The sequence below is a fragment of the Magnolia sinica genome, chromosome 3 (assembly GCF_029962835.1).
Source record: "Magnolia sinica isolate HGM2019 chromosome 3, MsV1, whole genome shotgun sequence".
Classification (NCBI taxonomy): Eukaryota; Viridiplantae; Streptophyta; class Magnoliopsida; order Magnoliales; family Magnoliaceae; genus Magnolia; species Magnolia sinica.
In genome coordinates, this window is record NC_080575.1 from 8,421,767 (window position 1) to 8,473,961 (window position 52,195).

Consider the following 52,195-nt stretch of genomic DNA (forward strand, 5'->3'; position numbering starts at 1 on the left):
AAAGTTTTTCTAGCCAAGTAGCTGACTTATTTTATTCGAACCTGCAATATCTTCTCAAGGAGCCAAGTGTATGGACTGATGTGCTCCAAGAAGCTGAAAAGAATGTGCTCGAATTGACAAAAGCTATGGTATGGCTAGACGCTTGCTTTTATGGCTAATGAAGATAAATGGTGTAATTTATTTTATATTTTCAGTTTCTTTACTAATTCCATTCAATCATGACCCGGATGTGCGTCGGAGCTATCCGGATGTTAAGCGGGGGTCCTTGGAAGGTAGGAACCGCTGTTATGACCATGATGAAGCTGTCTATTTCCTATGGACAGCATTGGAGGGGCCTAGCCATTTGGACATGCCGTGTTTATGTATTTAATCGAAATTAATGGAATAGACCCGGATGTGCATCGGAGCTATTCGGAAGAGCGGGGTTCCCTGGAAAGAGGGAACCGCTATTATGACCATGATGAAGCTGTCCATTTTTTATGGACCATTTGTGCCGAATGGCTGTGTTTATATCTGTATTTGCAGGGAAATAACCTTAACCTAAACCAAAACCTATGACCTAAAACCTTAACCTATAACCTAAACCTCAACCTTAACCTAAACCTAAACCTAAAACCTAAAACCTAAAACCTAAACCTAAACCTAAAACCTAAATGTATTCTCAAATCCTTAAACCTAAACCTACACTTAATCCTAATCTTAATTCCCTAACCTAAACCTATACCTAAACTTGAAAACCTAAACATAAACCCAATCCCGAACCCGAACCTAAACCTTAACCTTAACTTATTCTCAATTCCCTAAACCTATATCTTATAACCTAAACCTAAACCTTAACCTATACCTATAACCTTAACCTAAACCTAAACCTTAACCTAAACCTATAACCTTAACCTAAAACCTAAACCTATAACCTAAACCTAAATCAAAACATATAACTAAAACCAAAACCTATATCTTAAACCCGAACGCATTCTCAAATCCTATAACCCATAATTTAAACCTAAACCTAAACCTAAACCTATAACCTATAACCTAAACCAAAACCTATAACCTAAACTAAAGCTAAAACCTATAGCCTAAACTCGAACCCATTCTCAAATCCAAAAACCTATAACCTAAACCGTTAACTTATAACCTAAATCAAAAGCTATAACCTAAACCTAACCTTTCCCTAAACCTATAACCTAAACTCAATTCCCTAAACCTAAACCTAGACCTAAACCTATACCTATAGCCTAAACTCATATCCTTAAACCTTAACCTATAACCTAACCTAAACCTATACTTATAACCTAAAACTATTCCCAAATCCCAACACCTATAACCTAAACCTAAGCTTTCCCTAAACCTATAAGCTAAACTCAATTCCCTAAAGCTAAACCTACACCTAATCCTAATCTCAACTCCCTAACCTAAACCTAAATATAAACTTGAAAACTCAAACTTAAACCCAATTCCGAACCTGAACCCGATTTCCTAAACCTAAACCATAACCCATTTTCAAATCCAAAAACCTATAACCTAAACCTAAACCAAAACCTGAACTTATAACCTAAACCCGAACCCATTCTCAAATCTCAAAACCTATAACCTAAACCCGAACCCATTCTTAAATCCCAAAACCTATAAACTAAACATAAACCTTAACCTAAACCTATAACCTATAACATAAATCAAAACCTAAACCTAAACCTAAAACTTAAACCTATAACCTATAACCTAAATCAAAACCTATTACCTTTCCCTAAACCTTAACCTAAACCTATAACCTAAACCTAAAACCTAATGTATTCTCAAATCCCTAAACCTAAACCTACACCTAATCCTAATCTAAACTCCCTAACCTAAACCTAAACCTAACCTTGATAACCCAAACCTAAACCCGATTCTGAACCTGAACCTATAACCTATAGCCTTAACCTAAACCTAAAACCTAAATGTATTCTAAAATCCCTAAACCTAAACCTACACCTAATCCTAATCTCAACTCCCTAACCTAAACCTAAACCTAAACTTGAAAACCAAAACCTAAACCCGATCCCGAACCCGAACCCGATTTCCTAAACCTAAACCTTAACCTATTCTCAATTCCCTAAACCTATAGCTTATAACTTAAACTTAAAACCAAACCTAAACCTTAACCTAAACCTATAACCTATAGCATAAACCTAAACCTAAACCTAAACCTAAACCTCTAACTTGTAAGCTATAACCTAAACCTAAACCTAAAACCTAAATGTATTCTCAAATCCTTAAACCTAAACCTAAACCTTAACCTAAACCTATAACCTATAGCCTTAACCTAAACATGTAACCTATAACCTAAACCTAAGCCTAAAACCTAAATGTATTCTCAAATCCCTAAACCTAAACCTACACCTAATCCAAATCTTAACTCCCTAAACTAAACCTAAACCTAAATTTGAAAATCCAAACCTAAACCTGATCCCGAACCCAAACCCGATTTCCTAAACCTAAACCTTAACCTATTCTCAATTTCCTAAACCAATTGCTTATAACCTAAACTGAAACCTAAACCTATACCTAAACCTACACCTATAACCTATAACCTAAACATAAACCTAAAACCTAAATGTATTCTCAAATCCCTAAACCTAAACCTACACCTAATCCTAATCTAAACTTTCTAACCTAAACCTAAACCTAAACTTGATAACCCAAACCTAAACCCGATCCCGAACCCGAACCCGATTTTCTAAACCTAAACCTTAACCTATTATCAATTCCCTAAACCTATTGCTTATAACCTAAACCGAAACCTAAACCTATACCTTAACCTAAACCTAAACCTATAACCTATAACCTAAACATAAACCTAAAACCTAAATGTATTCTCAAATCCCTAAACCTAAACCTAAACCTACACCTAATCCTAATCTCAACTCCCTAACCTAAACTTGAAAACCAAAACCTAAACCCGATCCCGAACCCGAACCCGAACCCGATTTCCTAAACCTAAACCTTAACCTATTCTCAATTCCTTAAACCTATTGCTTATAACCTAAACCTATACCTTAACCTAAACCTATAACCTATAACCTAAACATAAACCTAAAACCTAAATGTATTCTCAAATCCCTAAACCTAAACCTACACCTAATCCTAATCTCAACTCCCTAACCTAAACCTAAACCTAAACTTGAAAACTCGAACCTAAACTCGATCCCGAACTCGAACCCGATTTCCTCAACCTAAACCTTAACCTATTCTCAATTCCCTAAACCTATTGCTTATAACCTAAACCGAAACCTAAACCTATACCTTAACCTAAACCTATAACCTATAACCTAAACATAAACCTATAACCTAAATGTTTTTTCAAATCCCGAAACCTAAACCTACACCTAATCCTAATCTCAACTCTCTAACCTAAACCTAAACCTAAACTTGAAAACTCAAACCTAAACCCAAACCCGAACCCGAACCCGATTTCCTAAACCTAAACCTTAACCTATTCTCAATTCCCTAAACCTATAGCTTATAACCTATAGCTTATAACCTAAACCTTAACCTTAACCTTAACCTTAACCTAAACCTTAACCTAAACCTATAACCTATAACATAAACCTAAACCTAAACCTAAACCCGTAACCTATAACCTAAACCTAAACCCAAAACCTAAATATATTCTCAAATCCTTAAACCTAAATCTAAACCTTAACCTAAACCTTAACCTAAACCTATAACCTATAGCCTTAACCTAAACCTGTAACCTATAACTTAAATATAAACCTAAAACCTAAATGTATTCTCAAATCCCTAAACCTAAACTTACACCTAATCCTAATCTCAACTCCTTAACCTAAACCTAAACCTAAACTTGAAAACCAAAACCTAAACCCGATCCCGAATCCGAACCCGATTTCTTAAACCTAAACCTTAACCTATTCTCAATTCCCTAAACCTATAGCTTATAACCTAAACTTAAACCTAAACCTAAACATAAACCTAAACCTAAAACCTAAATGTATTCTCAAATCCTTAAACCTAAACCTAAACCTATAACCTATAGCCTTAACTTAAACATGTAACCTATAACCTAAACCTAAGCCTAAAACCTAAATGTATTCTCAAATTCCTAAACATAAACCTATACCTAATCCTAATATCAACTCCCTAACCTAAACCTAAACCTAAACTTGAAAATCCAAACCTAAATCCGATCCCGAACCCGAACCCGCTTTCTTAAACCTAAACCTTAACCTAAACCGAAACCTAAACCTATACCTATACCTAAACCTAAACCTAAACCTATAACCTATAACCTAAACATAAACCTAAAACCTAAATGTATTCTCAAATCCCTAAACCTAAACCTACACCTAATCCTAATCTAAACTTTCTAACCTAAACCTAAACCTAAACTTGATAACCCAAACCTAAACCCGATCCCGAACCCGAACCCGATTTCCTAAACCTAAACCGTAACCTATTCTCAATTCCCTAAACCTATTGCTTATAACCTAAACCGAAACCTAAACCTATACCTATACCTAAACCTAAACCTATAACCTATAACCTAAACATAAACCTAAAACCTAAATGTATTCTCAAATCCTTAAACCCAAACCTACACCTAATCCTAATCTCAACTCCCTAACCTAAACCTAAACCTAAACCTAAACTTGAAAACTCAAACCTAAACCCGATCCCGAACCCAACCTGATTTCCTAAACCTAAACATTAATGTATTCTCAAATTCCTAAACCTAAACCTACACCTAATCCTAATCTAAACCTAAACTTGAACTTTAAAATCCAAACCTAAACCTGATCCCGAACCCGAACCCGATTTCCTAAACCTAAACCTTAACCTATTCTCAATTCCCTAAACTTATTGCTTATAACCTAAACCGAAACCTAAACCTATACCTTAACCTAAACCTAAACTTATAACCTATAACCTATAACCTAAACCTAAACCTAAAACCTAAATGTATTCTCAAATCCCTAAACCTAAACCTAAACCTACACCTAATCCTAATCTCAACTCCCTAACCTAAATCTAAACCTAAACTTGAAAACTCAAACCTAAACCCGATCCCGAACCCGAACCCGATTTCCTAAACCTAAACCTTAACCTATTCTCAATTCCCTAAACCTATAGCTTATAACCTAAACCGAAACCTAAACCTATACCTTAACCTAAACTTAAACCTATAACCTATAACCTAAACCTAAACCTAAAACCTAAATGTATTCTCAAATCCCTAAACCTAAACCTAAACCTACACTTAATCCTAATCTCAACTCCCTAACCTAAATCTAAACCTAAACTTGAAAACCAAAACCTAAACCCGATCCCGAACCCGAACCCGAACCCGATTTCCTAAACCTAAACCTTAACCTATTCTCAATTCCTTAAACCTATTGCTTATAACCTAAACCTATACCTTAACCTAAACCTATAACCTATAACTTAAACATAAACCTAAAACCTAAATGTATTCTCAAATCCCTAAACCTAAACCTACACCTAATCCTAATCTCAACTCCCTAACCTAAACCTAAACCTAAACTTGAAAACTCAAACCTAAACCCGATCCCGAACCCGAACCCGATTTCCTAAACCTAAACCTTACCCTATTCTCAAATCCCTAAACCTAAACCTACTCCTAATCCTAATCTCAACTCCCTTACCTAAACCTAAACCTAAACTTGAAAACCAAAACCTAAACCCGATCCTGAACCCGAACCCGATTTCCTAAACCTAAACCTTAACCTATTCTCAATTTCCTAAACCTATAGCTTATAACCTAAACCTAAAACCTAAATGTATTCTCGAATCCCTAAACCTAAACCTACACCTAATCCTAATCTCAACTCCCTAACCTAAACCTAAACCTAAACTTGAAAACTCGAACCTAAACTCGATCCCGAACTCGAACCAGATTTCCTCAACCTAAACCTTAACCTATTCTCAATTCCCTAAACCTTTATCTTGTAACCTAAACCTAAGCCTAAAGCTATAGCTAAACCTGTAACCTATAACTTAAACCTAAACCTAAAACCTATTGCTTATAAGCTAAACCTAAACCTAAACCTAAACCTAGACCTTAACCTAAACCTAAATGTATTCTCAAATCCCTAAACCTAAACCTACACTTAATCCTAATCTCAACTCCCCATTCCAAACCTAAACCCGATCCCAAACCCGAACCCGATTTCTTAAACCTAAACGTTAACCTATAACCTAACATAAACCTAAACCTATTACCTGCACTTATAACCTAAACCTAAACCTAAAATCGAAATGTATTTTCAAATCCTTGAACCTAAACCTACACCTAATCCTAATCTCAACTCCCTAACCTAAACTTGATAACCCAAACCTAAACCCGATCCCGAACTCGGACCCGATTTCCTAAACCTAAACCTTAACCTTAACCTATTCTCAATTCCCTAAAGTTATAACCTATATACTATAACCTATAACTAAAACCTAAACCTTAACCTAAACCTAACCTAAACCTATAACCTAAGCCTAAACCTTAACCTAAACCAAAACCAAAACCTATAACCTAAACCTTAACCTATAACCTATACCTATAACCTAAACTTATAACCTATAACCTAAAACCTAATCCTAAACCTAAACCTAAAACCTAACACCTAAAACCTAAAACCTAAACCTAAACCTATTTTAATGATCGGTTTTATTTTTAAAAAGTGCTCACTTTTTTGGAAGAAGTTTATGCAATTCTTCATGATTCTGAATTATAATGTTTTGTTGGTTTAATATTTTTTTTTTTCAGGTGAAAGACACAAAAAGAAAATTGTTGCTGATTTTTTAATTTTTTTTATGATGTTAAACTTATATGTATTTATGTGTGGATGAATGTAATGTGGATAAGATTGCTTGTGTTTGGATGGATGTAGTTTATGTTTGGATGAATGTAGTTTATGTTGGATTTACGTAGTTTGGGTTTAGATGGATGTAGTTTATGTTTGGATGAATGTAGTTTATGTTGGATTTACGTAGTTCAGGTTTAGATGGATGTGAATGTGAATATGATGAAATATATTATATAACAGGTGTATATCAGGAAGAATATGATGATGTAACAGGTGTATAATGACCCTCTTATAAGGGACGGCTCATGACAGTCCTTTTTAAGGACGGTCTGTGGCCGTCCTTTGAAGGCCCATAAGAGACGGACCATGACAGTCCTTTAAAGGCTCATCAGAGACGGTCTATGACAGTCTTTTTTAAGGACGGTCGATGGCCGTCCTTTAAAGGCTCATAAGAGACTGTCTAAGACCATCCTTTTTAAGAACGGTTCAGGACCGTCCTTTTTTCGTCAATAAAAATGACGATTTTCGATCGTCCTTTAAGTAATAGGACACGTCAAAATTTGACAGCCCTTGCGACGGTCCATGACCGTCCTTTTTGGCCATTTGAGATGGTTTTGGACCGTCATTTTTGATATTATATTGGTTGGAAAGGAAATTTGATGAATTTTCAAATAGATTTGAAACATTCTCATTTGAACACCATTTTTATTACCCAGATATAAGCCCAAAGTTATTGTGGGTCTTCGATACTCACTATGTATCGTTAGTCCCACGAAAACTGTCATAACTCCCTAATTACATGTCCAATTTGGATGATCTTGTACATGTTGGAAAATAATTTGATAAACTTTCTAATGGGTTTGGAATCACCTCATTCGGATACTATTTTATATTAAAATATTCATCTATTCAAAATTTTATCATATTCATTCATTACAACTAACTACGAAGGGAATTACTATATTCTCCTTCCTTTCACAAACTCTTACTATTCATACCTAAGCTAATAAAAAAAAACTACGAAGGAAATTACTATACTCTCTTTTTACAAACTCTCACCATTAATACCTAACAATAAAAGCAAGCACAACATATAAAAGAACATGCACTTGACTGTCACGACTTCTACGTCAGATATTTTGGCTGGAGAAATTTTTTTTTTTTTTTTAAATCTATTTTTTACACTCGAAGCCTCGCCAGAGATTGGCTGAAGCTTTTTGTTGTCACTGAGTAGTGTAATGTTTGTCCGTGCAACTAGTTACCCTCGAAGAGGCATAGGCTCTTTGTGTGGTCCTCTCATATGAAACAAATGAAGAAGAAAGAAGAAAAGACCAAAAGGCCGTCCCACGCAAGAGCCTTACCTTTTGAACCCACATGAGATACTACGTGGAGTCCACTGGATTGTCTTAAAGCAAATCTAACTTGTCCACATGAAAATGAGTTTTAATTTCGTGGCATTTGTTGAAGTTTAAGGGAAAAACTCATCATGGATGGAACACACCTGAGGAAATAATTTAAAATTAGTGCACAATATTGATGCAGTTGCGGGCCATAAACAACTATATTATTTTAAAAAATAACCCTAATATGGATTCACACTCGTCGAAAAAAAGTGAATGAATTGGATCGAAGAAGGGATGGCCTCAATTGTCAACTTACATGAAAAGCTACCTACTTACATGAAAAGCTACCGCAACATGATAGTATGACTCATACAGGAGTATTTTCGTTACGAAAAAAACTAGGTAAGACATCATAATTGAATGCTATTTTAATTAATAACCCAGTAAATGCATATTATTGTGACCCCATGTATGCATTGTATATCCATGTGGTCCATCTTATTCCATAGCATGGTATTAAAAAAAAAAAAAAAAAAGCTGATGCAAATCTCAAATGGACCACACAAAAAGCACTGGGTTCCACCGTAAAAAGCTTCTAGATGCCCCAAAGGTTTCGGATCAGGATCAAGCTGCTATTTTCGTTGGCCTTTCATCCAGGGTACGTGATCCTATCAACAGGTTGGATGGCAAATAAACATTAGTATGGACCAAGGATGTTTTTAATGGTGGGTGTTCAACAAACACTATTTCTTATGGTATGGTCCACCTAAGATTTATTTCAGCTTCATTTTTAGGACCATGCCTTAAGATAAGGTGACAAAACGGACGAACCGCGTAGATACACAACACATACATCAAGGTGGAACCTGTGGTCAGGGTGGCAGCCACCTGGCTGGATACGGGGTCCATGGTAGAGGTGTGGCCCACTAATTACAGGGTAAGGGACCCACCATCCCCACTGTCTTAGATACCATAACCTGCCAATCTAATTTACTTGTTATTGATGCAGGACGGATCCCATCTTACACACGCTTGGGGTGTATGCACGTGTGAGGTGAGTGCACTCGAACGAGGGCATTCAGCAATTTCAGCATCTCTCACTGCCGCCGTTTCCGCCAAGCGCATGCTCCGTGCATGTTCCAGAAAAGCGGGTACTCATTAGAAGCGGCTTGCCTCCACCGGCCGCCCCCTGGGATATCTCTGGTGGCACGACCTTGTGGGGCCCACCGTGATGTATGTTCTTTATCCACACCGTCCATCCGTTTTTCCAGATAATTTTAGTTGTTGACCCCAAAAATTAAGAAGATACAAGTCTCAAGTAGACCACGCTGCTGGAAACAGTGTGGATTATGACGCCCTATATTAAAACCTTCCTACGGCTCACCCTATCTGTTCATAAGGTCACACTCACCTGAATGAAGGGAAACACGAATATCAGCTTGATCCAAAAGTTCTGTATTCCTTATGAAGTTTTCAACGGTGGCCGTTCATTATCAAATGTAACTGTAGTATAGTCCACTCGAAATTTGTATCTACCATATTTTTTGGCCCACGCCCTAAAATGACCTGGCAGAACGTATGGACGGCCTGGATAAAACACATACGTATCTGTGGGCCCCACGAAGCCGTGGCAGGGATATCCCTGGAGGGGGTGCTGCAGGCAATCCGCTTCCGTGCACCGTATACAACTGCCGAGTGTGGGCGTATTGTAATTTGTAAGGAAGCCTGTAGCCGTATTGTACACTTACAGAGTACCATATCCATACACTTGCAGACTGTAAAAGTAGGTAATTTTAAATTCCTATGTTTTGGGCTGAAATGACCATATTACCCATCTTCTTTGTTTTTTCAAAAGTGATGTAATTAGGCATAAAAAGAGTAATGGAATCAGGGCCCACATGGTGTTGTGTGGTATCCATTCCGTCCAACAGGTTTTCTTGATCATGATGACCAAGTGACCTGAACCTCAGTATCAGGCCGATCAAATATCAGTGGCCACAAGTGAATTTTCAAATATTTGGGTGGTGTATATTAATTTTTTTATGGTGTGGCCCACCTGATGATCAGATCAGCCTGATTTTCTGTTCATTTCATCTAAACGTTAAACGCACCTGTTGGAAGGCTTTAGATGTCATCTAAGCATCACGGTCTCACGATCCTCAGCTTCACCGGCTTTAAGGATAAAATGTAGACAGGGTAATTTCGTCATTAGAACTAAAATAGTTTAGATACAATAACAAAAGTCAAAGATTATGTTTGTAAAATCAGGATTTCAGAGGAATTAAGCCGCAGTCTTTTTTCTTTTTCTTTTTTTAAAACCTTTTTTACCTTAAAAGTAGCAACGTAGAGAATTATGGACCCGACATGGTATATGTGTAACATCCAATCCGTCCAACCTATGAAACCCCATTATGCTGATCACAAGAACAAAAAATCTGGCAATCGAATGATCAGATGGGCCACATTTGCATTTTGATTTTTTAGTGGTGTTCTCTCTCTCTCTCTCTCTCTCTTTTAAATTTTAGTTTGTTTCACGTATGATTGAACCCACCATATTTTCTGCTCATCTGATGATTTGAGTGGGGTGCATCTGTTGGACGGTTTGGATGTCAGTACGTACCTTGCAGGGCCCACAATTCTCAATTCTCTGCACCGTCCGTAAGCACTATTTGCTAAAATCCCAACTGGCGAGCGATTTTGGAGGTAGAAATTTCCTTCCTCGTGATAGGACAGACTCTGCAGCCGGAAACATGGGGCCGGTGTTTCGCAATACAGACCGTCAGCGTTCCGTCCTAATAATGGATGGAGCATTACCCAAAACTCACTCGCTATCTCTTTTAACACATAATTTTAGTGATTTACCCCAAAAATGGACTATATGCAAACGTCAAATGGACCACACCACCAGAAAATGTGTGAATTGTCTACCTTTGAAAAATTCTTTGGGACATCAGATGTTTTAGATCAAGTTGATATTTATGTTTTCCCTTCATCCATGTCCTTCTGATTATAAGAACAGGTTGGATGACAAATAAACATCACTGAGGCCTTAGAAAAATTTCAACAGTTGAAATCAATAGTTTCACTTTTTCCATAGTATGGTCCACTTGAGCTTTGTATATGCATCAATTTTGGGTTGAACCCATAAAATGATCTGGAAAAACGGATGGACGGCGTGGATAAACCACATGCATTCGCGGTGGGCCCAACTGAGTTTACTCAGTACGATAAGAGCGTACTGAGTAACTAAGTACGCAATCCGACTCTGCAGCCGGAAACATGGGGCCGTTGTTTCGCAATACAGACCGTCAGCGTTCCGTCCTAATAATGGATGGAGCATTACCCAAAACTCACTCGCTATCAATGAAAGTAACTACTGATGTTACCTTTGGAAATTAGACCACTCATTATTATTATTTTAACCGTCCATTTGATAGTCATCAATTGGATGGTTAGGATTGCTTGATCAGTAAAATTTTGACATTCCATCTACGCTGTGCCCCACAATTTGGATGGTCCAGATTGTTAAAGATATCCTTGAATATGTTATTTAATGGCCCATCCTCAGTAGGCCCCACAATCTGAATGGTTTAGATAGGAATATGTATATGTTACTAATTCAAAAGATCTTTGAATGTGTATGGATGACAATAGCGTGCAGGAGTATAAATTTTTATTCTCTTTCTCGTAATTTGCAGTTTTCCGAACTAACCTCGGGTTAGAAGAAGAAGAAAATAATAAAAAGTACATATTCAGCGAAACGAGATTACAGAATCCAAGACTGAAAAGGAAATTACAAATATATCCCTGTCAGGAGCGAGATATCCCGAGACAGATACCTGGGAAAGGGAGAAAGGTGGGATAAGGAGAGAAATGCCTCGTGACAGAAAATCTAGAAATTATCCGGTAATTGGTATTCAAACGAAAAGTAGATTCTGACTTCGATGATAAAAGTGAAGTTGGAAAGAGATGGAAAAGAAAGGGCGTTTGTGATGGACGCGGATTGCGTCCTACCCTCGCCCGGACAATAATCCGTCCGGGCAGGGTTCTGTGGGGTCCACTGTGATTTAAGTGTTTTATCCACGCCGTTCATCGATTTTATAAGATCATTTTGATGTGTGATACTAAAAATGAAATAGGTCCACAGAACCAGTAGGCCACACCAAAGAAGCTGCAGTGATAATGACACCCACCATTGAAACCTTTCTAAGGGCCACTATGATGTTTTTTTACCATCCAACCTATTCATAAGGTCATGTAAACGTGGATGAAATGAAAAAACAAATATCATCTTGATCCGAAAATTCTCCAGCCTCCAAGAAATTTTTACTGGTGTACGTTCAATTCCCACTTTGTGGTCCAATTAATCACTTTACCTGTCTCATTTTTTGGCTCATACCTTAAAATGATATTATAAAAACTATGAACGGCGTGGATAAAACACTTAAATCACGGTGGGCACACAGATCCCTGCCCGGACGGATTACTGTCCGGGCGGGGGTAGGACGCAATCCGCGTCCGTTTGTGATGGGGCGGGTGGGGGATAACACTGGGATCACTCAGGCCGTAAACAGGGGACCATTTTGATGTAGTGTTGTATATCCATGCCGTTCATCGCTTTTGACAGATCATTTTAAGATCTCATCTCAAAAATGAAGTGGATACATATCTCAAGTGGACCACACCACAAGAAACAGTGGTGATTATAAGTCCACCGTTAAAAACTTCCTAGTGTGTCACACGAATGTTTATTTGCCTTCCAACCTGTTCACAAGCTCACACGAACCTAGATGAAAGGACACTAGAAATATCATCTTGACCCAAAACTTTTGTGGCGCAGGAGAGTATTTAAAGGTCAATCACGAGTTGAGATTTGAATCTGATTATTTTCTAGTCATGCTCTAAAATGAGCTGAAAAAGTAGACGGTTAGAGAGGATGTACTATACATTATTCAAAGTAGGGCCAACGGTCACAGCCTAACCAAAGTCGGTGTTACCCGACGTGATCAAATGGGCTTATATTAGTTACTGTGAGTTATTTGATGATCTGGCAGCTTGTTGTTCTTAGACAGGTAGTTATTAGGAAATTGTAGACATGTCATGCTTAAATTCAAATTATAGTGAATAAATTATAGACTTACTTTATCTAAATCAAATTCTCTCCAAATTAGATTGCTTGAACATTCTCAACTTTTGATTGGAGGTGTTTACACGTAGCCTGATGCAGACCACGTTGTCCAATTTAATGGTAGTATATGTCAATACTGGTGAGAGAGGACAATACAAACATAATCTTTACCCAAAACTTTCGTGGCCCTAGAGAGTTTTTAATGGCCAATCATGACTTGAGATTTGAATCCAATGCTTTTGCGGCCGTGCTTTAAAATTAGCTGAAAAAGTGGATTGATAGTGAGGATATATGACACATTTGTAAAAGTAGGCCCAACATTTACAATTGACCAAACTGGTATTACATGATTTTGTTGTGAGATGTCTTCAATATGTATATGGAATAGTTGTTCGATCGATTGATACCCTACTTGATCAATCGAGTGAACTCCGATTTATGCATGTTGGTATCTAGATAGTTTTGGACATGCTCGATTGATCGAAAGGATTCGAAAAAACCCAATTAACTCTCTAGGCATTTTTGCATATGTTCGATTGATTAAACATGCTGACTCGATTGATTGATGACTGCTTGATGGTTCGATCGACGACGCGTGCAATCCCCAACAAGTGATCTTAGAGAAAATATTGGGCTTTGAGTTATAATCTGAAATATGTCGACAAAAGGGTCTAACATGAAGTACGAATCGGATAAATTCAACAGTAAAAATAATTTCAAACTTTGGAAGGTAAATATGAGAGATCTTCTAATTCAATAAGGATTGCAATATGCTCTCCTTGGTAAGGCGAAGAGTCATGTGTTTATAAGCGATGAAGAATATGATGAATTTGATGAGAATATATAACCTTGATTCAATTGTGTTTAATGGATAACATTCCTTACAATGTCTTTGATCAAAAGATCGCCGCTGGTATATAGAGGATACTTGACAATTTATACATAAAGAAATTCATGGGCCGTCGTTTGTATCTTAAGAAACAATTCTATTATCTTAAGATGATACAGAGGTCTGATATCAATAAACTCATAAGCACATTCACGGGATTGCTATATAAAATAACGAATGTGGAGGTTAAGATAAAAGCGGAAGATCAAGCCCTGATTATGTTGAATTCACTTCCACTATCTTTCGAGAATCTGTTAAATACGATGATCCACGGCATAAATGCCAAAAAAGTTGACACTGTATCTCAACCCTTCATGAGAAGCAATTGAGAAAGAATGATGGTGGTGAAAGTACTTTTATAGATGCGTTAGTTGCTAGGAGGAGGAATTCTGAATTGGAGAATGAGAATTCTCGATCGAGATCCAAATCGAAAGGGAAATGCAAGATGAAGTGTAACGCCCATGGAAAAAAATGAATTTGAGAGAGATTTCAATATCTTATATCTATCTCATATCTTATCTCCTATTTTATCATCTATCTTATCTTCTATCTTATCTTCTATCTTATCTATATCCCTAATCATTTTTCCTTTTTATATTTTCAACTCTCCACATATCTCTCAATCTCTCAAATGAGCCTTTTTTTTAAAAGGAGAGTGTCATAAGAGGAGTTCTACTTCAACTTAGATATTAACAAAAAGGCACCCTACGTACAACTGAGAAAAGGAGAGAGAGAGAGAGAGAGAGAGAGAGAGAGAGAGAGAGAGAGAGAGAAGATTTTGGAGAGCTTAGATCCAGTAAGTTTATTATTCTTCTTTCATTATTTTTTTTTATGTAATTAATCTAATTTGACTCAATCTATACAATAAACGTGTCGCTATTCATTACATTTATCTGTGGGTAGATACGATGTAAAGTTAATGGAAGTTTAAAATTTCATGCGAAGTTTCTTGTTGTATAGATTGATTAGTGTGCATTTGATCGAATCAGATTAGATATATATAGATCATACGATTTCTAAGGCTAAAATATACAAGAGCCCTAACTTCCAGATCAATCTGACCATCGGATGGGGCCACACTAGTAAGATCTTGAAATATTTAATAAGAAAATTTTATATTTCTGAGCAGGTGTTGGTATCACTTGTCGTAGAAGGTTAAGATGGTCTATCAGTGTATGTGTGGTTATATCAACATCATTCATCTAATGTATAGAGGCAAAATATGCCAAGACCTTAATAATATGGATAATTCGATCATCCGGTGGGCTACCCCGATCAATCATTTGCCATTTAATTTCAGAATCTTAAAAAGAAAAAAAAAAAAGAACTATAAATTTTGATAATTGAATTTAATGAACATATTATATATAGAAATTTCAATTATTTAGTCATTTAGGGTTTGGACACCTAAGGTGTCAATTAAAGGTGGGCTCCACCGTATCATATAATTAAATAAATAACAATATTGTAAATATAACTAATATGATTTTTGAATTCAAATTCATATAGAGTAACACACACACACACACACCCGTGTTTAGTGAATTCATCCATATACAAGAGCCTAGGTCGTATATAAGAACCTATTTGAATTTAGGTCACAAACTCTACATTCAACTTATACAAGAAAAAAGTATGAATGGACTCTAGAATTAACTTCTTACTTGTCGGATTGAGTCCTTTTGTGACGCATTGCTTGGGATGCTTGATTAATACTCTCTCATACTTCAATCAGCTTCTCAATTGCACCCTCAATCATTAACATCAATGTTTTAGCTCAAACGATCAACCACCTTGCATATGATATTGTGATGAGGTGACTAAGGTAGTGGGATGATGGTGGAATATCCTACAATTAATGGGATTATTGTTTTCCTTAAGGGATTCATCTAGATGGGTGTTCTAGGGGATTTAGAAAAGAATTTGATTATGACTTCATGTCTAATCTTTAAAATAAATGAAAGATTAAGTTCATCTTTATAATCAAGGTTAGAATCCGCTTTAGAGTGATGAAGCTTAAGAAAAATACTTACCTGAATCTCTTAGAATTTGAGGCTTAAGATGAGGGATATGAGTGAAGATTTACATGAGCTTATATTGTAAAAATAAATAAATAAAAAAAATCAAAATACCCAAGAACCGAATGCCCATTTTAGAGGAAAAGATTTCCAACAGTTATAAAAATGGCTAGTTAACGGCTCTATCGATAGAATCGAAAGACCATTCAATAAGATTAAAGGTCCTTCGATCCCATCGAACTATCCTTCGATCCCTTTGAGAAAATTTAAGAACTTTATGTTTAATTATTGAACTATTTCTTTAATCGTATCGAGTAGTTATTCAATTTCATCAAGTCTCATTGACAGCGTGTCGATGGGATCGATGACTAGTAAAAAATCGTTATTTTGGGACTTTGTATTTTACAACCGCTTTACATCTCTTTTAATATTTTTTATCATGTTCTAATTAGGATCCTAAATATAAGGGATAATCGATCAACGTTTATCTATTAAGGTTAACACTAAGACTTGCAAGACAAAGTGGATCCAATCATATATACTACAAAGGATATAGTAATTAAGCAACTAATCTATAACAATAATGAGTTTGTGTGTACATACAAGTTAATTGTCTAACATACAATTCAATTCAAGCATTTATATGATTTAACTAATTAAACACATAAGTATGAATGGAATTGTGCTCAAATGACAATTACAAACACAAGCATATATAGTGGTTTAATTTCCCTACTCTACTCTTGGCAGAGCACTCATGTTGAGTGTACCGATATTCACCATCTTAGGAGTTTTCAATAGGTTCACTATTAACTTTTACAATGATTTTTATAGGTTAACCACTAACCTATATGTACACTCCCGTGTCAAATGAACACGTTTTCGTTCATGTCAGATGAACACGTTTGAGATTGAGATAGGGAGTTGTGGTCTTTAGAGTAAGAAGCTTTTGAATAGAAGACGAAATGAAGGCATGGGGAAGAAGAATTTGAAACCGCGCTTATATCAGCCGAAAGAATGAAGCATTTGTAAGGCATCATTATGATTTCGTTAAAATTGATGCAAGTCCACGTGCCAACACAGGGTTCCCCCTCATTTCAATAAAATGTGATCATCGTTGACGTGTTGTGATGAGTTAGCTGAAGATGGTTAATATACTGCAACGCATGTATGAAATAAATACGTTATTAATGAGGGGTTGTATGTCGCTGTCACCTTTTTACCAAAGGTGAAGCGACGTGAGGGGCAATGTTCATTGCTATTATCGCCATACCCAGCCATGACCAATCAGGTAGAGTTACGTGTGATCTGTACGAATCTGCATGGTGTATTCAAAGATCTGTAGATATATACGAAGGAGATTTCTTGATAAGTATAGCCAGGATGTATCAGGAAGTGCCGTGTACTGCTCAAACGGTTGATGAATGAGAAGTCATGCTCGAGCGGTTACATGAAAAGTGGTAAGAGGAGAAGTAGGGGAAGCTAAGTAGTGGAGCTAAGACATGGTAAGCATTCAGAAGGCAATAGTGGCAAACGGTTATGACAACCATCAGAACATGGGAAGAATCCAGAATGGTTGCATCAAAGATATAAATAGCAAAATAAAGCAATAAGAAAAATCGTCTCATGCCAAGGCAGACAAACCGAATTTATCTTTCGGATTATCTTTTCAATTATCCTGTCGATTTACATTTCATAGTGTAATCTTTACTTTCCTCGTTAAGCGAACTACATTCCATAGTGTAATCTTTACTTTCTAAGCCTTTTTATTTTACATTCTGTAGTGTAGGTCGTAGCGATAATTGAGTAGCTGGTAATCATTAGTTCTAATTCGAGTGTAAGATCCCGTGTTGGATTCAGTTCATCCGTTGAAAAGATGTTCCGCAGCTATCCTTCGTGACCGACTGCAAGAATTCCTTCTCCCATTTCACTTTGTTTGTATTGAAAAGTCCTTTCGTATAGAAAGCAAAGGTGCAACCTATTATCAGAGGACGAACCCCACCATCAGAATATTGCCTAATCCAATTTTATACAGTGAGCGAGTAGTTGAATAGGCAACTAATTTGTTTGAATCTCGATCATACACTACGTGTCTACCTATCATGGCGCTTGGGGTCATTGTTGTTAAGTTTGAATTGAAGTTGCAATTTCAATTCCGGCATGCTCATGCACCTAGTGCAGAAAACAACTGTAAACAGAAATATAAAAAAAAATCTTATTCTGAAATACAATAAGCCTCATATTTCGAACCAAAGAAATATGAGCTTCGGCCTAAAAAAATACATCTGAAACATACTTTCGTAGCATATACTCTTGTCTTTGTTTTATATATATATATATATATTATATTTTATATTGTAAATTTTTTTATTATTTACAATTTATTCATAAACTTATTGAAATTTATGCATATTTTCAAAAAGACTCGAAAAATAAAAATACGGTGAGAAAGAAATGATGAGAGGAGCTTACAAAGATTGTTGTGTTGTTAAATAATCCAAGGTATACGTTTATACATATGATGTCTTTTCATTAATGACAAATTTTACCATTGTTTGAATTCAAATTTTATAGAAATGTACTCTACCCATTTCTTAAGAGTCATCATGATTCATAATTCAATGTCACTAAGGAAGTGTTTGAATCGTAAGTTGAAAAGGGATTTTGGATTTTTGCATCTGTAAGTTGATTTTTTCTCTTATAATTCATTTTCTTAGTGGATTGTTTGTCTCTTTGTGCTGTGATTTTTTCAGATAAAAACATGTGTTCTCTATGACTGTTATGTTTGTGCTTATCTATTGTTGTGTGATTTGTTTTTTAAGTTGCTTCCACGTCGTCCAACAAGTGATATCAGAGCGAGGTTGGGGATTCATTTAGAATCTAAAATATGATGATGAAGGGATCGAACTTGAAGTATGAGACTGATAAGTTCATTGAGAAAAATAAGTTTGAATTATGAAAGGTGAAGATGAGAGACCTTCTATTTCAGAAAGAGCTGCAGCACAAACTCATTGGGAAAGCAGAACGTCTAGGATCTGTGAATGAAGAAGAATGGGAAGAACTTGATTAAAGGGTGATTACCTCGATCTAATTATGTTTGGCAGATGATGTCCTTTATAATGTCCTTTTTCGCATGTTCGGTTGATCGAACATGTGTCGTCGATTGATAAAAGATTCATCGATTGGTCTCGATCAATCGAAGGTTCAATAGATGATTTTATGTGATTTTGTACCAGTGCGTATTTTATTTCTTAATTCGGTTGCAACTCTATATAAAAGTTAATAATCGTGGAAATTAAAATATGTCACGTATAGGGGTTAATTTAAACGTGAGACGCAGAGAGAAGCTAGGGTTTTAAAGAGGGATTTTGGATTTATGCATCTGTAAGTTGATTCTATCTCTGATAATTTATTTTCATTGTGGATTACTTGTTGCTTTGTGTCGTGGTTTTTTTCCCATAAGTGTTTTTCCATGTAAAAATGTGTGTTCTCTATGATTGGTTTATTTGCATTTATCTATTGTTGTGTGATTCGTTCTTGATGTTGCTTTCTTGATTTCTACTTAAGATAAGATACCTATAACTTAAGTATCTTATCTTGATTTCTACTTATTAAATTAAAGTGAATAAGGGCTCATTTGGAGACTACCAAATAAGTTACCTTTAAAAAAAAAAAAAAAAAACTTATAATAGTAGATAAGTAAGTTTGGTTTAAGATCAATTATATGTAACTTTTTTTAAAAAAAACTTAAAGGTACTTGCTCACTTCATATTAATAAGTAGAAACCAAGTTAAGCTACTTAAGGCATAAGTAGCTTATCTAAAGAAACTTTAGATAAAGTTGCGTTGGGATCACAAGTTACTTTGGATAAGCTACTCATGACACAAGTAACTTATCTTGGTTTCTACTTATTCGGCATCAAGTGTATGTGAATAGAACATGCTTATCAATAAAAAAGTTGAAAAGCATGTTTGGTTTTCATTAACATAAGAAATTATTCCTTAGGTTTATTTGGTTCCCCTCACATCCACCATTCATCATATGGGGCTGGCCTTTGATGTGGACCATTCATTATATGGACCTCACCTTTGATGTGGATCGTCCATCATATAGGGCCCACCTTGGTGTGGGTCATTCATTATTATGGCCCGACCTTTAATGTGCACCATTCATTATGTAGGGCCCACCTTTGATGTTGGTCATCCATCAAGTGGGGGCCACCTTTGATATCCACCGCCCATCATATGGAGCCCATCTTTAATGTGGACCGTACATCATGTGGACCCCACCTCTAATGTGGGTCGTCCATCATGCAGGGCCTACCTTGAATATGGGCCACTCATCATTAGGGCCAACCTTTAATATGGATTGTCCATCATGTGGGACTCACCTTGATGTGGGTTGTCATCATGTAGGGTCCGCATTGGATATAGGCCACTCATCATTAGGACTGACCTTTGGTGTGGATCGTCCATCATTTAGGGCCCATAATTATTAATTGCCAATCATGTGGAGCCCACCTTTAATTTGGACTACATATCCATCATGTGGGCCCTACCTTCAATGTGGGTTACCTATCATGCAAGGCTTGCCTTGGATGTGAGTCATTCATCATTAGGAGCCAACCTTTGATATGGACCGTCCATCATGTAGGGCCACCTTAATTAATATAGACCATCCATCATGTGGAGCCTTGCTTCAACATCTACCGCCCATCATGTGGAGCTGACCTTTGATATGGACTTTCCATCATGTTAGGCCACCTCAATATCGGCCATCCATCATGCGGGGCCTAGGTTGAATGTCTACTACCCATCATGTGGAGCCCACCTTTGACTTGGACTGTCCATCATGTAGGCTCCACTTTTGAAGTGGGTCGTCCATCATACCAGCCCGCTTTAGATTTGGGCTTTTTATCACTATAGGTTGACCTTTGATGTGGACCATCCATATACAGGCCCACATTAATAAGGGGCCATCCATGATGTGGGGCCCACCTTGTTAGCCCCACATTCAATGTGGACAATCCACCACATGGGGCCTGCTTTGATATGGACTGCGAAATTGATCCCACTTTGACATGTATGGTGGGAGAGAAGTAGAAAAGTAATAAGTTAAAAAGCTAAAAAAATTACTTACTAAAATTAGTAGCTTTTGACACATAAGTTACTTTTAAATTTATGCTTACTAAACTAAGTACAAAAAGTAGCTTAATTACTTAATATAAGTTAAAAATAACTTATTTCGTGGTATCCAAACAGGTCATCAGTAGCTTTTATTAAAAGGTACTTAATCACTTTAGTTTAATAAGTAGAAATCAATATAAGTCATTTAAGGCATAAGTAGCTTATATCAAGTAACTTACAATCCAAACGTCCGTTAATAAGTAACTTTAAATATATTTAAAAAAAAGCTGCTCATAATTGATCATAAACCGAACCTACTTAGCTCAACTAAGTTATTTATCTACTACTATTGAGTAGAAAAAGTTACCTATTTGGTGATATCCAAACGGGTTCTAAAAATCTCTAAAAATTATAATTTATTTTTATGTTGACAAAACCCAAGACATTATGAAAAGAGTATGCGTGAAAGTAATACTTCCTAATCATCCTACTATTAGCTTCATCTTATTTTTACATGCACATACACCCCACACACCCAGACACTCACGCTATGGTGAGGTTTCTAAAGAACCAAGTTTTGAATAGATATGGCAATTGGCATGCGCCCAATTAATCTTCACGGAGATGAGGGAGAGGGAGATATCGTTAACGCACATATACTAATAGTTTCACCACCTATAAGTTCTTGAACCCTTGACCTCATGTACGCACATATATTTATAAAATCACCACCCATGAGTACTCGAACCTTTGGCCTGGTGTTCAATCTCTTGTTAGTACCACCGGGGCAAGAGTAACGACCCAACAATTTTAAAATAAGAAGACTAAAAGACAATGGTGGTTTTAAGACCAGGACGAGTATGATATGACTTAGAATTTATTGATCCATGGCCACGTCTAGTCTATCAGAAACCAACTCAGTGAGTCGCTTCCAACGTACCCAGCATGACTCGACCAAGGACTCTGGACCGGGCCTCCAGTTCTGAAAACCATGCCCATCCACCACCACTATGTTGACCATTTACCAACCACCACATACTTTTGTTTCCTGGCCCTCATTTCACGTTATTGAGGGTTGAATGAGTACACCGTGCTACTCACACCACCTTAAAATAGTACAATGAACTTTACCATTTCAACTTGCACTAGTTGAGTCATTTTATACTCTGGCAGGCTACCATACTCTATATGCAGGCACTATGAATGTGTCATACGTGAACTCATATTAACCCCGCATCGAGAGGACGTGGATTGCCTGGAGATGGTCAGCAGGAATATCCCAGGTGACTGGACTCTAATGGCCCACCATGACGTATTGTGTTTTACATGTCGTCCATCCGTTTTAACCATTTCATTTCACAGCAGGATTCCAAAAATAGGCGGACCGAAAGCGCAGGTGGAGAACAGATAAGGAAACAGTGGGGATTGAATACCCACCGTTGAAACTTCTTCGGGGCCACTATTTGTGTTTTCCCTTCATCCTGCTATGCGTGACCTTATAAACATGTTAAATCGCAGATAAACATCGTAGTGGGTCCTACAAATGGGCGTGGATTGCGTTCTACCCCCGGCCATCTACCGCTGTAAACAGGCAGCAGCTTTGAGTGGCCACCATGATGTATGTATCTTATCCACACCGTTCATCCATTATTTTCGTGTCATTTTAGAGTATAAGCCCAAAAATGAAATAGATTCAAGACTAAAGTGGACCACACCGCAGGAAGCAGCAGAAACAGAATTTTACATTCTTCCTGCCGGAAGGGAGAATTAGGGAAATTGCTGCTTTCTCCATCGGATAAAGCATGAAAAAAAAAGAGGTTCTCACTGTGGAAACTTTCCTAGTCCCAGTGAGATTTATTTGCCATCCAACTTATTCACAGGGTTATATAAACTTAGAAAAGAAAACACAAATATCAGCTCCATTCAAAACTTCCGTAGCCATGTAAAAGTTTTCAATGGTTAGAGTTTAATTCTCATTTTGTAGTACACTTGGGCTTTGGATCTGCTTTACTTTTTGGCTTATAATTTAAAATGGTACCAAAAAATGGACGGATGAATGGTGTGAATAAGACCCATACATAAGTGTGGCCTCTCGAAGTTGTTGTCCGTTCCCAGCTGCAGACAGGCGGGTGTAGCATGCAATCCACGTCTAGAGGTGTATACGAGTCAAACCGAGTTAATCTTGGCATAATTTGACCCGGCTTGGCCACTAGCTGGCCCCAACTCGAATTCAGCTTGGCTCAGTTTGGTCAGCAGCTTGGGCCAGTTCGAGCTGAGTTCGCCAGTGCAGCATTTTCATAAACACATAAACTGTACTTTCAAATTCTTACTGTACAGTAGTAATGGTTTTATAGGTATTTCATCAAATACTTGCTGTCAAAATAAAAAAAGTTTAAAAAAATAATATGTATTTCACATACATACCTTACCTTTCTTACCACCGGATGACACTTTGTTGTGTCATTTCATCAAACACTTAGTGAGCAACATCAATGCCAAAGTAACCAAGTCACTGAACTAGTTTGATTTGAGTTAGGGTTAGATCGGAGTTAGAGTTGATTCAAGCCTGGGTTTGATCCGACAATTTGAAATATTTTCAAACTAAAAAAAATCAGCTCGAAGTCAGTTTCAAACCGAGTTGAAACGAACGTTTTTCGAGGAGGGTCAAACGGGCTAAACCGAGCTAACTCGGTTCGCTTACTCGGTTCGTGTACAGCCCTATCCACGTCCCCCAGCGTAGGTGTCATTATCCCTACTTCATCCTGTGGTGTGGTCCACTTCAGCATTTTTTTATTTTTTTTTGTTAGCTTGTTAGTACACCCACTGTCAGGTGACACATCACTGTCAGCCACCCCCACTGAATATGCCTCATGCCATGAAATGATACGGCAGAATGGACGGACGGCGCCAATGATACACATACATCACCCAACAGTCGGGTCTCCGGTCCATATGACGTAACAATCCAAAATTTTAAGCCGAGTGTACAATTTATTACCATCTGCGTATCATCCACTATTCTCTGACAGAGTATGAAAGAGATGCTAATATAGTATAAACGGCATGCTAGAAATGGACCACTCCCATTAACAAATCTTTAGATGTAGTCATATGATAGTCAAGCAGCATATGAAGCTTAGCACACACCACTAGAAAATCGTACTCGTGGCATATACTAAAACAGATTGGATGGACAATCCTAACCTTTGATTTCTAGACAATTGTTTCGTTGAAATAGGACCATTAATATTTTTCACTTTTAACAGGCCAATAAATGCCGTCCATTCCATAGTCAGATAATCACTTATTAAAGCTAATCTTTAGTATTTATGTCACATACGAAATTTCCCGAGTGCCTGCGTATCATCCATCACACTGCGCCAGAGTATCAAAAATTTCCTCAATCTTTTAATGTCTATCCTGACAACTTTCCACACGCGTGGAGATGATAGGTAACCACGTGCCAGCATAGCTAAAACTAATCGGCGGAGAGATTTCGCAGTACGGCTACCTGAAGGAACGTCCCTATCACTCACACGCATGCCATATCAGTTCACGTGTGTGCTAGATGTATAAAAGACAAAAGAGTGCTACATTTATATATACGACATTGAGTACATCCCAAAATACACTCATGATTCTACAGTTTGCTCCGTAGATTTATACTCCAACGAGACACGTAATACAAAACATATGTATTTAATTTTAAAAAGAGGAATACGGAATATACCGTACTCTACCCGTATAATTCTACATAACCGAACAAGCATTCGGGTTTTCATCACTGAAAATCTGCGGCGGATATACGTATTCCATGGTGTATTTCGGATAGTAGTAGTAGAACTCGTTCCTAATCATTTCCACGACCTTCGTCTCTTCTCCACCTTCTCCGCCTTTCCCCTCTTCTCCTTCTTTCTTCTTATCCTTCTCTTCCTCTCCTTTCCCTTTCTCTTTCTCTTTCTCTCCACTCTCTTCCTTCTTCTCTTCCTTTCCTGCTTCTCCCTTTCCTTCTTCTTTCTTCTTCTCCGGCTCTTGTTTCACAATCACTGCATGTTTTCCAGTTCTCTTGTATACATACTCCACCAGCTTCGTCGGATCGAAGACGCCTTTCACAGTCACTTGAGAACTCTTCAGATCAGGATCGGCCGATTGAACTCCTGAATAAAATAAACAAAATCAGATCAAATCTCAATCGAATATTAAAGAAATGCAATGACTGTTACGAGAATCCCAACCTTTCATTTTCATTATTCTTTTCCTGATTTCCTGTGCGCAGGCTTCGCAATGCATGTGAACTTTCAGCACAGCAATAATCACCTGCGGCTGCAGATGAAAAAACGAAGATGTTAGATCGGAATAGAGAAGAAGAAATGAAATTACATTTATACAGACCTCTTCTTTCTTCTCTTCTGGCTTCGGTTTCTCTTCTTCTTTCTTCTTCGGATCTTCGGGAGGGGGTTTTGGAAGAGGAGTGAGGAGTTCCACCTTCCTATGGCTCTTCCTTTGGATTCGATCCAAGACCTTCAACGGATCGGCTGTCTTCCCCTTCACTAACACCGTATGCACCTTGCAATCCGTTACGACATCTTCAACGCCTGTAACGAAGGATAGATCTGAAATTCAAGAAAGAAGAAATAGAAAACGAGATAGATTTGGGATTTGAGTTGTGGAACCTTCGAATCCTTTGAGGGATCTCTTAACTTTTCGAGCGCATCCTTCGCAATGCATGAATACTTTGTAGAGGAACTCTTCTGGGGGAGGAGGTGGTGGAGATTCCTTAGATTCTTTCGATTCTTCCGCTTTTTCTTCTTTCTTCTCTTCTTTTTTCTCCTCTTTCTTCTCTTCCTTTTTCTCTTCTACTTTCTTGACTTCTCCTTCTGTTTTCTTCTCTTCTTCTACCTTCTTTTCTTCTGGTTTCTTCCCTTCCTGTAAAAAAGCAGAAAAGATACCAAATGAAAATCCAAATAAATGCAAGATACAGAGAAAAAGAGATTTGGGGGGTTTTTTTATTATTCTACCTCTCCCATTTTTCTCTTTAGTTGCAGAGGAAAATGCAAAACAGAGAGAAACGACTGACGGAGATGCTGGGAGCTGCGTATAGAGATGGAAAATGCTCGTATGTCTCTCTCTCTCTCTCTCTCTCTCTCTTATTCTATCTATTCCTTTCGCCTCCTTTCAACCTTTCTAACTTTCTCAGCCCTCAGATCTCAATACCACTCACAGTCGGCATCATCACCCTGATGTGGCTCTGACAGAGAATCGCTCGCGTGAGATTGAGAGAATCAAGTACGGGCTCACGTGACTAAAATCAGGCCACCAAAAGATCTGGGCCATTAAAAACGTGGACCTCGTTACTAAATTTAGTCAAGCTATACTCATTTTGAAATGTCTTTTTCAAACTTACAACCTTTTGTTATGGCTGTGTGGCCCACTTGATGAACGGAGTGAGCCTGATATTATGTGCAAGGGTATATTTGTAAAGGGCTATGCATGATGAACGGATCAGATTCTCAGGTGGGTCGAATGCCTCTTTTCTCATGCGCGCGACTTGCCTTTGCTGCTTTTACAGCATTTATTGCGTGGCACGTGCAAGTGTGGCGGACTAGAGTCGGACAAATGGGCGTTCGTAAGGTAAGGGTTTTGGAGTTATCTCAGCCACTGGTTTTACACTATTCAGGGTAGGAGGATTGGTAGAGTATCCTGCGGGATTACTGAACTTATGTGCTCGCACCTTATCTTATCTCCGTTCCACTGAACAGTGGATGTGCGTAATCGATATCCAGACCGTTGGATCAGTTCGAGTTTTTGCATGGTTACAGATCGTGATGGGGCCCACCTGTTTGGTCTACCGACTACCATGTATTCACTGTAAGAACGCTTGCTTATTTCTAACGATTAGCAGTTGAGTCGTTTTCTGTGGTCGTGGTTTCTAATCTTAGATTATCGATGGGACCACCATGAAAGGGACACGAATTAAACGTCTCATCAACCAGACCATCGGAATCCAGAGCACTGATTTGTAAAAGAGGACTGAACGGCCACAATTAACAAAAAGTGCAATTTTCGGGCCTGACACGTCCTTGATGGGCCCACAGGATTACTCTATGCGAAATGGATGCGGATGGCCTGGAAGCGGATTGCGTCCTACCCCCGCCCGGACGATAATCCGTCTAGGAAGGGCTCTGTGGAGCCGACCGTGATATAATGGTTTTATCCACGCCGTTCATCCTTTTTATCATATCATTTTACAGCAGTATCATTAAAATGAGGCTGTTACACAGCTCCGGTGGATCACCCCAAAGGAAGAACAGTGATAATGACAGCCACCGTTGAAACCTTCCCAAGGGCCACGGTGATGTTTTTTTACCATCCAAGGTCATGTAGAATGGATGAAGTGAAAACACAAATATCAGCTTTATCCGATACTTCTGTAGCTCCCTGGAAGTTTTAAATGGTGGTCGTTCAATCCTTATGTGGTCTACTTAAGCCTGGGTTCCGCCTCATTTTTGGGTTTATATCCTAAAATGTTCTGTAAATATGTATGAACGGTTTGGATAAAATACTTACATCAAGTGGAACCCACAGAGCCCTGCCCGGATGGATTATTGTCCGGGCGGGGGTAGGACGCAATCCGCTTCCGGATGGCATGTGCCCCTGCCGACAGGAAGTTTCTGTGGTCGGAAGCATTGTGGGGCCCACATAGATTCCCACGAGAAATCCACTCAGTCCATTAGTTTCTAACCCACACAATATAAGAGGACTCCAAAAATAAGCAGATCCAAAACTCATGTTTGCCACACGACGGAAAACAGCGTGGATTGAATAGCTACCATTGGAAACTTTGTGGTTTCGAATAAGGAGTATATTTCTGCCTACAGTTTATGCCAGTGTTAATAACATTTTCAACGGTTTGGATGGCATATAAGCATCATGGTGGGGCCCAGGAAGTTTTTAACGGTTGACATTCCCATTCTCACATTTTTCCTTTCGTGTGGCCCGCATGAGTTTTGGATCTTTTGGATTTTTGAAATCCTTTCTATTGTTATGTTGAGAAACTAATGAACGGAGTGGATTTCTCACCGACCTTTCTGTGGGCACCATAGCTTACGACCACTGGAATTTCCTGTGGCCGGGGAGCACAGGCAATCCGTGTCCATGCGAAATGCCATGTATTATCCACGAAGTTCTAGGGAGTACATGAATTACTATAACCGCGGTCTATCGAATCCAACCTTTGTAGAGTTCGTTGCGAGGATGTCATCCTCAGCGCCAGTCCAACTCCACTACTTCATAAAGCAATACACGTGTCACACATGCACACTATCTGAACAGTCAATCAGGGCCCTTTCTTCTATGGAGAAGATTCTTAATATAACGCTGACTAGTTGATCTTAACCGTTTGATTCACCCGATCGCTGACAGGTTTTTTTTTCTGTCCATTTGATGGTTTAGGGTTATTTGAACGGTCATGATCATCAAGGCAGGGCTACGAAGGGTAGCGATCCATCAATAACAGGATTGGGGTTACTGCGTTTCTATTTCGTGGCCCAGCGTTTGAGATGTCATTTCTTCATGTGTACGGTCACTTCGCCGTTGTTCATCCATGGATTGACGACTCGCCCGAGTCAACTCTGACTCAGCTAGAGCTAGACCCGGATTCCCTGGAATGTAGGGTTGTACATGAACTGAGTTAGCTCGATTAGCTCACTCGACTCCTCTCAACTCGAAAAGGCCGGTTCACCTCAATTTGAAATGGAGTTCGTGCCGGGTCGAGTTGATTTTTTGAGCTTGAAAAATTTTTGAATTGAGTTTGAGTTTGCCTTAGCTTGACTTGACTTGACTCGGATCAAACCCAACTTGAATCGAACTCAGAACGTACCAATTGTGACTCGGTTACTTTGATATTGATGTTGCCCACCAAGTGTTTGATGAAATGACTCAACGAAGTGTCAATTGGTGGCAAGGAAGGTATGTTTCATCAAACAAATATATATATTTTTTTCTTGATTTTGATGTTACCTGCAAGGTGTTTGATAACTGTAAAACTACTATTGGTGTTTTATATATCGTGAGAATTTGAAGGTGCTGTCCATGTGTTTTTAAAAATGCTACACAGTGAACTCGGCCAATCTTGACCCGAGCTGGCCAATCAAGCTCAAGGACCGAATTAAGCCGAGTTCAAGCTGAGGTCAGCTAGTGGCCGAGCCGAGTCAAGTTATGCCAAGCTCGACTTCGTTCGACTCATGTACACCTCTACTGGAAAGTCTTTCAAGAACTTCTTGCAATAGGAAGTTAAGTGGGCTACCATGATATTTGCAGGAAATTCACCTTGTCCATTCATTTTTACAAACTATGTTAAAACGTAGGCCCAAAAATGATGCAAATCTAAAACTCGAGTGGACCTCACAACAAAATAATGCGTGTAGGTAATTCCTACCATTGAAACCTCCCTCCCTGAGTTTTATATGACATCTATACCATTCATAAGGTCATTCCTGCTTGGATGAACTGAAAACACAAAAAATATCTTGATCCAAAACTTTAACGACCCCAGAAATGTTTCAACAGTAGAATTTCAATCCTTTATCGTGCTGCCCACTTGAGTTTTTTTATTTGTGTTCTTTTTAGGCCCATGTTCGAATATGATCTTTAAAAATGGATGGATGGTGTGGATTTTTCACAAACATAACAGTGGCCCCACTTAGCTTATAATTGCAGGAGCAACCCTAGTCTGTACAACTAGAGTTGGGCATTTTTGGTCCGATTTGGTGGATCCAACCCGATCCTAGCCGATCCGACCCGATTCGAAGGCTTGGATCGGTGCGATTCGGCTTGAATTAGTCGGATCCGACCGTTCATCGGATTGAGGTCGGATCATGGCGAAATCGGACCGTTCCGATCCGAAATCCGGACCGAATGGATCCGATCCGGACCGTTCCGATTCGATCCGGAGTGATTCAACGGTGAAAATCAATACTTCTACTTCTTCTTGGGGTATGGTCCACTTGAGATTTGGATATTCATCAATTTTGGGTTCAACCACTAAAATGATTTGAGAAAATGAATGAATAGCGTGGATAAACCACATGCATTCATGGTGGGCCCCAACATAGTTTACCAAGAGACAGACGTGTTGTGCACGTCAACCACTTGCGTGCACAGCACGTCAGTGGCAGGCAGCTGAGTTGCGGGACTAGCTACTGAAGTTACGTCATCAAGTTCCGTGGGCCCCACCATGATGTATGTTTTGTATCCACACCTTCCATTCATTTGGAGAGATCATTTTAAGGCAATATCCAAATAACGAGTTAAATCTAAAGCTCCAGTGGAACCCAGCACAAAAAACAGTGGGACAATGAAGCCCACCATTGAAAATTTCTAAGGGCCTCAAAAGTTTTAGATCAAGCTAATATTTGTGTTTTCCTTATTTCACGTTTTTTCTAAAAATTTTTAATAGGTTGGGTTTCAAATAAACATTATGATGGACCTTAGGATAGTTTCAACGGTGGAAATCACTCTCCCCACTATTTTCTTTAGTGTGGTCCACGACAGACTTTTATTTACCTTGTTCTTTGGCTTACACCATAAATTGATATCTAAAAATGGATGAACGGTGTGGATGTAACACATACATCATAGTGGGGCCCATAGAACTTGATGACGCCAACTCAAAATCTCTATATTTAATCCGTGTCGAGAAGTAGCCTTGTAGGGCTGTACCGATATCGTGCCCAGCATGTCACTAGGCTGTGACAGCCATACGTGTCGTGCAAAGAGAAGTAGCGACAGACTTCGAGATCCGAGTTGTACGAACGGCTCAAATGAGATAAAAGTTACATGGCCTCACAGTTATGTATTTATTATATCCACAGCGTTCATCCATGTCTTGAGATCATTTCGGAGTATTATTATTAAAAAAAAAAAAATCATATCTGAAGATCAAATGGACCACACCACACAGAGCAGCGAGAATAATGATTTTCACCATTAAAAATTTGTATGGCCCACCATAATGTTTTATTTTCCATCTAACCCGATCCGAAATCTAACCAACCCGATCCGACTCGATTTCCTTGACCGAGTCAGACATGGTTCGGGTCAGGCAAATAGTGCATCGGGTTTGTTCGGATTAGGTGTCCTGGACTCAATCCCAAATCGGATCCGATTCGGATCAGATCACGTAGCTTTTGTCTCGGATCGAGTTGAACCAAATCCGTTCCGACTCGGTCCGATGCCCGGCTCTATGTAAAATTGATCTAACCTCAACCCGATTTTGATCTAAACCCCATATTTTTGGTAATCATGGTCCGAACTGCATGCATTTAAAATATCACCGTGCGTATGTTATCTCAGCTGAGCAGTGGACATCAGATGGACACCACTACGAAGAAAACCTACCATTGAAATCAAAGGAAGATGGAGGGTCCGGCCTCTTACTCGGGTGGTAGAGACTCCCAGGAGTTTCAACACTGGGTCAAGGGCTTTAGTACCCACGGCGATGAAATCCCACGGCGTGCATGTGTGGGGTGTGTGTCCAAGGAAGATGGATATCTCCCTTTAGTGAAGCTGATTTCAATTCAATTTACAAGTTATGATTTGGATGATATGATATGAAATAAACATGAAATAGTTGGAACGGATCTTCTTTAATTATTGTATGATAAAACATTAAACTCCAACAAACGAAAGACTGTTGGAACGGATCTTCTTTAATTATTATGTGGAGCCCACAATGATGTAGCCCTCGTCCACCTCGTCCAAAAAATGCACCCTTCAACATCACAAGGTGTCCCACAAATCAGGCGGATCAAGAACAGGTGGGTGACACCCAAAGCTATAGTTGGGAGAGGGACACATCATTAAAGCAATCGAGATTGCGACATGCGTTAACTCAAATTAAATTAACTAGATTGGTGAACCCATTGCAGCCGGGTCGTAGTCATAAAAGCAAAATGATGGAACCGTCTTAGTTAGACACTTGTTTTGGGGTGTTTGGTTAGTTATAATTGCATGTAAATAATGGTAAATAAGTAACGATCACTTCATTAAGAGACTATTTGAATTTTCAATTAAAATGATAAATGACCATAAATAAATAATGATTATTCACCCTTGTGATTGTTTAGTGACATCACTTACATTTATCTATAATGTAGATTTTGCATTGTTTTATATAGAAATTACAGTAAAAATAGTAGTTTTGTAGTATCAAAATATAATGATTACAAATTACTTTACCTAATTCGTTTACAAGTGTATTTGACTCTTGATCTAGAACCGTAATTCATGTTTAAATAAACACCTGAAAATGATAATGATGACTTATTTGCTTTATATATCATGTGAAATTGAAAACCAAATAGGCCCCATCAGAAATTACGTGGGACCCACCATAATGTATCCATTTTATCTATACCGTCCATTTATCTTATCGGATTATTTTAAGACACATGAATCCAAAAACAAGGCTGATCCAGAACTTATGTGGCCCCCAAGAAGTCTTCAATGGTAGGTGTTCAATCCCATCGTTTTATGTATTGTGGCCCACTTAAGTTTTGGCTTTGCCCCATTTTAGGCTCATTAATAGATACATCATCGTGGGTGCTTAACTATTGGGAAATTGGGTTTTGCCCAATTTTGGAGGTCACACTTTGACTTCATTGCAAAGACTGGTCATTTGCCATTATTATAATTTTACCACTATTTGCCTGTATTTACACTCAACCAAATAAGCCCATTGAAAATGTCCGCAATTACAAAGGTCAGATAATCAAATGAGCATAAGTTTTGGTTCATGAAGCATATAAGCTCAAAAAACTAATACGAATAATTTAGTTTGAATCACTTGTATGCCAAATATGCAATTTCTAAGTGGCTATGTATTACCCATCACACTATGTTGAGCATCAAAGTTTAGACACTCGTACGCTAAATATGCAATTTCTAAGTGGCTATGTATTACCCATCACACTATGTTGAGCATCAAAGTTTAGACACTCGTACGCCAAATATGCAATTTCTAAGTGGCTATGTATTACCCATCACACTATGCTGAGCATCAAAGTTTAGACACTCGTACACCAAATATGCAATTTCTAAGTGGCTATGTATTACCCATCACACCATGCTGAGCATCAAAGTTTAGTGGATTGGGTCCATGCTTTCTTCAATTCATTGCCTAATGTAAAATTATGTTTGAATAGGTGAAATTCATAAGAAAACATTCTTTGATTTGATTTTTTCTACTTTCTTGAATTGTAATTTGAAATTCATTGGAAAACCTTCTTTGATTTGATTTTTTCTACTTTCTTGAATCATAATTTGAAATTCATAGCAAAACATTCTTTGATTTGATTTTTTCTACTTTCTTCAATCATAATTTGAAATTCATAGCAAAACATTCTTTGATTTGATTTTTTTCTATTTTCTTTGATGGTAACTTTGCAAACTAATCATTAAGCTTATTCACAATTAAAATTCTCTGACACAGGAGATGAAGTAATTGTTGTCTAATGAATCTATATTTTTTACTTATGAAGTAAACTTGCCTATAAGGTGTGGAATCTGCTTTTCACAATTGTTAATAGAAATATTCATTGCTTTTTCGATGTCCATGTCTTGAATTCCTTGTATTCAAATATATTCTAAAATCTGTTTAATAAGCAGGAGTTTATGGTAAAACAATAAGCAATTTTGAATTCCGCTGCACAAGAAAATCAAAGGATTATAACATAAATCACTTGCCTGATTTGCATGGAAAAAAAAAAAATCCTATAATCATTAGACCTAGGTCTCCTTATATCTTGTGCTTGAGAAGTCTCACTGAGGTTATCCTAATGGTTATTTTTTAGAAAGTCAGCAACATTCCTTTCATATAAAATAATAGAAAATGTTATCGAGTAACAATGTTTTCTTTTTTATGAATTTCTTCTAATCAAATAAGCTTTAAGTGGAAAACATTAATACTATTGCGGGATTGAAATGATCCCTACGTAAGCTTCAATATCTCGATTCAAAACGTCCAAATCATGGCCCTAGTTTAGGTAGTTCTTACCCATCAAGAAAGATCCATTTGATCATCTCAACTTTCTATAATTAGACATGTTTTGTGAATTTGGATTATTGGTCATTTTTCATTTTAACCGTCCATTAGATGAATCATCGGACTCTTAAATTCTTCTGAATTATGCCTTATCTATAGTGGGACAAATTGTTTCAACAGCTTAGATTAATCCACGTGTATGCCTCAGATGCGTTGATTATATGCAGAATGTGGACTCTCATCCTATGAACGACTATCAAATAACTCCTCCGTGATGAATGGACCCCACCATTAAAGATAGGAGTAGGATATCCCATCCTTCACAGGTGACAAAAACGAAAAATGATTCGATTGTCAGCCACATGCATTGTAACTGTTCATGTCCGAGTACGACGAGGGCAATGTTAGGGTTTCCCAGCCCCACACGTACCATTCTCAAAATGCAGCGCAGATGCCAACCTGGCAAGTCCGTGAGGCATCTAAGCCGTGCATTATGTGGTCCCAGCGGTTATGATTGTGTGCAGAAATAGAGATGGTCTACGTTCATGTGGACTGTTTTAAATCGTTTTGCATGTGTGGCCACTATGAATTAGCAGCTAGCATGCGTTCCTTGATGGGGCCCACATCAGAGATAGTGGGATGGGAAGAACCGTTCATCCTCTCGAAGGTCATCTGAATGAACCATGGTCCAATAACCATATCAAAAGACTGATCCCGACCGTTGATTGCTTCAATGTGAGGCCCATATGGGGTTGTAGGATGATAAGAGCACCTATGCATGTGGTGTCCATATGGGGAAAACCTGACGGTGAGTCCGGTTTCGGACAGTGGCTGTCAAGTGGGATCTGCAATATATGAGGCTTTCATCGTGCTTGAGATTCTAGTGCTGATAAGTGGGGCCCTTTGTTTGGTGATTCAGATCGCATGCTCTGGTGCATCCCACAGCGGGATGAACCTGACATGAATATCCAAATTAGAGGATTTTAGCCACCAATGTTGAGATTATTTATTTATTTATTTATTTATTGTGTGTGCTTTTTTTTGGACCGTTGAGAAATTGAGAGGCTAGGATTGTTCCGTATGTTTTTTTTTTCTATTTTTACTAACTATTTTTTATTGTTCATGTCTCAAACTTTTCAGCAACGGAGTCTATTAATGCTATCGACAAACCGTTAGATCCTATCAAGAAAATTTGAAAATCCCATGTTGATTGTTGGATTCTCCTAACATTTTCGAATTGACCTGCTACAAGACTCGCTTGAGTCACTGACTCACCTAACTTGCCAAGATATTGAAGTAGTCGAATATCTCTCCGAGTTCTTAGACAACAATGCATTGAAGGCAACAACTTGGTTTGGGTCAACCAGAACCCGATTGGCTTAACTTGAGCTCATGTTGAACTAAGTTGGGTTGTGAAGTTCTTAAGTCAGGTTAGGGTTGGAAACCTTCAACTTGATTAGGAATCACGTTGGGTTCATGTTGAGTAAATGCAGGTAAGGTTGGGAATAATCCCATGCATTTGAGTTGAGTTGGGTCAGGTTGGGTCAGTACGGGGTTTAGCATGGCGTAATTAAGGTTCAGTTCTGGTTAACGACTTTAAGTTGGAATATGGGTCAGGATGGATGGGGAATTGAGTTCTCTTGCGGTCAAGGCGGGTTCGGGTCTACCCTCAACCTGAATCAACTTCTCAAGTTGCACTCCTTGCCATCCTCAAACCTCGTTGGTCGGTCGTCCATTGATATAAGTCACCCATCTCATGATCCAGATTGATTGTTTAGACTGTCCTAAACCTTAAAAAAAGTAGCCTCTAAAATCCAACTATTAGATAACCAATGAAATTTTAGTAACTGTTAACGTGCATAAATGTCGGCCATATTGTTGTACGGCCCACCTAGATTATTGTAGTGTGGGCCATACAACTTAATATCCATTGATTAGATGGTAAATAAAATTTTAGTAACCGTTTATGTTGATAAAATGCAGCCGTACAAATGGCCCACTTATATTATTTGGGTTGTAAAATTTTGGTAATATGGCCCACTTGCTCTCCTTTTTTATTCTAGACTGTACTTTTTACAGGATTGTGTTGTTAACTTGTAATAAGTGGATGGCTAGAAGATGGAGTAAAGAGTGGGTGGATCGTACATCCTTATCTATATGAGTTGGAAAATGATACAACCCACATTTATCAACATCAGCGGCATGTGAATGCGCATGCACGGGCAGGTCCCCAGCTTCTCTGCCGTCTTTATAAGTGTGCGGTATGCTTTGGCACATGAATGCTTTGAGTTGGAATTGTCACTAGTCAATAAGTTCAGAAATCTACAGTCGGTTAGATACTATAGAATCACTATAATTGGAGGAATCAAAAACTCATTTAACTTAAATAGCTCTTGTTGTTAGTATATTGTTGAAGATTCTAAGTAAGAGCTTTAATGATTGAAAATGAAGGAATTAGCTAGGCACCTTTCTTCATCTACATTAAAGTATGGTATTTAATTTATGTATATTTCAAAAATTATTTAGTTTTAAAGAAGTAAATTATTAAACTAAAACAGCTTTAAAACAATTATGACTATGAAAATGGAGCATTAATTTAATATTGATCATTATCAAAGAGGCGATTGTTATGTAAAATTCAGAAGAGAAACACATCAAGGATGTAAAAAGAAAGTAATGATATAGCTAGCTAGACTTTGAAATACATCTTAGCGTGGCTAGAGATGTGAGGGAAGAATTGAGAGACTCAACATTATTTGTAAGTGTTGGAGAGAATTAAATATCTCAAAATCCACTTATACTCTGTTTAATCTGAATTATTGGGAAGGTGTGAGCCATAGCTCTCTCTCTCTCTCTCTCTCTCTCTCTCTCTCTCTCTCTCCTCTTTTCATATTTTTCCTTTTATCTTCTTTATCTCCCTCCGGGAAACCCTTGAGTCTCTTAATGTCATTATTTGCCCGAAGGTTAATCTCTTTCTCTTTCCCTCTCCCTTCGTCTCTCCTTTTGAATGAGGAAAGAGTCTCCTTTTTAGAGATGTCGGCAGGAACTTGATTATCGCCAACGGTAATTGGTTCCTGATGTAGAGCGGGTCGCAGATACTTTCATGTCCAAGATGAACAAGAAAAGACCCGATCGGAGGTTGAAGTCACCACGACTGTCAGAACTTTAAAACAGGCATATCTCGTGTAACATCCTGGATTTTCACTGTTTTGGATTTCCAAAAATTCTTAATTTTTTTTAACTAACTCATATTATCACTTACTGACCATTAGCACTCGAAGTTAGCTTATACACGGGTGGACTAGTCTGGTCGTGATTGGACCGAGTGCGGGCCGTCAAGCTGATAACCCGTTTACACTTAGCAACAGCTCGTGCGAGCCATATAGCGACCAATGAAGGTTAGAAAAATCAAAAAAAAAATAAATAAAACATAGATCTCACTGGGCTTATGGTCCATCGCGAGCCATGGACTCAGTGGACGCCTAGAAATTAAATTATCCATGCCGCCCCAACGGCACTTGCAAAGTGTCATTCACCCCAGCCTACTAGACTCAGAATCTGACATTCTTAATTAAAACTGAGACATTAGGCATTTTAGTTGTCGAGTTTCTTCTAAATTTATGGTGAGGACCTAAAATATTTTTCTACACCCGCCCACAAAATCTAAGACCCGATCGTGAATCGGTGACCGTTGATCGCAAATTGGACTGTTGTGGTAAAACTCCGCATCCGATTGCCCTCAAATTTTGTATTGCCCTTCATCAGGCCATGGAGCACTTGTCTTATAAATTTCATGACCAGGGACCCATCAGAGTAACCCCATTACTCTTTTAGCCTAAAACCGACGGTTTACAGTAAGCATAACCAAATCTCCACTTTCACTAGTTATAAATAGGTTACACCATAAAGACAGTTAATCCAAACCCTAATCATTGCCCCCGAGAAATCTCAATGCCTAATTTATTCCAGAAATGCCCTGATTTTCTGAACAAGCTCTAAACCGCTCGTTGGTAGGCAACTAGTTCCAAAACTATAGAATAATGTCAGTCTCATTAGGCTTAACGTCCATCACGGGAGTCGGACCTACGTACCGCCCAGAACCGCTCAACTTCAACCAAAGGTGGAGTGCATGAGAAGCCCAAATACCCTAAAGAAAGGATCTGGAACTTAAGTGAATTAAGTTGTCCACTCTTATGCAAAGTTGAGGATTTCAGACCGTCAGTTTGTTACCACACATGTGGAGTAAGGATATTTCCTTATTCATATCCGTATAGTCACGGCCCCGATCGACCACCAGTGATCGCTGAACAGACTTCTAATCATATCTGTCGATCGGCGCATCCAAATGGCAGGCTGATCATGTCCATACGTAGATCATCATTAGGGCTAACTATCTTACGGTGAATATCAATATGTACACCTCATAGTATGCCCTTGAGCTTAGAAAGACCCTCCCATAGGTCTAGTATAGTAAAAATCCAATACTTGGGGCCATTTCTACCAAATCTAGCATTATAAAATGGCCTCATTTGGGCGCCCCATCTCCCCATACGATTTTGCCCTAGAAGAGAGAGAAGAGAGAAAGTGGAGAAGAGAAAGAGGACAGTAAAGAGAGGAAGGGAGAGTGAAGAAGGGAGTGAAGGTGGACGATAGGCAAGGTGGGGACCAAGAGAAGTCGATCCTTACAACTCCTTCCTTCTTCCTCTAGAGATCCCACATCCACCGCTCTAAATTCGAATTCCAACCGATTAGGGAGGTAAGCACCCATCTTCTTGAGATCTTTTGTGTTGAGCTAGATGTTGCATGTAATCTTAACATGCAAAGTTGCTTTAACTCAGGGTCTCTACGAATCCACCCACAAGTTGGCAATCATAGGTCGTTTCCCAAGAATCCCTATGATCCATAGGTGCGGACTATTAACCTTAGGTGGCCTTGCACCAATTGTAGTATGGATCTAATAATTTTGTTTGTTTGGGTGATGCATTTGGAGAATTTAGGGAGACTCTAGGAATTGTTGGGTTCTTTAGAATTGTATGGAATTGTATGTCACGTTGATTCTCTAATATGATGTTGTTCTTGCCTCTCATATGATTTGGTATGAATTGATGATCTCATGTTTATGTCTTGTTTGGTTTTCTTCATATGTTGTTGCCTATAGCATATATGCCTTATTAATCCTTGTGCAAATTGGTTCTATGAGATATATGGGATGTTTAGCATCCTCACTAACCCACACACCATAGATGCACCTCTGTTTCATAATATTGTTAGCTTGCTTGTGGAAATTTTGAATTGTATGTGAGAAATATGGATGTACGACATCGCCTATGCTAGTTGATAATGCTAATTTTTAGCATGTTATCGACAATTATCAACCTTTTGGTTGGTCAGGAAAATGAGCAAAGTGAGGGTAGACCCGTTAGTAGGGCTACCCTGGGCTAAACCCATGTGTTTGGGTGAGTACGGAAGGATAGCAGTAGTTAGATTACATAGGTTGTTTGTACCCGATGTCGTATGTCCCATGTTTGCCTGGACTTAGGCGGTATAGCCTGTTACTGACCAATCTTACTTGTTAACCTTAATTGCTCACATATATATGGAATCTGGAATACCCTGCAACCATTGTAGTCCATCGATAACTAAATTGAAAACCAATCCACCGCCTCGTGAGTCAGGCATGGTGGAATGGGACATTGTGTCTGAGCTGTCGGCCTACGCTGGGGTGACGCGCTTCCTCGTAATGACTGCAAGCAATCCTTTTTTCTCAGCACTCCCCATGTGCTTAAAGTCGGGGATGGGGAACCCGACGGGATCAAGGATCGCGGGGTCTTGGCCTCACACATTGAGGGGTCTTGGCCTCGCAACCAATTCAGAGCATTGACACGTGGGGTGTATCAGATTTTCTAACCTGCTTAATGAATGAACTTAACTAAGAACTCGGCTAACACGATTATTGCATCGCACTAGTTAGGGTGGCAATTCGGCAGTCAAGGTCGCTCTGAGGGAGTGTTGGTCATACGCGATCGTTAGATGGAGTCACTCGAGGGAGTGTTATGGCGGGGGCATCCATCATATCATCCGTCATGCATACGCATTAATAAGAATAGTTAGGTATTTATGAATGATTGTTTTTCATTAAATTTATAATATAATTGATGCTTGTTACAATTTAAGACTAATAGCACTTACTGAGTTGATCACTCACTCTTACTCTGGGGTGGTGTTTTAAAACATTAACCAGACTCTCTCGTAGTTGCAGGTGACGCAGAGTACGGGGAGCAGGGCAGCGCGAGTTTGGATTTGGAGGACGAGTTGTCCTATTTCCAGTTGAGGGGCAGCTCGCCCTAATTTTGCGGGCAGACTTGGATCGCTAAGTAGGGGACTCAGCGCATCATTCTTTCGGGCATAGCAATTTGTATTTTGATGGGCAACACCTTGTGCCACCCATTGACATTATTTTGGACTTGTATACATTCAGCCACTTTCAATTCAGTCGACTAGTTGTAATTGTGATTCATGTTTCAAGTAATTTCATACTGCTCTTCAAACCAGATTACACGCAAAATATATAAAATTTGTTATAATTGATACCCGAAAACTTAGGAGTTGAGTGCATACACGACCCTCAATTTTTAGGGCGTTACATTTCGCAAACTCGAATAAGTTACCAAATGTACCATATTTGATTTTGGGGTAGGACGAGCTACTTCAACCAATCAGCCAGGATACGTTAGCTTGCCTATGCCGAATTTACGAGATTCCATTATATCTACGATCGAATTCCATGTTTATTTCTATTTTTACTATTTTTAGTAAGTTTTAGTTTGATTATAATTCTTCATCCATTAAGTTTTAAGAGTTGTGTCCAACTTGAAAAGTGTTTAGAAAACTTAGGAGAATAACGCGGTTAAGCTACATGGGACACTATAAATAGAAAATTTACTATTTACAGTAAGTTGTGAATTCTAGGAGTTCAAGTTGTAGTTTGATTATGAAATTTCTCTCATTACTTAGTATCCCTATTTAGAGGGTTGGAACTTGTTAATTTCATTCATCAATCAAATTACGAATTTTATAGAATTTATTTTTATTTTTCTTACTTTTTTATACTCATGGATTTGAGAAGTATCTGCGAGGAGTTTAGAGAAGCTCCATGGATTCAGAGTAGTTATCCTTGAGGAAGACAATGATCGACCTCATCACGTTCATTCCTGTGTCAGTTTTCAACCGGTTGTCAAATTCAAATCCCAAGTAACGAGAATCAAATTTTGATGCCGTAAAAAACTCTGACGTGTTTTTTTTATGCATAACAACTCCAGTTTAACCCATATAAAATTTAGGTATCACTTCAAATGCTAGTTCATATTGAAGAGTATAGATTTTCCTATCTCCAGTGGAGTGCCTAGAATTTTGGTTTTAGCAAGTGGCCTTCCATGAGGTGAGCCATTTCAATGGATGGTCCAGATTGGTTAGAAACTTGATTGGGGATTGCACTTTAACAAAACCTAATGCTGACACTACTTACACTAAAAATTTGTTACAATACACCTACCATTCTACTTTTGAAAAACTTCCCATTCATATTGCTCCACTCATGCCTTTTTGTTCCCACACTGCCCACTTGTGACATTAGAAATTTAACACTTGTTTTTAATGTATTCAACTGTCCATACCATATTCTATCACGTGCAAAGAACTTCCTATTCATTATATACATTGTAATTAAAATAGATGGTGGGCCACACCTGTCCACATAAAGTGTCCCACCACACTACAATTATTAGCGACTGTGTTTTGATTCTCTTCTTTCAGAAGATCCGAAAATGCCAAGATAGAAGGAGCTTGTGTTTTTGTTTTTTGAGGTTTTCTCGCATACATCCCAACGTATTGCAAGAAGATACGTTGGAACTCTAGCCACTGGATTTGGGTTCTTTTCACTCATCCAGACCGTTTATTTGATAGAGCACCTCTTGTTTGACTGAGTTCCAGAAAGAAAATATCAGATTTAATATTTCATCCCTTCGATTATACATCCCAACGTATTGCAAGAAGATACGTTGGAACTCTAGCCACTGGATTTGGGTTCTTTTCACTCATCCAGACCGTTTATTTGATAGAGCACCTCTTGTTTGAGTGAGTTCCAGAAAGAAAATATCAGATTTAATATTTCATCCCTTCGATTATACAAATTTTATAATGACCGTTCATATTCAAAGAAAAGGAATCAACTCATGATTTTTCCGTGGTCCACCGAATACTGAGGAGACCTTCCTAATGGGTGGTCCCTATCAATGATTAGATCTCCACGTGTCATGTGATCCCGAGGTTTACCAGTAGCATGATTGCACGCCGGAGACCACGTGAGCTTCACCTTTTTATTTTTATTTTATTTAGCACCGTCTAGTTTTCTATCAAAGGGAATAATCCCACGAGATTAGCCTCATAAAACAAAATGACACGTGTCATTTCAGAGGTTGTATGTGAGGAGCGGATTAGGTGAGACCCCGGCCCCACCCAAGACGGTGCAGCCATAACCGTGTGGGGCCCACCTTGATGTATTTATTTTGATATCGATTTTTCCCTTCATCCAGGCTTACGTGACCTTATCAACAGATTCGATGGTAAACATACGCTATGAAAACATTGAAGTAAGCCCTAAGAAGTTTTTAATGGTAGGACTGCTAGTCACCAGTGATTCCTATGTCATGGTCCACCTGATCTTTGGGTCTAATTCATTTTCCGGATAATGCGCTAAAATGATATGAGAAAACGGATGGACGGCACGGATACAAAATACATGCATTATGGTGGGCCCCACAATAAGTACCGCACCATGTTGGGTCAGTCCCGGGTTTCACCTAATCCGCTCCCCGCTTCAGGGTAGTACATGAGTTTGATAAGTGGACCACCGTCTGTTAGCCATCGTAACTTTTCGGTGGTAGGATTTTGAGTGTATTTAAGTGATCTATTTGAAAACAAAAGTTATTTGATAGGAAGGGTTGAGAGGTATTTGATTTAAAGGATTTTGAAATATAAAGCATTGATATGTTTTGAAATCTTTCTTTTTCGGTGATTTAGAGTCAATTGTCTTTTCAAGATACGGAGAATCTCATGTGCAATAAAAGCATCACTCATCTACTAATTCAAATGTGATATTTGTTGATAAAAACTTAGAAACATTCAAGTCATCAGCTACATTATTAAATTTTCATTAGGAATAATTGGAACAATCCAAACAAATGGCTATGTAAATCAATGGAAATTTCAAAAAAATATTTGTCTAAGTATATATTTTAATAAACTTATTTTAATTATTCTTTTAAATAATACGTATATACACTAATTTAAAATATTAAATTTGATTTAGCAATCAAATTCAAATTTGTGCAAATATATTTTTGAAGTACAATGCATTTATACTTTTGCATTCCAATGCATTAGAATGCATGCATGTGACAGTTTTGTACCGGTATGATATTTGTGCCTGCAGTTTATTTGAGTGGAGATAACCCTGGTTTGGATAGCATGCAAAGGTCATGGTCTGCTGCAGGAAGATTTCAACGTGCTTATTTATGTTCCCACTATTTTGTTGGTGTGGCCCACATGAATTTTATATCTACCTAATTTTCAAACTCCTGTCCTACTATAGTCTTTCAAAATAGATGGACAGTGTGATTTATCACATACATATTGGACCCCATGCAGCCCCGGCCACAGGTATATCTTTGTGTCCGGAGTTAGAGGCAATCGACTCCCTTATGATTTGAGCTAATTGAGAAAAAGCAGGTTTTATATATATATATATATATATAGTATGCAGGGTGTTCCGTTTGATATGCATGCATGCCGCTAACACACACAAAAGGGGTACATGTGTCTTGATCCAAACCGTAGGAATCATTTGAACTAATTATCGATTGGTGAAAACCTAAAAAACAGATTGAACGGATGAATCTATCCATTCTCACTGTCTTATCGGTGGCTATCAAATGGATGGTTAGGAAAAACGCAACATTTGAAATTCGACAAAAAAATATATGTATCTAGAAATCGGAGGCTATGACGGTTTCCAAACCAATGATCTGATATTTGGGTTGCGGTTACATATCTACATTGGAGCTCTTGGACGGTTTGGATCGAGGTACATCTATACCACGTGTCGATTGCTACGTGCATCCGCATGTCTGCTTATACTCTGCCAGCCTAACAATGCTTCTCTTAGATGAATATTCAGGCTATGGATAAAGGAGGTGGGACCCATCAGATGAACAATCTGGATTAACGTTCGATGTGCTTAAAATCGATTAGTCAGACACTAATTAAAGGTGAAAAGCTTAAAATACACCTACTTTTATAAGAAAAAAAATACATTTTTGTAAAGAAAAGGCTCTTTTTTCTCAATCAAATCCCCTCCAAGGAGAGACAAAAAATTTAAAAATTCAAAAAAAAAAAAAAAAAAAAAAGGGTCCCCCCAAAGTTTAAAAAGGTTCAGTTAGGGTCTGACGACATCCACCCATGTGTCTGGTTCAATGGATGACACGTCAGACAATCTAAAGTTAGTGGTTGGTAGGCTAAATCAGGGTCCCACGCACAAGCAGAAGTGCTGCTATGACATACGTGTGCAAGATCAGCTATTTCAGAAGGTGGGTCACACTCACTATATTATGTGGTCTAAAATTCGGGCTGTTTCATTCCTCAGGTGGACCACAGTGTACGAAACACGTGGATGGCTGGAAAAGAGATGCCCTTCGCCATCCATTTGTTCTGTATCCTGTTGCACATCTGGTGAGTGAAACAGCCTTCTTTCTCCAGTAGATCAAATCATGGTGGCCCACCTATCAGATGAAAAGCTTGGATATGGCACACGTATTCCACATTTGCACATCTGTCCGCGTGTGGATGGGCAGGGACGTACTCGCGCGCGGGTATAAGAAAATCAACGAACGTTAAGATGAAAGGCTATCTGAGTTTGCTTTTCGTCTGTCGCGACTCTCTATACAGCGTGTGTCGCCCACCACTGGGGCCCACATTCTAATCTATTTAATAATCATAAACGTTAATTATAATGAATATATTCTATAAAGAACATATGGAAATTACAGAATTATTCCATCCATCATTTCCTGTAGATGAATTAAAAATGAAAAGAAATTTTTAATGGCTCAAATTGAAATATAAAAATCAAAGATAAAGGTACATCACGGAAAAGGAATTGTTGAATCACAGCTTATTACAGTAACATGTAGAACATGGGCGGTTCAAGTCATAGCTCCATCCCAACATGCGGTCCAATTAGCTAGCGACACACACTGGATAGTGAATCGCGACAGAGAGAAGCCGGACCCTTGATAATTCAAAGTTAGAAAGCCTGGGCTTTGAGTCAAAAACAACATCGACATTTGTTTGGTGGAAAAACGAAGTGAAAAAGAAGTAAAGTCGAATAATTATTACCAATCCTATGCATCTTAAAATAATGCATCGCCCCTGAATGTGTACACGTGGACGGTCTTGCGACCATTCATTTTAGGCCAACAATCTTGCTTCCCACTTTTGGTGGTCCATAATTCAAAATGGATTTGATTGGACGTCCACCTTGAAATATGATTGCATACTTTTGATTATGGGCCATCTAGACATTTGGACGTCTTAATCGACCCACCGACATGGTTGTAGCCGAGGGCTCAGTGGTGAGGTCATGAATTTGGGTGCCCTTGTGTATATTAAAAATAAAAAAAATAATAATAATTAATAACTAAATTAATAAATAACTGCCGCTAGATCCACCATACATTTATTGAATTCATCGAGCCATATGCAAAAATCACCTACTTAAGTTCTTTTATTCTTTTATTCCTCTTTTTTATTTTAAATTTTAATTTTACGTCATCAATTTGAGTTATAACGATGTTGTTGTTACGGCTGGAGTAGAGGTAGGTTCTTAAGCAACTTGATGTAGGAATGGACAGGACGAGGTTGATCACCATCTCAGTAAAGGGATAACTACTCTGCATTCATTAGGTTTCTCTAAACTCATCAAAGATATTTCTTGGATTTATGAGAAAAAAATAAGAAAATAAAAATGAATTTTAAAATTTTTGAAAATTGCTTGGATGATAATTGTCCAATGTGTATGTGTTTTCGTTACATTATTAATAAAGGAAAAAAAAAAAAAACTAAAATTTGTAATTATAAAATATAGCAAAATTTTAATTCTAATAAAAAATTCTAATTCGGGTAAGACCTTTTTAAAGTATAATTTTTAAAAACAAAAATTAAAAATTCTAAATAAAATGTTGCTAGAAAAGTTTGAACATGATTACAAGTTATTAAAAAAAAAAAATGTTTCTAAAATGCTAAAAATAAAGAAATATTATAAAAATCAAAGTTATTAAAAATAATAAATTTCTTTAAAATTTTGCTTTTTAGTTGAAAGTGCACATTTTCTATAGAAATGGATAGGTGCGACCCACTTTGCGGGTCGCTTCAACCCAGATAACCCGTTATAATAAAGCTTGATAGCTTGTGCATCCTGTAACAATACTCGAATCAAAACTTATTATCAATTTACAATTCATTTTCTTTTAGTCCAACTATGCGAGGAACATATCCTTGTCACGTCATGCACTATTATCCTTTGCCAACATTCTTTTTAGCACACAAAACACTTAATGGTTTATAAAAATTAATTTCTACTTTATTATTTGATAACAATTTAATATATATTAAAAAATTAAAATTTATTCAAGAGTTAAATACACCAAAAAGAGAATTTACCTAAGATTTGGACATTCAAATGATAATAATAAAAGTACAAAAAAATCATCCATAAAAATCAAATACTACGTTACTGCACCTTTGAATAACCATCTTCAAGGTTCGTTCTTTCATTGGTCCCTCTTCCTCTTAAATATTCTCTTTGGCATTACCATTTACACAGAACAATTGTTGTGACTTGTAATTAATGATTCGTGGTAAATTTTTCATCACATTTTTAACACAAATTATTCTCCTCCAATGAAGCAACCCATTTAAATATTTTTCATTCATCCTTGATTTGTAAGTAACTCGAAATTAATTTAGTAGTTGTGACTTGTTTTCATTTCTTGCAGTATTGAGTGTGCTTGCATCAAAATCTTTGAATTTGATGGTTTCAAAATAGACACATATGACATTAACTAAATTGGCCCATAGCAAAGTCGCTTATACCATTGATATCAGTATATTGCATATCCTTTCATATGAAATAAGCTACCTTAATAATTTAAGTAATTATCATTATATTACACTTTGCTAGTTTGTCAGAGAAGTTGGAGATGGGTTAGCAGCTTGGGCAGGCCCCACTATGATGTTTATGTGAAATCCACCGTTACCACCGAGTGTGTCACACAGGGTAGGTCTAGGGTTAAAAAAAAAATCAACTCCATCCATGATTATGGCGGACCACGTGAATGGAAATCGTGTATGAGACAATGCTTACCCTCCATACCATTTCCCTTGGTGTGATCTAATTAGAACACAGATGAATTTAATCTTTTTACCTCATATCTAAATTTTGATATGTCATCTAATGGTTGTAGTGGATTGTGTATAATCAACACAGTGGGCTTATAAAATTCAAGGGTGGACATCTCTCTTCCAACTATTTCCTTTAATATGGATTATCTAGATCACAGGTTAGCTTGATTTCTTAGCCCCAAGCTTACACACATCATGGTGGGGCCCACAAAGATTTTACAGCAGCACACACTACCCAGGTGGGTGCTGTGTGCTACTCTAAAGAGTTCTATTAGTAGTAGGATATTGATTGACCCTATCTTGGAATGTTAAGGGCATCCTAATCCATGGTACGAGCCTAGATCACAAAAGGCCGTGTGCACATGAATGATGCAGTGCATGAATATGCGGTACATGTCTCATTGTACATCAGGAGCCAATGGATCCTTCCTAGCCATGTTATCAATGGACCTTTTTATCTGTTAAAGGCCTATGGTGGGGCCCAATAGAGGAACGGTCCAAATAAATGGCGGTGATGCGACAGACCAACGAGAAATACATGAAATTATTTGGCAAGGACTTTGAGCTGTTGGATTCCATTCCCGTCATCCTTCATTAATCAAACATCAATAATCTAGTTAGATAAGAAATGTGGGCCCCATCTTGATTACCTTAACGGTTGGACAGGCTGGCCCACTTTTCATTGCTAAGCAGGTGATCTGTGCCACCCATATATGGAACTTTTTTGAGGGTGCGGCTTCAGTGGATCCCCGGATCTACTGAGGTCGGTGGATCACTGACTGTGGAGCCCACCTTGATGCCTATTACTTAAATCCATGCCATACATCTATTTTTACATCTCATTTTATGTTATGATACCAAAAATGAAGAAAATATAAATCTTAGGTAGATCACACCACAGAAATAGTAGTGATTATATACTCACCATTAAAAGCTTCTTTGGGCCACTGGAATTTTTATTTACCATCCAACCTGTTGATAAGATCATGAAGATCTGGATTAAGGGACCACATAAATATCAGCTTGATGCAAAAATTTTGTGGTCCACAACAATTTTTTAATTGCCCATCACCACTGTTTCCTGTGGTGTGGCCCAAATGAGATTTGGATCTGTTTTATTTTTATTTTCATGGCATAAAATAATCTTTAAAAACAGATGGACAGAATGGATGTAAATTAAATACATCAAAGATGGCTCATATTCAGGAATACACCGAAGCACGATCCTTTTTCGTCCGGACCATCCAAGAAGCGGACTGGGTTATGACTGGCCAACATCACCCATATCCCTAGTGACCGGATTCAGGGGAGCCCTATCATGTATGTGTTTTATCCATGCCGTTTATCCGTTTTTTCAGTTTATTTTAGGACATCAGCCCAAAATTGAAGCATATCCACCGTTGAAAACTTATAAGGCCATAGAAGTTTTGGATCAAGCTGATATTTGTCTTTTTTTTTTTTTCTGTTCATCCAGGTCCGTTAGACCTTATGAACAGGTTGGACGGAAAATAAACATCACGGTGGGCCTAGGAAAGTTTCAACGGTGCATTCATTATTCCCAACTTTTTCCTGTGGTGTGGTCCACTTGAGCTTTGGATATGCTTCAATTTTGATTCCACGCCATAAAATGATCTTTCAAAACGGATGGACGGAATGGATAGAACACATACAGCACAGCACTGTGCCCGTAGAATCCGGTCACCAGGGATATCGGTGGTGTTAAGGTCCACCCATTCCGTGTCCAGCCATCCAACACTGTATATAGTTTTACCATTCACGCGATTAGATATTTATCATTAGGTTTCGATTCTGTTGTGTGGGCAAGCCAAGGTGGCCCCACTCGTCCAATGGTCTAGATTACTATGGCGGACCTGTCAATCCATATACATGCAATCAAGGGCCCCACTTTAGATAGGGCACGGATCTAAACTCGGATTGATTGATCAAACCTTAAACCCTAAACAAAACCTATATCCTAACTTTTGACACATCATATAAAATCCGAACGGTCCACTATATGAGTTATCTCATGAAACCCTACTGCTAGCTTTTTGGCTTGATCTAAAAATTCAGTGGGCCATAACAAAGTGAGAAGCCCTGAGGGTTTTTGCTTTCCTAGGGCACACTAAATTTTTGGAACATGCTAAAAAGTTAGTAGAGAAAAGTTACACAAGATGACTCATTTAGTGGATCGTCATTTAGTGGATCGTCTGACTTCTGTGTCCATATCACATGTCAAAAGTTCTCACGAAGTTCCCACGAGAACTAGTTCTCATGAGAGCATTTGTAACTGGTGTCCAGATCAATACCAAACCAGATGTAATAAAACAACAAATGAGATATGTTTCTTTAAGTATATAAAAAAAAAAATGCATATGATATACATACATTCGATTGTAACTATCCATCAAGTAGGCCCTACCGTGGAGTATCTATAACTCAAAAGTCATACTGATTGAATGGTCTTGTCTGATTGGGGGCCTACCAACTAACACTAGGAAAGGAATAAGAAAAACACTTCACCCAATTAGACCCAAAAACTAACCTGAATTCTAAATGGGTCTGGAAAATTAGACCCGCACCCATTATAACCAGGTTGGGTGGGTCCAGTACCAGTTGACTTCCCTGTGTGGCCCACCATGTGAGTGGTTGGGGCCTCGCCATTAAGCTATGAGGGCCGTCAAAATGTCCATGTCAGCAAATAGAAACGACTAGAAATGGAAGATAATTATGACACATCACGTGTCATCTATTGCATGGTCTACATAATGCATATATGACTGTAGGAAACGAGTAGAGAATAGATGGACAAGACAGCAGTAATGGGGCCATGGACTCTCAAACGAGCCACTCAACGTAGAAAATTCAAAAGAAGAAAAGAGAGAGAGATTCCAAAGATGGATGTATCACCGATCTATCTATCACCCTTTGGGAGACATGAAGATTTCAAAGCATATTCTATCTTTTCAAGTAGGAGACAGGGTCTAGATTGGCCTGTTTATCGTCATGGAGGGTCCATGGGCTTGAAAATCATGCCTCAGCCATCTCAAACTGCCGGCCTACCTGTAAATCCCAGAAATATTCTAAGTCAACTTGATTGGTTGGTGTTTAAGTGGGGTTTCTAGTTTTCGGATTTTCAAAGTACGGCATCATCTTCATCTATGAATCGTAGTATACAATAGTACAGTCCTGAGAAAATATGAATGGCATTGGACCAAAAAGGCTGACGGACTAGCCTAGCTCATTGATGCCCTAAAGTAGTGTCACTTAAGGGTGGCAATGAAGCTGGGAAGCTGGGCTAGGGCTGAGTTTGGGTTAGTGTTAGCACCCGGCCCTAGCCTACTAAGCCCTAATACTGGCTTTATAAAGCCATTTTAGACTAGGGCCGGGTTTGCTAACCCCGGCTTTGACTCTTGCTTTAAGCCAGAGCCATGGTAGAGTTGGCTAACTGCCAGACTAGTCTGCTAAGCTTGGTTTGGCTTTTAGAGCCAAGTTAATATAGGCCAGTACCGCAAAGAATATGTTTAAATGGTCAAAGGCTATAGTGGTCCAAATCCAAGACCTCAAAAAAAAAAAAAAAACTAAAAACATAAGGTTTTGTAATGTATCATACAAATCTAAGGCTTTGTGACCACCTACCATTATAGGTTAACAACTTTCATACGAGAATATAGTAGAAATTGAAAATGCAGGGCATATGGGAAAGATTTATCCAAACGAGCAATCTTTTTTTGTGATCAACTGTCCTGATTACTTTATACCATTGATTTGAAAGTCATAGGATAATTTAGTTTAGGTGTATGAGATAATCAAAATATAATTCGTTAGTTATCTTGATTTTTGGTGGATCTTCATTAAATTACAGTCATCTTGATTAATCAGTAGTCGGTCATATAGAACTGAGCCCTAGATGAGTAGATCACAAGGTTAAGCTTAGGATTTTAGTGATCGGGTGTATTCATTAGTTTCTTATGGATAATTAATTAAATTTGTGCAGTTTTATTAATCTTCAAAGGCTTTGTTTTAAGTTTTGTCAAGCTCTGATACTTGAAACATATTTTCATGTATAGATTTTCAAGAATTTCAAGTATAGACACGCATATACATTCATATTTATTTAAAGTTCTAATAGTAATGTTTGATGACTTTCAATTAATACTCGAGTATGAAAAAAATTGAAAAGTACATATATTTTTCTTGTTGCGTTTAAGTCATTGTCCATTTATCACTAGAATCTTAAAATTTTAGTATTACAAGATTTTTCTTTAATTAAGGTTTTGCAAAAGCTAAGTGAGAGCTCATCTCACCACCGAGGC

At 38.1% G+C, this 52,195-nt stretch overlaps 1 protein-coding gene across 1 annotated transcript; it reads right to left on the minus strand.

Annotated features, from left to right (window-relative positions):
* Window positions 1–24,895: 24,895 nt before the first annotated feature.
* Window positions 24,896–26,496, minus strand: LOC131239449 (heavy metal-associated isoprenylated plant protein 7-like). Its single transcript, XM_058237148.1, has 5 exons — window positions 26,341–26,496; window positions 25,996–26,248; window positions 25,715–25,917; window positions 25,558–25,645; window positions 24,896–25,479 (listed from the first exon to the last, which is right to left on the minus strand). The coding sequence occupies exons 1-5, from the start codon at window positions 26,347–26,349 to the stop codon at window positions 25,073–25,075; spliced, it is 960 nt and encodes a 319-aa protein (XP_058093131.1). The 5' UTR covers window positions 26,350–26,496; the 3' UTR covers window positions 24,896–25,072.
* Window positions 26,497–52,195: the final 25,699 nt, after the last annotated feature.

What these genes read in the sequence shown, in the direction of transcription:
- LOC131239449 (XM_058237148.1), bottom strand. An exon ending in CAGAAGAGAAGAAAGAAGAG is followed by an intron (nt 25,646 to 25,714) that starts GTCTGTATAAAT and finishes TTTCATCTGCAG; the next exon opens with CCGCAGGTGATTATTGCTGT. An exon ending in AAGAATAATGAAAATGAAAG is followed by an intron (nt 25,480 to 25,557) that starts GTTGGGATTCTC and finishes TATTTTATTCAG; the next exon opens with GAGTTCAATCGGCCGATCCT.